Source organism: Astyanax mexicanus, chromosome 23, assembly GCF_023375975.1.
Source record: "Astyanax mexicanus isolate ESR-SI-001 chromosome 23, AstMex3_surface, whole genome shotgun sequence".
NCBI classification, from domain to species: Eukaryota; Metazoa; Chordata; class Actinopteri; order Characiformes; family Acestrorhamphidae; genus Astyanax; species Astyanax mexicanus.
In genome coordinates, this window is record NC_064430.1 from 15,577,574 (window position 1) to 15,635,000 (window position 57,427).

The 57,427-nt window shown below is 36.1% G+C and overlaps 2 protein-coding genes across 2 annotated transcripts; both read right to left on the bottom strand.

The window, feature by feature from the left end:
* Positions 1-218: 218 nt before the first annotated feature.
* Positions 219-37,902, bottom strand: lcor (ligand dependent nuclear receptor corepressor). Its single transcript, XM_007244949.4, has 7 exons — positions 37,789-37,902; positions 20,280-20,345; positions 17,255-17,334; positions 15,515-15,638; positions 4,715-5,056; positions 3,248-3,344; positions 219-2,138 (listed from the first exon to the last, which is right to left on the bottom strand). The coding sequence occupies exons 1-7, from the start codon at positions 37,883-37,885 to the stop codon at positions 1,049-1,051; spliced, it is 1,896 nt and encodes a 631-aa protein (XP_007245011.3). The 5' UTR covers positions 37,886-37,902; the 3' UTR covers positions 219-1,048.
* Positions 37,903-47,002: 9,100 nt separating this feature from the next.
* On the bottom strand, positions 47,003-56,345 carry hoga1 (4-hydroxy-2-oxoglutarate aldolase 1). The gene is made up of 8 exons (XM_022668197.2): positions 56,295-56,345; positions 54,399-54,622; positions 52,173-52,301; positions 51,308-51,435; positions 50,688-50,822; positions 49,748-49,844; positions 48,901-49,034; positions 47,003-47,617 (listed from the first exon to the last, which is right to left on the bottom strand). Exons 2-8 carry the CDS (start codon positions 54,598-54,600, stop codon positions 47,468-47,470), a joined length of 975 nt encoding a protein of 324 aa, XP_022523918.2. The 5' UTR covers positions 54,601-54,622; positions 56,295-56,345; the 3' UTR covers positions 47,003-47,467.
* Between the last annotated feature and the right edge of the window lie 1,082 nt (positions 56,346-57,427).

Genomic DNA, 57,427 nt, shown 5'->3' on the forward strand with positions numbered 1-57,427 from the left:
CTGTGTAATAAGAATCAGAAGGCTACATTCATGATTACACATACTCTTCTCGTCAACTGAAAGAAATAGTGATAATAAATAATTACTAAATAACTGATTCTATTTTCAATGTAGTTGTTTAGAAAAAAAATCCTTTAGAATCATTTGACAGCCCATATACATGTATATATATATATATATAGATTTACATATATATTGTATGTTTTGCTGTCACACAAAAAAAAAACAAAGATCTTTTATAGAATTTGTCATGGCAAAATTTTATGATGAACTGACCAATCGAAATGCTCCAAAATGACTTAAAATAAAATCTTTATACATATCTATATATATATATTCCTCCAACTGTAAAGATGCCGTTTTATAGTTAAATCCTTTTTTTTTTGCGAGACAGCAATTTAAACAAACATATACATACACATATGTACACACACGCACAAACACACAAACACAAGCACATTATAACATATATAATGTGTTTGTATATGCATACGTACTATATACATATAGTAAGTATGTACTATACGTATATAGCATAATCATAGTCACCATCCTCATAATCATATTCATAATCATCATCCTTACTTAGGTTAGGTTTCAAAGTTTTAAAAGTTACCCATCACAAACTGTGACAAAGAGAGGGAGGAGCTGCGGTAACAAAAAGGAAAGAGTTCATTTTTTTAAAGGGCTCATTTTAACCATTTTGCTCACCTACTGCTCCCCATTTTTCTTATTCATCATAACAGGACACTGCACGATAATGGCAGGGAGGAAAAGAGGCAAATAGGGGGCAAGTTAATGAGCCTACGTTTCTTTTTTTCTCTTTTTCTTCTAATAAAATGTCTGGTTTTGATTCACCTATGGCTTTCAGAAGCATTTGTCACCTAAAAAAAATAGCTTTTTATCCCCAGTTATTGGATCCCTGCAGTTGTGCTCACCCAGATACTGCAAAGTAAATTGGCACATTTAAAGCCCTGTCTGTTTTCATTTAGGAAACGAGTTTTGTGGGTTTTCCTCTTCGACTTTGTTACTTGGTGTATTTTTATTTTTATTCACTCATTTTATATTCTTTTGCTTCTCCCACTTCCTGCGATACGTCCTCTTCCACGGCACTGGAAGTAGTGGTGGTTGGTTTTGATGTTGATTCGGTTTCTGCAGTGATTGCAGACTCTTGCCCCTCGATCTTCATCATGAGCTTCAGCTTCTTCTTTGGCGGGTTCTTCAGCGTGCCCATCCTCTCCTTCACTTTGTACTCCAGGGTACTGTGGGGGATACCGTAGATGTTCTGCGCCTTTGAAACACTCATTTTCCCACCCATCACCACAGCAATCGCCTCTTCCAGGATCTCGGTGTTATACTGGCGGTAGCGGCCTCTCTTCTTGCGGGGCTGTTTGGAGCCTGTTGGATCTGCCTCGGGGTCGGAGGTTGCATACTGTTGTCCAGATGTTGATTGGTCAGCATCTGTGCTCCAGTATTCGCCCATGACGTTTCCATCAAAGAGGCCTCCCAGGCCCATCCTGCGGTTCTGTTTGGGTAAGATAGCCCTAAGCTTCCTGCTTAGACAATTCTCGGAGTGTGCGCCGCTGACAGACATGGAATTAAAATTATAGATATCTGAGGTGTTACCGTGGCAGTCCCAGGAAAGATCCATTCCCCTAACTTGTGGGATCTTCAAGTCCACTGGAGGAGAGTTCCCAGGCTCCTTCTTCACTGAGATGATAGAGGTATCAAGAGCTTTGTCATAGGAGGCACTGGAACCCTTGGTGACAGCTCCGTTGTTCTCCAAAAAAAGTGGCAGGTCCTTTAAATCGCTGAGGTTGTTGCTGGCCTGTTTGAGCTTTAATAAACCGCCTAACTGAGGTTTTCCCCATGAGCCATCACGAAATAAGAGATGATGTGTCTGACTGTGATTAAGCAGACCCACCGTATCCAAGTTGGCCAATGAAAGAGGTGACTGTTGTCCAAGGGAGCGATGCTTCTGACTGAGGAACTCCTCCTTTATGAAAAGCGAGCGGGCAAGCGGAGGCTTGATGAGTGCAGAGCCAGGACGGTTCTCCCAGAGGCCATCCTGCAAGTTTTTTTGTGCCAGGCCATCTTCATCAATGTCTTGGTAGTTTTGTTCAACTTTCAGAGAATGCCTGATTAAGAAAAAAATAATATATAATTTTATTACTTGTTTTATTTTCCGTTTATTGGAAAAATCGCTCTTACTGTGTATATAAATATTATAAAATGTGACTTTTATGAATATTGAATACTGTTTGGCTCATTTTTTTTATAGAAATAACATTTGAATCATTTTAGAATCCTCAGATTACTTAATTTTTTTTATTAACACTTTAATGTCAGGTCTATTCAGGGCTGCTATATTGTGGATTGTGCCTTAGAAAGAATATCAATGAAAAAAGGTTTTGGTGGCGATTAAAACCCATATATGGCCATGGTACACCACCACCCTGCATCACAGGTGAAATGGTATTCTGTGGATCATGGGTAGTCCATACCTGGTCTTGCTTTCATTCTGATACAGGTTAATCTTGATCTCATTTGTCCACAAGACCTTTTTCCCGAATATGTAGCCTCCATACTTCTATTCACCCAGCTTACTGCCCAGCTTTCCAGGAGGCAGTAATTAATTGCGTTAGGTGGGACTGACTGATTTATGTTTAGAGCTCCACAGAATCCACAAGGGAGGGCACTTTTCTGCCTCCAAAAAGAGAAAGATCCATAAAAGCATGGTTGGGTGAGTTTGGAGCGTGAAAGAGCTTAATTAGCCAACATAGAGATTTGTGATTTTTGAAGTAAGCTATGGCCCAATCCCATTCCACCCCTTGGCCCTATGACTTAGCTATACCTAAAGGTTGGGTGTCCCAATTCGGTGTATTCGGTGCTTGAAGGGTTGTCCAATTCTAAAGAGGAGGATTTCACCCCTTCCCCCTCTAACTGTTCCAAAGGGTAGGGGTAACACTCCAAAAACAAAGGGTAGGGGTTCAAAAAAGAAAGGTGTTTGGGCTAAGGCCTGACCTCACAAATACTTTCTGGATGAACAAATTCAGATACACACACTAGAATACCTTACTAAAAGAAGGAAGGTTGTTATTTACATGCACACAAACTTTTGCAAGACTTTGCGCACTTAAAATGACACATTAGCGTTAATTCTTAACAAGAAAAAAAGTATAGTATGTTGCATGTTGGATGAACAGTAAGAAACTGTGATGAAATATACAGTTATAAATTGGCTTACCCCCTGATTACAGGCATGATGGAGAAGCTGTGAGAGGTTCTGAAAGAGATGCTGCTACGGTTCTTGTTTTTCTTTGTTGAGAGGTCAAGGACTCCATCTTAAAAAAAAAAAAGAAAATCAGAGGACATTTAATAATTTAATGTGTTATAAACTAATGTACCACTAATTTATAATTACATTTAGACACTTTCAGACAATAACCCGTCTTCACAATTATTCTCAGTAAAAACCTATTATTATGAACCCTACAATATGACAGTTAGCACACTTTTCACCTGTAGCTAATCTTGATACGTTTTACTTCCAGTGCCTACTCTCAGCTTTTGTGTGTCAGTAACAAAGCAATGCACAATTAAAAATTTAAATGTAAATCATGGATATAAACTTGTATAGACTTTTTGATCTCTGATCTTAAACATAAAAAAAAGAAGAAAAAAAAGAAAAAAAAAAAAAAAGAAAAAAGAACATTTCCTAGCGGGAATCTGACCCCCGCAGATTCCAGCTCCCCTTCGCGAGCAGAAACGGCACAACACCAACCGCTGTTAAACTGCTGTAGTGGAAACAGCGCTTATAAATAAATTAACAAACACGGGTATTCAATCTGTAATATCAGTTCATTGTATTTTTTCTTTTTATTACCGTTTTTATTAGTTTCAGTGAAGGAGAACTTTCACTTATAATTTTCGTTATTTTGTTCGTTTTCGTTAACAATAATACTTGGTTACTTAGCTATATGGTGATTATCATATCATAGCTTACAGACTATTTCCTGGAGCCCGACCCGGCCCGAGGTAAGTGATGGGGTCCCGGCAGAGAAATAAAAGTCAAAGTATCCTGCTATTTAAAAGAATGGAAAATCAATAACAATAATAATATAGTACTGCATACTAAAGTTTAGATTGTCTGCTCGAACTCAAGCCTGACAGAACAGATACCCGAATTCATACGACAGTATGAAAGACTTCAAATGCCGCCCAACCCTAAATACAAGTACAACTCTGAAGATGTTTGGAATGTCCAATCCATGAGGCACCCTACATCAGGCCTTGCTGAAACTTTTATAATGTACATTGCCTTGCCATGAGCATGTTGGCCAGTGCTTAGTCTCACTCGCAAGAGAACACCTCAGAACCTATACAGCTTCATTGTTAATTGTGACATTTGCAGGAAAGGAGAATGTGGTCATGGGTAAAGTCAATATAGTCAAAAAATATATTTTTTCCTTTCTCATTAACTTAGAAAGATACAAGTTTAACAGAATTGCAAACTAAGAAATTCACCCAAATAAAAGTTTAAAATGCAACACTATAGAAAAACAGAGTAATTAATGTAATCAGAGTAATCTACTTCAAATCAAATGCATTTTTCCATTTTGTACGTTTCTAGTTTTTTCTAGTGTTTTTGCTTGAGTTTCTGCACACATGCTTTAAAATCACACTGATCTAAAACAAGTGTAAAATCATTAACCTTGGTTGCTGGACTCCGTGTCTGGCTTTTTAACAGTGAGGTCCAGTGGAGAATCCTGGTCAGCCATTAGAAGTTTGCTAAGGACAGGATTCTGTGCTGAGGCAGCGATGTTGGTGTTAAGACCCGTACTGAGGGAGGTGGGCGTTGTGGCAGACAGTTCTGGCGAGGGCACTTTTTGCAGACTTTGGTCCTTGGTGCCGTTGAGCTGGGACTGGGGTTGGGGTATATCCTGAGTTGCACTGGTTTTTGAGGTATATTCCACGGCAAACTGGCGGATCATTCGCTGCATGATCTCACGTGCCACTAGAGGAATGTGGGGATCTGAGAAGCTGGAGCGGTCTGCTGCAGAAGAAGAAAGGAGAGAAGGAAACAGTAGATAAATAACTGGAATGTGATCTAGTTCTGTGTTGTAAACATCAGGACTAAAGTCTGTGTGGGTATTCCTTTAACTTTCCCGTTTTCATCAATTCCTTAAATGACTGAACAGGTCAAGTGTCTACAAAATGAGTTATGAGTTATTTTACATGAGCAGAAAAAAAAAAAAACATTATTTTCATATTATCATAAGAAAGATCACACACAAAACTCTATATAGTTCTCAACATTTCTATATAAGAAAAATTGTGTCTAAGCTTAAGATTGTTTGGGAAAAAACACAGGGTTTTTAATTATCACTTTGATCAGTGTGGTCAATGTGCCAAACCAGATATGTTAATGTTTTTTTTTTCTCCCCAGTGCCTCTGAACATTATAAGGATTTACAAGCTAAATATGGCTGCAACTAATAAATATTTTGGTAGTTGAATCTGATGAGTAATTTTTCGATTAGTCAACTAAACCATTATTTTTGCAATCACTTTAACACAAAAAAACTATTAAATGTTGACTTTAAATGCCATTTTAATGCTCCTCTATTGCATTTATATCTCCACCACTTTGTGAAGTGAGGTGCTTTTACAAATGAATGATCAGACACTGAAATTTAGACTCAAATTTTTATAACCAACATCATACCACAGTTAGTTCCGACTCTGCAATGTGATTGGCTGAGAGGCGTTTTATGAGTGACATTATCAGCCGGTAATGCACTGAAACCAAAGCTCTCCATGTATAACTCCACCACATACAAGTAACCTAGCAACGATGCAGCGCTAATAAACAGAGCAGCAATGGAGCTATTTTAACTCGAGTGTTTATAACCATACAGATCATATTTTCTCAAACTCTTGAGAAAAAATCTTTTAATAAACAGTGATAATGGAACTGTGGTATAATCACAATAATACACTTGGTGTATGTGCTATAACGTGTAATATTGGCACTGCTTTCCTGATCTACGACCGCAGCACAGCAGTGCCAATATTACACCTGATCACTTATCACACTTGGTATCAGTTTACTACCCCTTCACAAACTAACTAGCGGTTTTCCAACACTGAAACATAAAAGCTATTATTTGTGTAACGACATACTGCTATTTTAATGTTGTCATACACATTTTTAATACACTGTCCAGCAAAGTCGCCCCAAAAAATGATACTCCCATCACCATGCTTCACAGTTGGAAAAAGGTTTTGGCTTGCATTGTTTCTAGTGGCATTTAATAAATATTGTGCATTTGTGCCAAAATGTTTCATTTCTGTCTGTTATATCCACAGATTATTTTCTCAGAAGCACAACAGAACATGTAGGTGGTCTTGGGCAAACTTGACCCTTCCATGAACACCATTTCTGTTCAGTGTTTTTTTTTTTTTTTTTTTTTTTTTTTTTATAATAATGGTTTTCTATACAGTAGCTTGTAGTGTTCTGCAAGTCTTTTGCTATTTCCCTTGGGGTTTTTCTTTCTCATCTCTTCCAGGATTGCCCCTTGTGCTCTCGGAAGGATGGTAACAGGACGCCCACTCTTAGATAAACCAGCAACTGTCCTGAATTTTCTACATTTGTAGACATTTTATCTAACTGTGCACAGAAGCAGAGTTTTTGTAGCAAGCATCAATATTTTTCTTTGTTTTTCTGAGACCTTCTAAAAGTTTCTTTCATCAAAGGATGAGGTTCTTAAGAACAGATTTTTTTTTTCTTGTATTGTTTTCTGTGGATTTGGGGGTGAGCAATCTTTATATTCCTTTATATTAAATGGAGGGGCTTGGTCAGCACTTTTTAGTGGTTTAACTAGTCTTTTTGAGGATTTTATTTCAAATGGCGTAGCCATACAGTAATGTGAGGGATTAACCTAGGTGCAAGACATATCATTTTTGAAAACCAAGTAAAAATTTTATAACTACCGTGGTATTATGCAGCTATTGGTTTTTTAAAGGAAAAACACAGAAACTGGTACACACAGAATTACAATTTACACTGAGTAAACAAAAGACAACATCAAGGTTTACCTTTATTCTGCCACAATATAACCCATGAATGTATACATAGACATACTTATATACTTATTATTGCAGTTAGAAGGCAGCTAAATAATATTTTGACCCTAAAAAAAGAGCAATTTCATATGACAATCAGTACAAACATTTCTATCACATGTGCTGAAGTTTCTCAAGAACCTAAGCAAGAAATGTGACTTCTTTCTACAGGGCGAACAAAACATAATTTCATGACATACAATCCATTTATGTAATAAAAAAAATGTAAATGTTAAAATATAAATATAATATAATATATTATGATATAGTATAGTATACATTGCAATGACATGTATTCAGACCCATTCCTAGTCCCAGACAACTATAGAATGAAGCTGCCACCACCACATGGTTCACTGTAGGAATGTTACAGTACAGGTTATGAGCTTAGAATTAAGGCCAAAAAGTTGTCCTCCTTGTTTCATCATTTGCAAAAATTTTCAAACATCTCTAGAATTCTGTTTTCACTTTGTGATTATGATGTACTGAGTGCAGAATGATGGAGAAATTATTTTTCTCTTTTTATATATATATATTTGTATTTTAGTACAAGGCTGTAACTCAATATAAAGTGAGAGTCTGAATGCTTCCAAATGCACAGTACATTCAGAGTCTATGTATCATATCCTGTATATTATGTACATCTTCTCATATTAACAGTTTCAGCTCTGTAGCTCTATTGCTCTTGTTCATATTGCTCACATATTCCTGTTTGAGCAGAGGCTCTCGAGGGCAACTATAGCTTTCCAGTTTAGATTAGATTAGATAATACTTTATTGTCAGATCCATGATCTGAAATTTGTTTTGCATAAAAACAGTAGCTCCGTTACAACATCATACATTAACAACACAACATATAAGGGCACAAACAACCATTATAAAAGGGGAAAAAAAGAAAAGGGGGTACATTAAATACATAGTTCGCTCGCATCATCTCGCTTCATAAAGATCTTGTATGATTATAGATTAGGCTCCCGGTTCAATTTAAGGATTGACTGGTGCACGAAAGAGTGCTTCAGTCTGACTTAATTAAACCGCGGAACACTGTATCGTCGTCCCGATGGGAGAAGTACATATTCGCTGTTCAGAACATGATTAGCATCAGAAAGAATGTTTTTAGCTAACCGCATTGTGTTGTTATGATAAGCGGTCTCATACTGACCTTCTAAACACTGACCCACAATTTTTGAGCAAACTTTGATCAAGCGTTTCAGTCCAGACTTTTCTGATAAGGACAAGCAATTGTACCACACAGCATTACAGTACTGCAGAACACTCAAAATAACAGCAGTATAGAACAGTAGGAGTATCTGCCGAGTAGCTCCAAAAGATCGGAGACGACGAAGAAAATAAATTCTTTGTTTAGTTTTTTTACAAATATAGTCCATATGCTGCTTCCATGATAAGGTGGCATCAATCATTACACCAAGATATTTATATGACTGCACCTGTTTGATTATTTCATTATTAACAATGGTGGGGTTTATAATTAAAGATTTTAAACTAAACACAATTTCTTCTGTTTTTTTTGTGTTTATTTCCAGAGCGTTGTTTTTGCTCCATATAGCAATTTTATTAACCCCTTGTTGGTGCAGGTCAGAGCCGTCTGAGTCGGTTAGTAAAGTAAGCAAAACAGTATCATCCGAATATTTAATAACATATTGATTTTTTGTGGTTAAACGACAGTCGTCTGTATATAAAGTAAAAAGCAAAGCAGAACTCACACAGCCCTGAGGTGCACCAACATTGGTCAATATAGCAGAAGAAAGGGTCTTATTCACTTTAACAAGCTGGACTCTGTTTGTAAGGAAAGAGGCATACCAGTGAATCAGATAGGGGTTCACTCTCAGATGGTACATTTTTGAGAGTAAAATATTGGGTTGTATTGTATTAAAGGCAGATGAATAATCTAGAAAGAGAGCTCTTACATAATTGTGAGGTTTATCTAGATGTTTAGTGATAATATGAACTAATGTGGCAACAGCATCTTCTGTGCCACAACCTGTTTTATATGCGAACTGAAATGAATCCAGTTTGCCATTGGACAAAGTTATTTGAAGATATTTTAACAGGAGTCTCTCTAGAGCTTTCATAATTACTGAAGTTAGGGCTATAGGTCTATAATCTTTATGTTCTTTTGGATTTTGAGTTTTAGGCAATGGTTTTATATATGAAGTTTTCCATACTGTTGGAACTGTGTGTGTGTCGATTGACAATTGAAACACTGGTTGCCAAGCTGGTGCCAGCTCTGCTGCAAAGTTTTTCAGTATAAAAGGACTAAACTGGTCTGGCCCCTCTGCTTTCCTAGTATTAGTGTTTTGAAATATTTTCCTAACTTCATCGACAGTAATATTAATTCTGTCTAATGGTCCTGGTTGAACGTTTGTTAAAATTTTGTTACATTTATCAAAACTATCAGATAATTCGAATCTTGTAAAGTAAGTGTTTAAATCGTCAGCAAACTTATAATCATTATCTGTTACAATTGATTTGTTTGGGGATCGCATACCTGTCATTGATTTCATGGTGTCCCACACTTTTTTAGAATTACTGGTTTTGAATGCATTTTCTAGGTCCTGTCTGTGCTTTGATTTTGCTTCTCTTAATTTAGTTCTTAATTCTTTTTCTGTCTGTCTAAGTATCACTGTATCTTTGTTACTGAAAGCTATGTTCCTTTTATTTATAACCCTTTTGATATCCTTGGTCACATATAGTTTATTATTTGGGTAGATTTTTATTTCTTTAGTAGGAACTAGCAATTGTACACAGAAATGAATATAATCATTAATGACAGTTATTCTTTCCTCTAAAGAGCCTTCCTGAAAGGCGCACCAGTCCGTGCAGTCAAAACAAGCTCTAAGCTGATCCTTACTTTCATTCGTCCAAATTCTTATGACCTTTTTTTCAGGCTTACTTCTCTTAAATTTTGTTTTATAGACTGGGATCATATGAATCACATTATGATCCGAGTTTAAGATGGGAGGTCTGCATTTTGAGATGTAAGCGTTCTTAATATTTACAAAACACTTGTCTAAAATGTGGTTTTTCCTGGTTACATTTTTTACATATTGCTCAAAGCCAGGCAACATAGAGTCCAGGTGACACTGATTCATGTCTCCAACTACTACTGTTGGAGCATCAGGGTATTTGAGTTGTAGCTCATGAACACAGTCAGAAATGATGTTTGCTGCTTTAGCAGCTTTCCCATTGGGAGGGGCATATATCACAAAAAGCAAAATACATCCAAACTCTCTTGGTAAATAGAAAGGTCTTAAAGTCATTCCCAATATTTCCACGTTGGGGTCACATATCTGATATTTCACAGAATGTTGTCTGCACCAGAGTTCATTTATGTACACGCAGATGCCTCCACCCCGCGTTTTCCCAGAGTCTATATGTCTGTCTGCCCGTACGAGCATAAACCCGGAAAGTTCATAAAGCGAGTCAGGCATTGCTGGTTGTAACCAGCTTTCAGTGAAACATAACAATGAAGCCTCACGAAATTCATTACAGTACCTGCTGTATGTCCTTATGATGTCGACTTTGTTGCTCAGAGAGCGCAGATTTGTGAGAATAATTGAGGGGAGTGGTGGGCGTTTAAATCTCCGCCGTAACCGGTTTTTAATTCCCCCTCTCTTTCCGCGCTTTGTTCTTCGTTTAGTTCTGACCAACTCCTGAGGGATGGTGTCCAGCATCAGGGTATCGGGGGGAGAGTTGTAGATAGTCCGCTCTCGTACCTCCAGCAAAGTCTCTCGACTATAAGTGCGGATTGTTTGTGTCAGCTCCCCACACCTGCTCATGCTGCCACTCAGGTGTGTTAGTATTAGCAGTAGCTGCAAAATCCAGGATGCACACAGGCCAATAGTCCACATATTTGAAGGCGTCATTGTTAAAATTACTTCCTCATCTGAACGGATAGTAACCGTAGGTTATCATGGAGCGAGTGAAAACGGCGATCAAACTTCATTTAGTGACAAAGAAATAAAGAAAACAAACAAACGAACGGAGCATACTGCCATGCGGTGCGCAGCTGAGCCGCGCACGCGCAGCTGATCTGAAAAAATGATCTTGCTTTTGTTGGATTGTGGTATTTGATGTATTCATAGATCTCCTATAAGCAATGTATGGCATGGTTTGCTGAAGGCACTGCAGTAAAGGCCATTTAACAGCTGTACTGAATGAGAGGACTATAATCACAGATTCGAACATAGCCACATGATGAATGTGAAGGAGGCTGGTGCTAGTGGCAGCCTGTTGACTGATTTCATAGGCTGACTCTGGATGATAATGTTTGCATCAAAAGGGCTTTAACTGGACCTGGACCTGGACAACTGAGAGTGATGGAAATATATGTGAACAGTAAGCGACAGTTGGCAAAAGACCTCGATACCCACTTCATCAATTCTTGCATGTTGCTGCCATCTCGCTTTCTACCAAATGTGATCTCCACATGTGGAGCTATTTACAATGTGACTGGAAACAATAGACTCGCCACTGACAAGCTGTGCTTGTTAACCCTGAAGTCTTTAATTATGTCAATCTATCCTACATTCTTCCCACCTTCAAACAGTTTGTCAGTTGACCCACCAGGGAAAATAGGGCACTGTACTTGCTACATGTCAATGTCAATGAGGCATATAACCCTACTGCACTTCCCCCACTGGATAAATCTGCAGTAATAATGTGCACATCATATAAAATGGTCTCATGAGGAAATAAATATCCATTTTTTCTGAATATGGCAAAAAATACAATTTGTTCAGGCAAAAAAGTAAAAATTTTATACTAATACTGTATACTGAACAATGATGCATTTATTTTAGATCATTTTGCAGCATTTGCTCTAACATTAGGATGGTTTTTATGCAGTGGCTGAACCGTGTAATACTGCTGCTGTGCACAGAGCAGAAAGGGAGTGTGTGAGGGAGCCAATACGTTAAATACATTTACTCTAATTTTTACATTATATTTGCAAAAAATAAGTAAAAGAAAGCATTGAACCTCACTTATGTTCAGTATCAGCTTACTATATTTTCTACCTCTTAAAAACTGTGCATTTCCCACAGAAAAATACAAGTTATACTGGTCTAGGGACAGTAATGTTGGGTCAACTGACTTAGCTTTAACATTTGTTTGTTTATCAAAAGACTGACTGCCTTTCTCTCTGTGAATTCCACGTTAGCTATTAGGTACATGTGACTTGAGTATTAGTTCTGAGGTAAATTTAGGACTAAAAATGTCACAGCTTAAATAATTGTAAGATTTGAATGGCCCTGCTGAGCTAAATGTGTGACTAAAATAGCAGAGCAAATAATATGACTTCAGTAGCATTGCTGAGGTAAAAATAGAGTCTACTTGTTGGTTTGTCTACTTAGATATTGAATGGGGAAGTGTTTAATACATGTTTTGAATATAAGTTTTGTGATTGCCTTTTTTTAACAAATACATTTGGCATATGCAGTTTATTCAGTGCTAAAACTAATGGCAGATTATGTAATCATAAACCTGTAAAATTCATGTTTCTGATAAAAGTTTTATTTTGTTTGGTTTTTATTTGGTTTTGGTCTCAGACAAAAAAAACTTTGTTTATTTCAGTGCACCCCTAGATCTTGTCTTCTTCCCACCCAGACACCCACATTAAAGGTAATTGAATAAAAAGGAAGCTACAACATTTAAATGCAAGACAAGCATTGGGCCCTAATGAAATCAGTGCTGAAGGCCTGTGTCATACAGCTGTGTGAAGGCCTGCAGTACATACACAACTAGTTTCTGAGACTACAGATGGTATCAGTGCTTTGGAAAACTACTGCACTGTCCCAGTTCCAAATATAAAGTACCATAAATTGAAAATCTACAGACCAACAGAGCTGATCCACCCATCTCATGAAGTCACTGATGAAGATTGTCCTACTTCCTACACAGAGAATGTCCACAGCTGGAGATATAATCAGCACCAAGAGTCATATACAGGGGTTGGACAATGAAACTGAAACACCTGGTTCTAGACCACAATTATCACTCATAATGTTGTGTGCATTGCAATATTTTGAGCAAAACTGTGCTCTTACCCTGCTAATTAAACCTTCACAATCTGCTCTTACTGGTGCAATGTGCAATTAATAAAGATTGGCCACCAGGTTGGTCCAATTTTGCCATGAAACCTCCCACACTAAAATGACGGGTGTTTCGGTTTCATTGTCCAACCCCTGTATATGAACTTTTATTTTGCCTTTAACATCACCCCGCCTTGACAAGCTTACTGCAACACTCGTGGAGACTTCCCTAGTGTTTGGGTCAACAATGTCCTGACTGGCAGGCTCCAATTGGCACAGCCACAGCCCGCTCTCTCTTCCTTGAGATATTATAATACAGTAATACAAAAAAATATAATACAGTAAAGTAAAGTAAAAACAAAAAGTAGTCTGTCAGACCTAAACCGCACTACTATACAATATAAATACAATTTAATTTTGCCAAGCTAATGGAGATTTTAACTTTAGCATGTGTTACCATCAGTCAGGAAAAAGCAACCATTTTATGTTCATAATTCTTAAAATAAACTCTTAAAAACCTACTGCATCCAGCAATATTAAAAGAAGAATATTTGTATTAAAAAAGGCATCCAAGCTTTTTATTAAAGGGAATAAGAAAAGGCATCCTATCAGTAAATACATTTTTTAAACGTTTCTCAGCTCTAGCTATGATAGCTAGAAACCCCAGCTAGCTGAGCTAACTTAGCATTTGTTTGCTTGCCAAAAATCTTTCTCTCTCTGCCAATTGCGCTAAGGAAATTCAAAACAGCTCCCACTTTAGACGAACCCTTAAACTTTATTCTCACAAAAAATCCCGTCATAAAACATTATTTTAGTATATTTAGTATCTAACAATGATGTAAATCTGTGCATAAAAAACACATTTTTGCTTTTTTCATCTCAGCTTTTTTTTTTCTTCTTCTAGAATTTTAATGTTGTACACTATTTAGGGAGCCTAATTTTAAGGGACCAAGGGTGTCTCCATGTTTTCCTAATGTAATCAGAGTATGGATGCCCATATAAGAGAAATCTGATTAGCACTGAAGCACTATTAATCTACACAGATTTCTCTTCTGGAATTTAGGTAAAGCGTTTTTGTTCATTTAGAGTAAGCTTTTGTAAACTCCAATAAGCAATAAGCTCCAATCTTTTGACCAAAATGGCCAAAAAGAGAGGCCACCACGCCAACTAGCCACATAGCTAGCTACGTGTGTGACTAGATTAGACTCCAAGCATTTTAGAGCTAGCTAACATAGCTCTTTTTAACCTTAATTAGCTTTAGCTAGCATGTTTGTTTACCAAAAGACTAACTGCATCTCTCTGAACAAATTAAGTTAGCTATATGTGATTATAGTAGTATTGCTGTGGTAAATTTATGATTACATAGCACACTGTTGATTTAGCTAGGTTAACCAACTAGCCAGCTAAATGTGTGACTAGTTGCATTTTACACTGTTAGCTATAGCTATTATTTCTAAAATTGAAAATTCTAAGTTTAATTTACATCTGTTTTTTTCCAGTTACCATCTCTATACATATCCTATCCATTTGTAAACTGACATTTTCTTAGATTCATATTTTAGCATTAGCTTCATATATTTACAGTTATACAATGTACGACTACGTATGCGACAAATAGAACTTCTTAAAAAAAAATTGCGCTACTGGGGTAAATTTATGACTAAATTGTACTGATAATATAGGTAAATCTACACATGTGGCTACAATAGCATTGCAAAATTAATTTATGGTTACAATAACTCTGGAGGCAATTGTATTATGCATTTGTTTGTCTGGTGGGTATTAAAATGACAAGTGTAAAAAAAAAAAAAAGTGTAGTTTTGTAATTGTTTTTTGTTTGAATTTTGTTTGTGTAATATATTCAGTTGTGAAAAAGGTGCCATCCTTAGTAATGAGTGTTCATGCTGAGCCTCTAGTATTGACATAACATCACTTCACAGAGACAGAAGAGTAAGCCCTGCTGCAGGAAGCAGTAGTTCTGCAGGTAATTTCTCCCTAAAGCCATCACACTGTACAATTCTGCACTCTAATTCATTATTCCCTGTGCACTGAACACATCATCCTGGGCATACTATTACTGCTTATTTAGCATTGGTCAAGTTCGCTTTCATAAAACTGCATTCTCAGCCATCTTATATGGGTTTCTTATAAATTACCATAAATGCAAACCCAAATTTCCCGTGGGAATTAATAAAGTTTTATTACAACATACGGTGTGCAAGCAGCTTTGATTCAGTTTACACTAATATGGATCACTGGAAGGGTCAAACCATTTTATCATAAGCAAGAAGCATTCATTTACTACACAAACAAATTGCCTTTAGATAATCTTACCTCTTTTAGAGAAGACAGCATTGAGGAAATCTTCTGCTTGCTTCTCGAGTCTGTTGATACTTGATTGCTCCTGCTTTTGTCTGTCTGCTTCTGACAAATTTTGGTTTAAACCACTCAAGTTCTCCTAGAGGTGATAAATAAAAAAAATTAAAAAGCGAAATTAATTCGGAAAAGTAGGTACTAAGCACATTCATAACACATTCTAAGATAACATTAAAGCATCAAATAAGGGGAAGTTTTGGATGTACTCTTTTTTTTCTTTTTGTTTTAGTTATTGCCACAATTTATCAAAGCTAAATTAAGTCAGCAATCTCCTCTTTTCAAACCTCGCTAACGCAGCATCGCTTGTCAGGAGGCATTCTCAAAGGTAAGAGCTCAGTTTCAGGTCCTGATACTTTCTTTAGACAGCTATCTTTAAAGTTGAAAATGTTAGGGAAGGTTGCCATCTACCCACACAGAGAGAACATGGCCAATTGTGATCTCTCGGGCTCCGGCTGCTGATACCAAAGCAGATGGATGGGTGCAGGCGTAATTATGATGAACTTAAAAGATGAGTGAAAAGTTCAGATGAATCTGTAAATTAAGACAGTCCTTATACACAGTGATTGATCAAGATGGTATAAAAGTATAAAGAAACCAATACCCTTATCTGTGAGGGGAGAAAAACAAATGGTTTGACCCATATTGTTTTCTAAATCTGCTTGTTTTGGAGTGAGTCATAGAGTCATTGAGTCATAAAGCTAGATCATTTGCACCAAATGCACAAATGATTTCTCACTGGACATATCCTCAAATCATATTTTATACGTCCTTTTTTGTACGTTTGCTTGTATTATGATTGTACTGTAGTAGTGGTCATGTTAATGTGAGTGATATGAGTGCAGGAAGAATGTTGATTTAGTCACTCCTAAAGTTTCTGCTACACCACTGTTAAAATGTTTTATGACACCCCCAATTTTTTTCAGTTTTTATTGACGTATTGAAGCACCACAAGTTCAGGGAAGTAGTCTGAAATAGTGCAAAGTCCAGTGAACTCAAATAATGTTAACATAACTTTAAAGGCAGGGCTTTCGGGGAAAACATTGAACTAAAACCTGTCAACATCAGAAGACATGTTTTAGAGAGAGTGAACAACTTGTGTAATAAGCTTAACTACGAGGTGTTCTAATGTAACCCACATAACAATGGACCAGGTATCAGTATCAGATACGAAAGTCTTTCATTAATTTGTTATGAAACAGAATGAATGCAAAATGATGACCATGTCTTTTAACAGCTTATTAAGCATTTTTACCTGATCTAAAATGTTCACTACTCCATAAGGAAAATCCATGCTGGTTTTATGTTTTTTTTTTTTAAAACAAGAGTTCTATACAGTAGAATAAATTAAATAGTTATTTAAAGTACGTTGTAAAAGGTTAATGCAATAATTTTGCTAAACTCTCTGAATCAAAGCTGATTATCTTGTTTGATGCATTTCAAATCTTATTCTATTTCTGCTTTACTAAGGTGAGTTACAGAGGCTAAATGAAAAAAAAAATTGTGTCACTGTCCAAATATTTATGGACGTGGCTACATAGCATACAAAAGTTTTATCGTTTTGTGTATGAAAGAAAAAAAAGAGGGCCAAATTTCCAAGCTCCAAACATTGCTTAGTTTCAGAATGTCAAATATTGTGGCACAATAAATAACAATATGACTAGAATAAATTGCATTTTCATAAACAGAAAAATCAGTTACCTTTACTTTCTCTCGTCTTAAGCAGCAGAAGAGACAGTTTTCATCAAAAGACCAATCTGAAACACACTTTGGCGCACAATCTGAAAGAGAGAGAAAGAGAGAGAGAGTAAGGGAAAGAGCGAGGAACGAGTAATTAATGCCTTGTGTAAACTGTTATTTCTATTCAATTTGACTGATTATTATTATTAAAACACTTTCCAGAACGAACTGAAGACTTTTTATAACAAAAAATAAGTAAATAAAATAAAGAAGTATTTTAACCTTAGTACAAGGTGAAAAAGAAGAAAAAAGAAAAAGGTTTCTCAAATTAATGATGGCATAGCAAGCATCCAGCATGTCCAAAAAAATACCAATTATTTAATTCTGATATGCTGTAGACAAACCTTTCCTTACAACACTATACTTCATATACTTCGTACACTACCATATGTTCCCCTATTTTACCCTATACTTCCTTTACAACCCTATATTTCCTATAACACTCTAGGATCCCCTATACCAGCCCTTGACCCCCTATACTTCTAATAGTACCCTATATTCCCCTATACTTCCTAAACTAACTTACGACTACTAAATACGACCCTTTATTCCTTACAACAATATACTAGCTATGCTACCCTACACTTCTTATACTACCCTATAATCCCCATTATTACCCTATACTTTCAATACATCCCTATATTTCCTATAACAATCTAGGACCCCCTACACCAGCCCATGAACCCCTATACTGCCCTGCACTTCCTATACTATCCTATACTTCCAATAGTACCCTATTATCTATCTATCTATCTATCTATCTATCTATCTATCTATCTATCTATCTATCTATCTATCTATCTATCTATCTATCTATCTATCTATCTATCTATCTATCTATCTATCTATCTATCTATCTATCTATCTATCTATCTATACTAAATCTATGATAATGTACACTTCTAATACTACCCTATGATCTCTTATACTAACCTATATTGCCAGTAGTACCCTATGGTCCCCTATATGGTCCCCTATGGTCCCTCTTCCTACACAGTACTCCCTGTACTACTCTATGAACCTCTATGTCGAATGCAACTCTATGACCTCTAGTTACCACACTTCCTATCCTACCATATACTTCCTATACTAATCTAATACTACCCTATGATGACTTGAACTACCCTATACTTCCAATATATCCATATACTACCCCTATAAACCCTATACATTTTATTTGTCCCTATACTTTCCTTAAAAAGTGCTTTGCTTAATAAGAGTATTGTTTTCTGCAAATATAACACTTAGCCCTAAAAAATGCACCTTAACAGACAAAACAACATCCACAATTACTTTATCTATGTCTGCTGCTGTATTAACTACATGGCAGGAACAATATCATGGCTGGCCTGTTGCCATGACACTCCATACTGATATAGACTCAAACAGTAACCTGTCTGGAAAGAAAAAAAAATGCCACAAAGGAAAAAATCTTGTGCAGCCTTCTACTTCTACTCTGTGGGAATTAAGCACCCTCATTTTTAGAGAGCTGCACAGGCATTTTCAGCATATAGCTGCTCACTGTTGGGACAAGATTTAAGAAACTGGAGTTTTCATAAAGCTTTTATTAGGCCTTTCCTGATAATTATAAACAGGATATAGCTCTAAGAAACTAATACATGTCTGCAATATTGGTAAAAGGTTGAGTGCTCAAACCTTTGCTTGGTGCTGCTCTTTTCTTTTTTTACTCTTAAACTGTACAAAACAAAAATAATAGACTAAACTGTAATACTACATAAAATGTTAATGAGAATGTTAAATTGATAACTTCATGGCTTTTGGACTGTATTTACCCTGCTATTGTTTAATTATAAAAGTTTGGTTTATAGAAGTGGCACCACTCAAAAGCAAATCACTTTCAAACGTACAAACTTTCTTAATGTCCGTAACGTACATACATACGGTATATGTAGAGCTGATCATTTTTTTAGTTTGTACTTTAAAATTTAATTAATTTGACAGGAAGGATTGCATGCTAACCAATGTCAAAATCCTAATAAGCCTGCATGAGACAAACAATTACAATTAAACCTTCTCAGCAATATTCTTATGCTTATTTTGTAACCCAATACAGTAAACAGGCTGTCTGTATTAAAAACATTCTTTCAAGGAATATAGAGAAAAGAGACTCTTTTCTATGTCCCGTGTTTGCTGTCTTTAACGATAATCGGTGCACAGTCAGCTTGTAAATACAGAAAAGTAGACAGAAAGCTGCAGAAAGCCACAGGCAACCTTAGATATGGCGAGTGCAATCACCGTTACAATATGATTAGAGGTGACTCATTTGTAGACAGTAGGTAAAACTGGACAGACTACTGGTAAAATGAGCGTATATAGATCTGAATGTGATTGTGGTTGGTTCTATATTTTTCTATATAGTCTATATATAAAATTGGAATGGCTCAAAAACACAGAGAAACTAAAGGAAATACATCAACCAAACAGGCCATGTAAAAATAAAGTCACTAGTATAAATGAAAACAAACAGAACATAAGCAGGAACACAAAATACAACTATAAGCTAACATTATTGCCTCTAATTTAACACTATTACTGTAAACTAAAAAAAAAAAAAAAAGGGCAATTCTCATCAAACTAATATGTCCAAGGTGTAAAGCAGCCAATAGATGCTGCTCAACAATTACAAATAAAGAAAAAAAAACATCTGTAGTAAGATTTTAATAATCACAATTACGGTTACAATAAATACAATGCAAATTTGCTTTTGTCTGTGTAATTGTAGCTGATGATGCTTTAAGGACAAAGCAAACAAAACCAATAAAAAAACAAGGAAAGTACATAAAACAAAGGATTTTAAAAGGGTCTATAGTAAGAAGAAAAACAAAATACTTCTTTCGCAAGCTTTTATAGATGGTAATAACTGTGTAAAAAAACTGAATAAACAGCAAATCTGAACTTTTTGGAACATCACACAATGAGATAAACTGACTTAGTAAATATATATCCAAAAATAAACCACCCTTACCTTGAAAAAGAGGAAAATCTTTGACTAGCCCTGGCCCAAACAGCCCTTCCAAAATGCTTTCAAAACCTGCAAGAGAGATAAACAGCCATTTAGCATACTGAAGAGTATTGTGGGGGGCGAAAACCATGTATATCACAGTGTACTCACTCCCACATTCTCTCTCTTCTGCACATACATATACCCTCCCCCACCCCTTCTCATCCCTTGTATTTATTAAACCTTTTCCTAATATAAAGCAGAGTGCTAATGTCATTTATTTTTTTATTAAGTGTAAATAGTGAATGGAGCCATTGCTAGGCAACAGCATGGAGTAGTAAGTTTATTTTGTCATGGCGGGGAAAAAAGACCAAATGTCAATAGAATTGAACAATTTCCATGAACTTGTGTGCTTAAGACCTTACATCAGACACAGCTCAGTTCTATTAAAAACCAAATGCTTTTCATAAACTGTTATTTTTTCACATTGTGAGGTTTCATTAGTTTAAAACAACTAATGAACGGTGTATTAAACCAAGAGCATATTTGCTTTAAATCCGTATTTTTGTGACTTCTTTTGTTCTTGAACATTAAAACAACCACCTACCAACCATCTGGTACACCATAACAACCCCCCAGAAAAAATGATGTTACCCTAGTGACCATGTAGCAACAGCTTAGCAACTGCCTGGAAGTGGAATCACTTCAGATGTGCAACAATTGACTTTTTTTCCACAGCATGCAGTCATGATGATACAAATACACTGGTAAATAGAGCTGGATAATACAGTAATATTTTATAGTATTACTTTTTATCATATCAGCAATAAGGATATTGAGCATATCATCAGAACTTAGAAGAAGACATCCTCTGGCATTCCAAAATAGAGCATTTAATCTATGCTCCCAACAGGCCTACAATGCTAGTGATAGGGGCACTGTGTAGCCCATGAAAAGAAAACACCATTTCTACACCATTAACTAGCTCAAAGTAGCTTTCAGAGTAGAATTCAGAGTCCTGACATTTAAAATGAGGCACTGAGCACTTTGAAAGTGCACAAGTAGTTTATTAAAAAGACACACAGGTGGTTTTATAATAGAAAAAAATACTAGCTGTTGCTAAAAATCTCTATAATATTCAGTCAATGGTGACAGTTTTAAGACAGCAGCACCCTTAGAATTACCTTAATGTACTGTGTGTAGAAAAAATAAAAATCACAAAATTTTGAGCAATGTGGGCCCCTTTTTTATCTTATGTAAAACAGCTACTTCAACCCACAATTCCAGAATGTTACAGGGTGTACACAGCACATATCTTTTAAACAATGAGTTTTATTCGAAAAGTGCAAGACCTGAGACATAATACATAATTACACATGATGTTAAATTGAAGTGTAGAGCAAATATTTGGCATTTACGTTATTAGACACCTTTTTTACCCTTCTTTTTGCTTGTTTACTTTTTTTTATTAATTTGTTGTATTCTTGCATATTACTAGTTACCGATCCATGATTATACATCCTTACTATGCAAACTATGTAATCATAATCTAAAAAGTGAAAAATGAGATCAATTGAACTCAATAAACACATTGTATAAAAGAGAAAGTGTCGCAGTAATAAGAAAAGAGGAGCAACCAACACAACAAAAACAGTTTAGTGGTGAGGAGCTCCAATTATCTTACATTTACAGAGGTGCTGCGTTGATGGTTGATGGTGCTAAATTAAAAACATCCACACAAATGTTTATACATCTGCTCTTACAATTTCTGTGGAGGAGAACCAAACACCAGAACATCCTAACCCAGAGACAGGTCTCATTTCTGAAGCTCCGGTACAGCGTATACTCATAGATTAGCTCCTCAGTTAGCACATTCTCAGACAGCCTCACAGCACCCAACATGCCCGCTTTACTGAAGTCTTGATACACAGTTTCTCCTCCATAAAATGGTAAGAGCAGATGTGTGGAAGTTTGGGAGAAAAATTTAAATTTGGCTTCTTTAGCCACAGAAGCAGTAGGGAAGTAGACGCAAGTTAGTTAGCTAAATATGTAGTGCTCTTAAAAGCTGTCAATAAGGTTGAATATTCTCTTGGAGAGTTATGTTAGCAAATCTAGCTAATTCTTGATCAATGTCCCCACATTGGGAGTAAACAAACATGGCGGATGACAGGAAAACCATTGCTACACTAGTTGTGATGCTTTTTACTCATAAAACCAAGAAAAATCAACAGAGCTTATACATGCTGCAATGCAAGCTTGAGGTGAACACATACATCTACGCTTCACTACAGAAAACTGAGTTGGTAATATTAAATATGTTTCAAATTTATGATTCACAGAAGATCGGAAGACTTGGACCGTAGACACCACCACACACTGCAGGAGTTTATCATCAATCAACCTGAAACCGTGCGAAAAAAAAAAAATAGTCCCAATTACCCTTTAGTGTGGGCCTCAAAGACATTTTTAAGTTGAAGTTTAAGGGCCTTTTTGTAGTTCATTTCTATGGTCCAAATGTTTGGTTTGGTTTCACACAGGTATGAACCTAAACACACCAAAATATGCACCAATAAACCATGCACGCATGCTGTGTCCTCTGATTGGTCAGAACTGTCTGGCGTGGGAGCATAGAAGTAAATACAGAGAGAAGATTCTGTGTTCCAGCACGTATATACGCAAAGTGTAAAGCTGCTTTAACAATGAATGCTGAAGCACTGTGCTTTCAAGGAAACACAGTGTTTTCAATAGGACATACAACGCAGATGTACACAAAGTAAACAGAGAGGCATGGTTGAATGTAGTAAATGCGGCACACACGATGCATGTAAGCTTCATGCTGTAGAGACAGAGTTTGTTCATAGCTGTGACAATCAGCATTATCTGGCTAAAATATTGTGGAGTACACTGCGCCTAATCAGCAGTTTAGCTTAAATAAAAGTAGTTTATTTGAAAGCTGGGTCGGATCAAGATCAGATAATGTTCTCACCATAAGCAAACTGCTCCGTTTGCTTTTGGACCAGACCAAGAGCAACTCCCTCTAGCTACTCTCGGTCCAGTTGTTTTAATCCACACCCTAGTGCAATTACTGTTTGCCCAAACACATTGTGTGAAAACAAAACACAATCAACCTGAGCAATTAACCAATATGAACAAGCATGACCCCAGCTGATTAAACACCAAGACCCAAGCATGACCAAACATGATTAAAAACAAGTGCAACATATACACAACGCTGATAAAAGTTGTGGATTAGCAGGGTTCAGTCATACATTTTTGTGAAATATATGACAGTGAAAAGGGTTTTTAGGTGGTCCTCATATATGTTCTTCATTCTGACATTCCCCTTTTAGTTAGGTTGTTATAGCCAGACCTGCTACAAAATTCTTGAATGCACTCTAATTCTATAGGGATGCATTTAATATTTGGCAACTAAAAAACAATAAATTTACCAGTGTTAAATGAACACTATTATCATTCAAGGGACACAGTGAGTGCTCAACTTTAACAGTTCCAGTGTTAAAGGACCATGAACTCATAACATGATCAGGCTGCATCATCAGATAATAAGAAAACATCCCGGCAGCTCTTGTTGGCAGAGCTTCAGCCAGAAATTTTCTTTTTAACTGCACAGAATGTCACACAAATGTGTGCTGTATATAGCCTCCGAATCTGCCCACCTATATTCTCCCACGTCCCATTTCCACACTCAGGATTGCCAGGTATTGACAACAGCCCAAACAGTGTGCTGCAGCCATGGAAACAGGCAAGCTGGCTGTTTCTCTGCTGAACTGGTAATCACTGAGCTCCAGTAAAGTTCGCTAACCACATCCGGGTAATTTACCACCGCAACTAGCATAGTAGAAAAGGACATTTTGGACACAGAAACATAAATATATTTACTGATTAGCTACGAAGTAAGACTCATCGTCGTGGGGCAGAAAACTCTCTCCAGACTCCTGTAGCCATTTTACAAAATCGCTCGCTTTTTTTATTGATGGTTCACAAACTAACACTTTCAATGTATGTTACATTAAAGGAACAAACGACAGCTTTATGTTATTTTTTCCGCATTGCACAAATAAATTAAACAAAGTTAAGCATTTAACATTAGTTATCATGCTTAGTATGCATTTTTTTTAAATCAAAATAGCTGTTTATTTCTAACTGAAAGGTACAGGTTAACTTATTCTTAGTATTTGTTTGTTTATCAAAATACTGACTGTCTTTCTCTGTGTACATTTCACTCACATATGACTTAAGTAGAAGGGTTGAGGTCATTTATGACTGAAATTTCACTGCTTAAATAAAATCATGATTAGAATTTTACTGACAAGGTAAATGTATTGTATTTTTTAAGTATGTCTGCTGGGATAAAACTGCAGTTTTGTAATAGCTTTTTCTTTTAAAAAAGCAAGACAAAGTACATTTAGGCTATGTAATTTATTCAGTGCTGAAAAAAGTTGCGAAATGAATGAAAAACCTGCTCGTTTTGGCCAAAATATTCTTTTATTTATCACAACTCTTTGACCTTACACTTTTTGTGCAGTCACCCTGGATAGAATTTAATCAAGCGCATGCTTTTTCGTTTTGACAAGCCGGACTGCTCTTCTGTCTAGTTTGATGCTGGTTTATGATGAAGGTCAGCTAAGTGTCTCTGTTTTGTGCCCTCTAGACTAAGCAGACTAAGCTTGCACCATCATAAAACATTTTAACATGGCAATTATCTACAACCTTGAATCAGAAATATGTTAAGAGAGCATGGAAATTGCAAATATAAAAAAAATTACACTGTTTCTTACTTTTACCTTGCCTCGTACTGAACTGCAGACAGCATGAACCCAAGCTATTTCACTCTTTGTCTGGGCAACCTCATTTCCTTGGTTTACATACATCCATTCCTGCATTTCAAGCCTGCAACACATTCCAAAAGTTGGGATGAGGATAATTAAGGGCTCTCACAGGTGATTCTCATCATGCATTCATTTAAATAATATAATCAACACAATATTTAAATACAATATTCCAAAATATAGGAGGATCTCCAATTTGTCAGCAAATGCATGAAAAAATTATTTAAATGTTTACAAACCATGTTCCTTAAAGAAAGACTGGATAGGAACCAGACATTTCTCCCATTCCAGTGCATAATATCATTAAACGATTCAAAGGATTAGATGAAATTTCAGTGCTGATGAGATTTGAGACAAACTTTTGTCAAACACTACAATACAAAGTCACTTAAAACTTTACTGTACACAGCAGAAGATAAAATAGTGCAGAGACACACACAGGCGTGTGTAGGAAGAGAGTAAAACATTATTTACAAGTGGAAAACCTTTTAAACAACTGCTAACATGGCCAGATCAGGTCGTCCCACCGAATTCTGCGCAGGACCTGAGAGTTATTCTCTATAATCTAGAAGAAACCCTTGTCTGGACAATACAGGCTCAACAGTTACTCAACAAAAATCACGGTAAACTTTAATACCAAGGCAAAGGTATCCTATGAACTAAAAAAAAAAAAAACAGCATCACTAGGGAACAGGCTATCTTACAAGATAATTTAACACCTTATCACAGGATCCATATGCTTAAAAATGGAAAAAAACTGAAATTCACAAACAGATATATAAAAAAAATTCCTGTCTTGAGGAATAATCGATTAAATGTAATTTTACTGGACATTTTAAAGAAAGTATTAACAAAGCATGACATTTTAAAAACTGCAAAAAATAGGGTTGGACAATATGGCCAAAATCGATATAGATGATATATGTGTAAATGTTGGGACGATACGAATTTCAATATCCATATGAACAGTATTAAAAACAAGGTCCGCAGTGCACATAACCACACAGAGTTTTTGATGCAAATCATCCAATTAAACAGAATACAGTTAGGTCAGTGTTATTTGAGCACTGATGGCATTTTCAATAGGCTTATTAATATACACAGCTCTGGAAAAAAAGAGACCACTTCAGGTGCTGAATCAGTTTCTTAGATTTTGATATTTATAGGTATATATTTAAGTAAAATGAACATTGTTGTTTTATTCTATAAACTACAGACAACATTTCTCCCAAATTCCAAATAAAAATATCGTCATTTAGAGCATTTATTTGCAGAAAATGAGAAATGGTTGAAATAACAAAAAAGATGCAGAGCTTTCAGACCTCAAATAATGCAAATAAAACAAGTTTATATTTAAAAAGTTTTTAAGAGTTCAAAAATCAATATTTGGTGGAACAACCCTGTTTTTTAATGACAGTTTTCGTGCATCTTGGCATGTTCTCCTCCACCAGTCTTACACACTGCTTTTGGATAACTTTATGCCACAAGCAGTTCAGCTTGGTTTGATGGCTTGTGATCATCCATCTTCCTCTTGATTATATTCCAGAGGTTTTCAATCTGTTAAAATCAAAGGAACTCAAAATATTTAAGTGGTCTCTTCCAGAGCTGTATAGTTGATACGATAAAACGATAAAAATTTTACTATTCAGTTCTAGTAGAAATGGCACCCATTTTATAGAATAACTCAAACACAGTTCAGCATCAAGCTAGCAACAGTCTCCTAGAAGTGAAGCATGCAGACACTGTATGCAACATACTGGTGATAGATTTATTGTGTATGTAAGAACATGGCAGAAGACAGAAAACAAGGGCTTCTGGAGATTGTTTTAGCTTTCAGGATAAATGTAAAATGTAAAATGCGGTCGTAAGAGTAAGAGTGCAGAATGAAACTTCTCTGAAGATGACCACCCGGTCTGCAGAACATGCAGAAAGAAAATCACTGCTAAAGGGGGCAACAATTCAAATCTTATGAGTCATCTTTATGACCACCACCCACTACTTTATAGCAAATGCAAGGCACGTTAACTTTTAGCTCAATGCATTATATGGGGATTATGCAATGGGGAAAATGTCATGGTTTGTCTGTCTAACTTGTAATGGCTTTTAAACTGAAGCTTTTAGTGTCACCTGGACGTCCATCCTGCTATTTAGAGGGTGAATGAAGAATTGCAGCAACGTGGTGAATTCATGCAACACTACAGCAACTCAGAAAAAACAAATAGATCACGTGATCTGTCCAGCTCTAAGGATTGGCTAATGTATCTTTTGATCGCTATTTGCATATTTGGGTTGAAAATTTCCATGCAACCTACTTCAGAAGTACTTTCAGAAGGGTATGAGTGTAAAAATGAACTTAAACCTGCTGTTTCTCTGCTCTCTGTCAGCTCTGTCCCTTAATCCCTGCTTTTGGGCACTGCTAGGGGCCGGAAGCGGTGACTGGGTCTGTCATTGTGTCAGGGCTCCAAAATAACGCCATGTCATAATCACAGAGGTGACAATATAAACATTAAATAAATTAAACAAGTCTAAAATAAAGCTGTATGAAAAAGTCTGGGCACTAGGGGTGTGCCATATCGTATCGTACGTGATAATATCGCCAATATCACCTACCCCTAATTATCGCATTAGAGTACTACTTTGTTGCCATTTTTAGCAAAAGAAAAAAAAAACACTGTTCTCAGTTCCCATTATATAGCTACTAGAGACAAATTATATCTGTCCAGTATCATTTATTTCACTTAAATTCTGGATATATGAAAATATTTGGAGTGCATTATTAGTGTCATGACATTCTGGATCATTGACTTCTGTTACAAATCTGATAAAATTCTTTTTTTTTTTATATCTCAGTTAGCCATTTCATATTGCATGTAATAATACAATTCTAAATAATTTATCGAATTCAGTGTTTTGTCGCATCAACAAAAGTATCGTTATCGTAAAAACACCATGACATATCGTGATATAATTTTAGACCCATATCGCCCACCTCCACTAGGCACCTCTGATCATTTTTTTAATGATTTTCCTTTTAAAATCATTGGTTGTTCAGTAGAGGTGTGCCAAAAAATCGATTCACATAAGAATCTTGATTCTCATTTACTACGATTCAGAATCGATTTAAAATGTCCCAAAATCGATTCTAAGGTCCAATCCCATTTCTTCCCTTGGCCCTACCCCTACCGAAGCGTTTTTCGCTCCGCCTCCCACTGCCCAAAGCGGCAAGTGGGAGGCGGAGAAAGCGATTGGCTGCGCCGCCGTAGTGTGTAAACGTACCGTCACCCCTAAGGCGGGTAAAGGATAGGGCTTGTTCAAACAGAGATCTTCCAGACCCACACAGAGCGTAGGTGTATGAGAATTACCGGTAAGATGGCAGAACAAGCACTATATTACCTTAGATTAACGTGTAGTTTTAATGTTTTATGGCAGAATGCTTCATAACAAGCATAAAAAAGATCGCTAGTAGTTCGTTTCAGTAACTGTTAGCTAGCTAACTAGCTAACTTTCCAGTTCCACCTTAAATAATGCAACAGGTGGCAGCGGGCTGCAGCATTTAAGGCGGAACGGAAAAATACAATAAGCTAATCAGAGCTAATTTCAGCTCCTCATCACAGAGGAATTAAGGAATGGACCATATGAATTAATTTCTCCACCTCCTGCCCCCTTTCTGAAGAAATACAACGGCCTAAAATTAACTAGTTATCAGCAGCTGCTCCTGAACTTTAGCGCTCCACTGCTATCATCACATCAGCCCAGCAGCGTCACCTACACACCACCGCTAGTAGCCTGGTAATAAAGCAGTGTTATTTATTATTTATTTATTGTTCATTGACAAACGTCATTGTGATATCCCAGTAATTCCTCTGTCACTGAGGACCCACATTCCTGCACATTTTATTGTTTTTGTAACACATTACCTGCTCCAGGACCAGTGTATATTATGGAGGCTTTTTTTCAATAAGATTCATAAGCCAGAAGCAGAAATTTGTATAATTCAAATCGTTTTGAATCAAAAATCGATTTTGAATCGAATCGTGGCCCCCAAAATCGGAATCGAATCGAATCGTGAGATAGTAAAAGATTCCCACCCCTATTGTTCAGATCATCATTTTCAGATAAATATATCATACAGCAGACGAACACAGTGATATTTGAGAAGTGAAATTAATGTGAAATAATCTTTTGAAAAAAAAGGAAGGTGCATAAATCTAGAAACCCTTGTCGTTTTATTGATTTGAATACTTTTAGCACTAACTCTTGGAACACTAAATCTGTTTTTTTAAGCTCACTGACCCCTGACCTACATACACAGGTTAATCCAATTATGACAAAAGGTTAAGATGGCCAATTGCAAGTTTTTCTCCTTTTTGTATCTTCTCTGAAGAGTGAAAACATGGGAGCCTCAAAACAAAACTCTCAAATGACCTGAAAACAAAGATTGTTCAACATCATGGTTTAGGGGAAGGTTAGAAAAAGCTCTCTCAGAGATTTCAGCTGTCAGTTTCCACTGTGAGGAACATAGTTAGGAAAATGGAAGACCACAGGTACAGTTTTAGTTAAAGCCCAAAGTGGCAGAATAAGAAAAATCTCAGATAAGCAGAGATGAAGGATGGTGAGAACAGTCAAGAGTCAACCCACAGACCTCCAGAGCTCCAAAGACCTACAACATCATCTTGCTGCAGGTGGTGTCACTGCGCATCTATGTTTAACTATTCAGCGCACTTTGCACGAGGAGAGGCTGTATAGGAGAGTAATGCAGAAGAAGTCTTTTCTGTGCACACGCCACGAACAGAGTTGCTTGAGGTATGCTAAAGCTAAAGCACATTTGGACAGGCTTCAAGCTTCATTTTAGAATAAGGTGCTGTGGACTGATTTAGTTATTTGGAGGGAGGTATGCATTGCGGAAAAAAAACAGTGTTTCATGACAAATACTATTCAGCCACAGTAAAAAAAAAATTGGTTAAACGTTTGTGCAAAAAAACTGGACACTAAGTTGCGATGAAAATTACATTTGTCGAGCCAACTAGTCATTGTAATAAGAAAAACACATTTTTTGGAAAAGACAAAGACAAACATGAAGTGTTAGGACAAGACACATTCAGAGGATAGAAAGATGAGAGCATGCTCTGCTCTCACCTACGGTACAACCATTGTTATACCCCTTTCTGGGAGGGACATAACATTTTAGAACAATCCAATCCACAATTATGTACTGATCTCCCTATTTCTGCGTAATCATACAAAATATGACCAAAAGGTCGAGGTAATCTTATACATTTTAGGGTGTCCTGTTCTTTTAAAAGAGGAAGTGAAAAACATATAGAATATGTCTGGAACAGAGAAGTGATTCCTATGATCAAGCAAGATAGGATGCTGAAAATAGGATGCTGATAATTAGAGGAAGTATCTAAAAATCTTCATGTTCAATCATACACACAGTAAAGTATATTAATCTTACAAAACAGTGTTCAATTAAATAAACAGTTTTAAATGGGGTTAATAAGTTCAATTTCCCTCACAGGTTCCATCATGCTGTGGGGCAGTGTGGCCAGTGCAGGTACTAAGAATCTTGTTAAAGATAAGGGACGCATGGATTTTAGTCAATATCAGCAGATTCTTAAGAACAGTGTTCAAGAATCAGAGATAAATTTGAAGTTGCGACAGGGCTGGTTACTTTAAGAAGTAATTTTTATGTTGAGGGTGCCCACATTTATGCACTTGCCTAATTATGTTTAAAGAATTATTGCACACTTTCTGTAAATTCTTTACATTTAAAGGATTTTAAATTATTTAAATCTGCAAATCCTGTAAATTTCAGTGCTGTTATGAACTGAATTTTACTTCTCAAATATCTCTGTGTTTGTCTGCTATGTGATATATTTAACTGAAATTGCTGATCCGACTAACCAGTGATTTACTGATACTGGGTTAAATTTTTCATACCACTGTAAATAATGCATTATTATTTCTGGTCCTCCCTGTATCTTTAACACACTCAGTTAGACCTCCAAACTAGAAACGTTTGAGTATGTGCAATTTCTTTATGGGGTCAATGTTTAAATGTATACTTGTTTTTTTTTTTTGTTAGGAATTACAGTTATACACGGGAGACATGGGAACATATTGATTGATGTGTTTTTTCCTTTGGTCACCACTCTGTACTGGTTATCCGTCCCTGACAACATCTCCTTCAATTTTGGAGCTTTAGTGTAATCCCTTTCATTGCTAATTTCTTATTCAGTAAATCACATATAAATAATATTGCTCTCTCTCTCTGCTAATTTTCTTCAATGAGGTGTGTGGCACCAGACGCTTTCAGGAAGTTGCGGAATCAAGTTTACCACTGGATCCCTAATTTCATGAAAACAACCAATAAATAAATAAAAGAACTTGCCAGCTGTGAAACATGGAGTTGGGTGTATCTTGCTTTGGAGTTGTGCTGCTGCCAATGGAATGGAGTCCACAAGCAAATGCAGAATGCAAATATCAAGTCATCTGTGAAAACACCTAAACACTGTAGGAATGACTGATTCTACAAGGCTTGTTTGGATGATATTAATTAATTTTAAGACATTTTATACTATTGATATAATGACAATAGCATAGTGCAATTACACACTTAAAAAGCAATTAACTTTGTTTCTAAACAAAGTAGAAATACCAGGTCATTCACGTTAATGGACTCTCCCCGGTAAGAAAATCACAATGGCCAACACGGAGGTCAGCAAAAATGATTAAGGTCAGGTCAGGTTCAAGAGCAGTAACTATAGCCCTGTTTAAATATATTAATACTGTAATCTGAAGGATTATTTTTAATGCACACTCAATTGAATGTATTTGTTAACTGGAGAAAGAATGGGATTGTGGCTGATTTTAATACAGTAATGCCTCTAATGGCTTCAAGAATAACATATTGTAAATTGCGTCTTAGTTGTGCAATAGAGCTTTTGAGAAATATCTATTTTAAATACTTAAACATTCAGTATTTTAGGTTCATTTATAGTGTTTATGGAACAAGTTTTGTAAAGAACGCTGTGTTAAAGTTGTTAAAGTTGTATTTCTTGAATCTATTGTTGACATTTTGTAACTGTTTTTTTGCTAATGCAGTCTGATTCCATTATATATTGTGTAGTTTTGTGGGACAAAGTAAACCCAATAGTAATCGATGCCTTAATGTTTGATAATATATATTACTGTGAAACTGTCAGAGTCTTGAAAAATACCATGATATGTATTTTTGGTCATACCACCCAGCACAAGGTCCATATATTGTATGATAACTCAACTACTCTGACAGCCCAGCTTCTACTAAAAGAAGAAGAATGCAATACATAATGACTGGTACATACTCAAAGTCTGGTGTTTTCTTTTATTAATCAGTGTTATTTAATCAGTGCCTGCTACAATAATATGATACAACAGATAAAACAAAAAAGAAAGAGAGAGCCATTTCCTTTTCTCATACCCATGTTGCCATTACAATTTTTAAAGGGTCCACATTTCTAAATAGAAGAAATAGAAAAGAAAAAAAAAACACAACAACACGTATTAAATCAACAATATTGAACATGGCATAGCACTTGAAACAGGATGGCTGCATAGTTAGGTGGCCATTCTGCAGTTACCTGGGCAGATTTACTAGACATGTTATGCATGCAATAAGTCTGCTAGGCTAATTTAAAGTGAAATGCATGTGGGCTGCCTGTCTCATTATTCTGACAAATCCACATGGTAGCCCAACATTATAGCCCAGCAATTCAAATAAGCCTCAATTTAATTCAAATCTAGAATCAAGTACAGACAGATTTTATTCATTCCCAAAATATCCTCCAATGATTCTGCCTATTTTTTCTACTATGAAGTATGCAGCATATGTGAAATCAACACTGAAGCTCATGCAAATAGATTTTTTAATTGCCAGTCTATACGAAAAAGGAGCAAGTACACAAATCTTTATAATAAACAGCTGAAACCAATTTAACTGACAACGTTCTGAATTATGTACAGCCCCAAAACTATAAACACCACAGAATGGTGTTTTATAATATTAATGTGGGATTTTAAAGTTTTATTACAATATATATTTAAATATCTGAGCAATACATAATAAATACTGATATTTATACTGATATATATACATATATATTTTAAACTATCCTAAACAAGATGTTAAAAAAAAAACGTATTATCATATCATATCACATCTGCCACACAAGCTACCATCTGTCTTTCATTTAAGTCCAAAAAAGAACATGTAAAGTGTGTGACAACGCTTTGTTTCCAGAGGGTGCTTCTCAACAGAGTAGTTTTGAGCAAATTATGTTGTAAAGACAGAAAACATCTAATGGTGCATCATGACGACTTTATTTCACAAACAAATCTCAAACAACATAATCCAGTGCTGTTTGCTGAGTCTCTGTTTAGTCTGATTTTACACAGGCATAAACCTAAACACACCAAAATGTGCACCAATGAAACAAAAGCACATTGTCTCCTCTGACTGGCCAGAGCTGTCTGGCATAGGAGCAAGAAAGTATATATAGCAATAAGATTCTGTCCCGAGGCTACAGGTAGTGAACGCAGCACAGACCACGCGTGTAAACAGCATGAAGCAGCAGAGAGAGCTTTTGTTCATAGCTGTCGTAATTAGAGGTATCTGGCTAATACATCAGATTAAACTGTGCCTCATCAGCAGTTTATCTCAAATAATAAGGAGTATATTTGATAGCTGGTCGGGATCGAGATCAGATCACTTTCTCACCTCAAGCGACTCGCTTCCTACTCTAGCGGGTCTCAGTCTGGTTGTTTTGTGCCATTACTGTATTCACACCTGTTCAATCGAACCGCACTAAGGGTACAAACCAACCAGAGTCCATTTTAACTGGACCAAATAGTGCTGGTGTGAAAACATGCTTAAATCAAATCAATGGGAAAAAAGAAAAAAAAACAATTATAGCATTTCTTCTGGTCCATTTATTCTCCTGGTCAAATTTTGAAAGCTGATCAGTACAAATGATGCAGAAAACTAAAAATCTTTTACATTTTGTTACATATTTTGTTCCTTATAATGTGTGTAATGGTGTGTAAAAATGTGTGACCAGTTATTGTGTGCAGATAATACAAATACACTAATAATACTAATAACCACCAACCACACAGGGTACCGCTGCAACTACTAAGCTTATAACAAACCTTAGCGACCACCTGACACAACACGGCATGTAGTATAATAGTCAAACAATTACAATTTTTACTGGTTGTAAGCCATAATCATCAACAATAAAATAAATAATTTACTCTGTGTGTAATACACCTATATAATATATGAGTTTCACATTTTAAACTGAATTTGTGAAATAAAGTAACTTTTTAATGATATTCTATTTTTTGAGATGTATGTACATGTATGTATGTACCTATATTATAAGTATATATATTATATTTTAGCCTGTGGAGCAAACTTATTATTACACTGTTATCAAGTTCATTGTCCTTTAAATTGGTGTAACTGCGTAATGTATTACATTATCATTATTTCACGTTCCTGACATGGTCTTGACATGCTAATAACATTGTTTTTTCGCAATTATTTCTCCGAGAATATACTAACCAATATATATATATATATATATATATTTTTTTTATGACAAGCCTAAGTGAGTTTAATCAGCTCAGAAAAGGTCAAAACTGTGCAGGAATGCAGCCCTTTAGGACTGAAACTGCCCACCCTGCATTATTGTGTATCTATATTAAGCTATAATGGCCCAGTCTTTATTTTTATTTTTTTTCGACTGGGAACACAAAACTTGCTAGTCAACCTTAAATGAACACAGCAGGAGGGTTTCAGAGATTATTAATTATAAGAGAAAACGGCAGCTCTAACAATACAGTGGGAAACTGTAGCTATATGGGGTGGGGGAGGTGGTGGTTAAATAAAGGCTGCCTCTGAATAGAGCAGATTTTTTTTTGTATGGATCATGTGAAACATGAAGCACTTCCGGGGAGAGCAAACCCAGCGAGCTCGCTTTTAATGATCTGAAGATCAGTCAGATTTTTGTGTGAATCAGAAGCATGTATGGCAGCCATTCTTTTTTTTTTCTTTTCATTTTTAAATATGGATCTAACAAAATGTGTAGCTTATAAATCAGGCGCAGCGTCAACTATAGCTAACAGTGCGGTCCAGCCCTATAGAGTAGCAGCAGCGGCGGCGGAGGGAGCAGCATCTATAGCTGCATAATCGACATTGAACGAATTAAAATTGCTAAACATAATAAACAGCACGCTAAACCTGAAACACAACACGCTAGATATGATGTAAATACTTCATATATAACGCTATATCAATTCCACGTGAATAAATCATGTTAAAAAGCGACTGGGGTTTCGAGGGAGAGGTGAACAACAATAATCTCTCAATAAACATCGGATATTAGGATGTAAACGGCTTACCCAAAGCTAAAGAAATAGTAGCATGGGGGAGGGGTGTCCCAAGGTTCATATATTTTTAACAGACGACTACAGCCTATAGCCTACTTTCGTATGTATATAAACCGAAATATCCACATCGAGTAGTAAATAAAATATAAGCGGTGAGCACAAAATATATATGTAAGAATTTATATAGTTTATATACATATTTTAGTTATTTTTTAGCTTAACGTTATATACCTTTTTTATTTATTTTACTTAAATATACAAAATACACGCAAAGCAAATAAATAATAAAAAAGTAAATAAATAAAAAAATAAAAAAGAAGCTAGTTAACTGAAGTGTACATGCAGCTACATGCAAATAAATTAATTTATTAATTTTAAATATTTAGTTTTAGCAGAAATTAACTAGCGTTATATGCTACGCCTGTGTATATAAATAAAGCGTTACATTTATAACTTATACCATATAAGCTAACCTATGAAGGTGCTTGTAATACCAGAGTTCAAGGCTTTTTTTAAACTAGCAAGCTTCGCGATTATGCGCATTTTTTTCTTTGTCAGTCAACCCCCACCCAAAAAACAGGCAATTTTCTATGACATTTCCTCAATGCAGCACTGCGCGTCCCCCATATAGCAGCCTACATACAGATTTGAGGACATGCACAAAACGCGCACCACCACCTTAGCAAGCTAAAGCTACGTGGGCTCTGTCTGCAACGCATGAAACGCTCTCCCTACTGCCCACACTACCTAGTTAGCAAGCTAGAGATCTCACTTAGCTACAAGCCAGTGTAGTCATAAAAAAAGAGAAGTCTCCTGACACTGCCAAAGTTTGGACAGCTCACTGTTATGTTTTATTGTGTTACCTATAAGAAGAAGGGGTGCCCAATAAATCAGAATCAATGTTTAGCCATATATGGCATAAATTAATATTGTATATGAGGAGGATTAAAAGAAGAAGCAACTTTTTTTATTAAAAAAAAAAAAAAAAACATTAAAAATAAGGTACGGTATGGTATGTCTTTTTTTGTCGTAGAGTGTAAAACATGACTTGGTGCCTTCCAGCCTCCCAATCCTGCCTGAGTAGGCAGCATTTCTTACATTTCTGACACAGCCTACATGGTAGAATAAAGGGAGCGCCCGTAGCCCTTCCCCAACGAAAACTATACCATAGGCCTACAATAAGAAGGGGGAGCGCGCATCACAGCGAAAGCGGCGCGCTCCCATTGGCTCGTGCACAATTCCCCCGCTCCCTGTGACACGCCCGCTCGGAATAAACAAATTGCAATCGCGATTATTATTTTGGTATGTGTCACTGACAGAAAATGATTAAATAAACCCCAAACAATCAGACTGAAAACGCAATGCAACACAATAATAAAGCAAAACCCAGCTTGCATTATAACTCATCAGCCTACAATCGCTGCTATTCCACATAATTTCGGCTACACGGCCACCGCGAGCCGACCGGGTGCTCTGTCAAGTTCTGCTACCCTGTCAAACCGTGCTACCGTAGAGTATATGTTTAACTGTAAAAATTATTAGACAAATTATTAGAACATGCTTCATGTAGTAAAAGTGTCGGTATGATCAAATTTGAATAGCCTAAATCGCTGTATCAGGAGAAAGTTAAGGCATTATAGGTGATAAAAAAACAATTAATTAAATATATTAATTGTATATTAATTGTATATTAATTATATATATATATATATTTAATTACATTATTACTTTTTTAACACGGTTGTAACACTTAAGCAAACGATAATTTTGAGTCCAGATTGTACAATGCACCCGGGATTAAAAAAAAAATCGAACTAATTTATCAGGAAAAACTAGCAGTGGATAACACAAGTCCAGAAAATAAAAATTCATCCCTGGGTTTTTCACCAACTGCCTAGGAGGCTCTGCCGCAGCTCACCTCTGCCCAGGCAGTTGGTACAAAGCCCTGGGATGATTTTTTTTGTTTCTGGACCTGGGTTACCCACCTCTGGGAAAAAACACACATAAAAACAGTAAAAAATGAGAGTTTTGCGCATGCGCATAGCCGCTAAATAGCACATATCGAAGGGTAGCACAGCTCGATAGAACACCGGCTCAGAACAAACATCCACAGCCTCCCGAAACAAACAAAAAACAGCTCCGCTCCTCGACAACCACCGCAGATCTCCGCGTCAGCCTCCTCCCCGCATAAAACACCGCTCCGCAGCCCCCTAACCCCTCCTGCTTCAAAGGGTAAATGGGCTTACCTACACAGTGAATGAGTTTATGCCTCCATGAGTCAAGTTCCTGCCGAAAGCCGCGCCTCTCGATCGTGCATTGCTGCCTTTTGCACAGACTCGCCATTTTCTGTCGGCCCCTCCCGCGGGCGCGCGCGTTCTGCTGGGAACTTCTCCCAGCTACGTCACCAGTATCTTGTGGGCAGGGATATGTATGAGTGTGGTGCGGTGGGGGAGGAGAGTGCCACAGCATCTGGGCCAATTCTGCCCCATTGGGTACCACCAGTATTAGTGGTGTCAAAAAAAAAAAACATAAAAAAAATTAATAAATCAAAAAAGAATCAGTGTAAGAAATACAGTGGTATTGTCTCCGAGTGGCCCATCTGGCTCAGTGCTGCCACTATAATCAGGAGATCACCGGTTCAAAACCCAGTCATGCAGCTTGCCATCGGCTACTATTAGCCCTTCTCTCTGAGTTGGTAGATGGCGCTCTTTTCCCTCATCACTCCAAAGGGTGATATCCGCAGTACAAGGCGTCTGTGAGCTGATGTATCAGAACCGAGCCGCTGCGATGCGCTGACTTATCGGAGAAGGCATGTGCTAGTCTTCACACGTTGGAGCATCACTAGTGATAAGAGGAGTCCTAGTCAGTGGGTTGGGTAATTGGCTGTGTAAGCTGGGGAGAAAATTATAAAAATTATAAAAAAAAAATAAATAGAATTATAAAAAAAAGAAAACAAATACAAACGTTTGGGCACCCCTGATCATTTTCATGATTTTCCTTTATAAATCATCAGTTAATAAATACAGCTCTGGAAAAAAATGCGAGACCACTTGAATACTGAGAACTGTTTGCTTTTACTAATTTTGATATGCGGTGCAGCCATCTTGGATTCAGAAATAGAATAAAATAGAATGTAGGCAATAAGTTGTCTGGAAGCTCCTTATGGAGGGGCCTGAACATTTGCATTTTTTTTACTTAATTTTTAATCATTTTGCATCAAACGTTGAAAAGGATGTTTCATTTTAAACATTATGCTATTTGTAACTGTTCTTAGGCACAGACCTTTATTTTTAATGTTTTTCTTTTAGAGAAAAAAGTAAAAAATTGAAAATGAAACTAAAAAAAAAAACTAAACTAAACTAACAACTTTTTTGTAATCCTACAGGATGAAGTAGAGTTTCCACCACATTAACTTTTAATTTTAACATAAAACCTTATCTTCTGTGGCCTCTGCTGTGCTAAAACTTACTTTTTCTCGCTTTCACTACTCTTTGCATTGCCTTGGATATTATTTTTCATATAACATGTCCTTCTCCTTCATGGCTCTGAAAAGCACATCGAAACTCAGAAACCTGCAGACGATTAAGACAGGTTTAACTTAGCAAGTAGTGAGTCTTGGCATCCATTCACTACAAAGCTCTGTGCCATCTGGAAAGTCAATATGGCCTTTTCATGCGGTACTCAGTGTGCAGCATCCCTCTGTATCTTTGGGAATGACATTCATTTGAATGCTTTTCTGCACAAGCAATATCTCTAGTATTAGTATTGCTTTTAAGAATAGCCTGATGGTTTAGAACCCAATTCTGCACTACACTACCTTGTTTTATTTCTTTAATTTTTGCCTTTGTCTGCTTCATTCACTTAACTAAGCCATGCAGTCTTGCTTTCTTTTTCTAGTATTTTCTCAATACATTTGGCATTTGACCTGCTGTCACCATGTTGTTCAACCATTGGAAAAGTGCTTTAACTGAAGTGTTTTTTCATCGCTGTCTGCCAAGTGCACAATTCTCTTGCATCTGGTAAGATCCTGTTCATTCTTAATGGCAGAATTACTCTGACCTTTTGTTGTGACCCTTGGCTAATTCTATTGGGGAGTAATGGTAGTAAACATGAAACTGGCGAGGAAGCTGTAGAGGAAGAAGAGTGACTGACCTTAGTGTTATGAGACTTTATGATGAAAAGAAGCCATTATGTGTATTGTATAATATTATACAAGGTTTCAGTTCTACAGTAACAGGCATGTCAAGTTTCAATGTCAACTCTTCTACAAACAACCAAGCTAGTATTTCTATGGCTGCGGATGCCTTGTTGCCCACACTGCCTCACTCGGAAAGCAGTGTAATGATGAAGGTCTGTGTATCTGAATTAAAAGTTAAAAAAATAAAAAAATAAATAAAAAAAACAATGTCTCACTGCTAGACATGAGTGATTATGTGTGTTGTCATTAGCTGTTAGCATTTTATAACCCAATAAAACATAAGGATAGATGACTTAACTTGAATTCAGGCATGACTGGGTGCCCTCCTGCCTTAAAATCCTGTATAAGTAGGCAGCATTTTTTACGTTTCAGACACAGCCATCATTACGAGTTTAAGCAGCCTCACATCATCACAGTGTAGCTTTTTGTGTTAAAGAAAGCTGTCAATAGCTGATCTGCACTACCTGCCCAATCTGATCTGTGTGTAAAGAAACTTCACATGAGCTGCGTTCCAAAGTGTATGCTGCAGTCAACCTAGGACAGGTCCTCCATATTACTCTCCTATAAAAAGTTTTTTTCTCACAAGCCTGTTGGAGACACATTTGGAGCAGTCTTATAAGGCTTCAAGGTAATGTCATGCCCACATATTTACATTTTTAAAAAACATTTAAAACATCCACCATTTTCGCCCCAATTTTAAATGGCAATCATTCCCTAGATAATAAACTTAAAGTGACCCGTCGAAACCCAACCTGTGTAATCTGATCATCTCTGATAATGTTCTCTCTTATTCTGTCATTAAAAGTTTATTACAGAGTGAAGACATTACAGAGTGAAGTCATTGTGAATGAACACACATGCGCAGTCCAGATCAGGTAGGCGACATTCTGGCCACGCGTAGGGTACAAAGCCCTATTTGCCTCACTTCACTATGTCCTTTTTGAGCAAGCGATCACACTAGATGTGTGCTGTCCAACTAAGAGCAAGAAAGTTAATACAGGAAGAAGGTTCTGTGTATATAAGTGCATATTTAAGGGCAAATTAGTATGGAGTCACGGGAAAGATGGCGTTTGTTAATAGCTGTAGTAATTATTTGGGTAAAAAATCAGGTTAAACTGCACCTGAACAGCCGTTTAGCGCAAACATGAAGAGTATATTTGATAGCTGAGTCGGATCAAGGTTGGATCACATTCTCACCAAAAATAAACCGTTCAAATGGGGATCCTTTGAGACTGGACCAAGAGTCTGTTTTAACTAGACAAAGAAAATCATGCCTAACTTTTAAAGCTTCCACAGACAATGGTCCAGAGCACCAAAAAACATCTTAAGCGTCATTGTGTTAGGTTCATATACAGTATATTTGGACAGTGACTTTTTTTTTGCCTGTTTAGTAAAACATACTTCAATTCAAACTGGATGTTTCAGCTCCTTAACATGTGCCACCCTCTTTTAAAAGGGACCAAAACTAATTGGACAATTGACTCAAAGGCTATTTCATGAGCAAGGGTTGGCAATTTCTTTGTTATGCCTGGAGATTTGAGGTGTGGTTCTTGCATTTGGAAGAATAGGAGCTCTTTATGCAGGTGAAACAAACCAACCTTAAGCTGCCAAAACAGAAAAAATAATAATTTGAACCAAGAATTAGAAATGAACATTTTATTTTCAGTTATTTCATTTGTCTGATTAGTTTTGAGCCCCTGAAATAGTGGGATTGTATTTAAAAAATGCATCTCACATTTTTATGCAATCTTTTAGTTTGTCCAAATTCATCAAAGCTGAAAGTTTGCACTTTAACTCAACTGAATTGTTACATAATTGTTAAAATTCATTGTGGGAATGTACAGAATCAAAATTTAAAAACACTTTGTCCTGTCTTTGTCCTAATATTTATGGACCTAACTGTATCTTAGATTGCTGCACCCATGTCCTAAGAGCACCTGTCTTTTCTGCCGTCTTTGTGAACCAGGCAGCACTGGGATTTTGGTAAAAAGGTTTAAGCAATCATTCCATTTAAGTAACAATAGAATATTTCCATCGCTTTAAATGCCAGGGCTTTACTCTCCTTTCTCACAAACTCACTTTAAAGTGTGTTTAGACTGAACTTTAGCTTGCATGTACAGTTGTCATGGTAACCTTTTGCAGTTACCATAATTTATATCATCTCATAATTCTAAGAGCTGCAGCAGTTCTGCACATTGCCCTCAATGCAGGGCTTGTTGCCATGGATAAATATTTAAATATCCTCAACCAGTCTGTTTTCAGCTGACATTCAATGAGTGACATATACACAGCGTGCTCTTTGTTCCACTGGCTTAATCGGAGGAATGGGCTGCTTTGTCCCCGGCTTGTTGTTTTTTTTTGGGAAGTAAAATTAGCTCTAAGAGATTTAATTAAACAGATTTGAGTAAAGGGGGGAAGTTAGAGGGGTGTGGCTAAAGAATACTCCAGAAATACCAGCATATCTGTTTCCCAGACCCATTTTCCTGCTCTGCTTTATATATGCAATATTACATATAAGTCAAGCAGTAGGCTAATTTGCTGCTGCAGTGTTATGGGTAATGTCTTTATAGAGAGACTGGGTTTTATAAAGAAAAGCACTGGCAGACTGGCAGAAACTGTTTGACTGCTGAACTGTGTCAAAAAAACAAAAAGGGACCTACTGCACAACCTAGGACTTAGGATGTAGGTCAGCGGTCCTCAAATTGTGGTATGTGCACCACTGGTGGTATGCGAAGCATTTTAGGGTGGTACACCAGATGACCTAAAAAAAATGTATGCATTCACAAAAATATTAATAATTGAAATCTAAAACATTTTTACATTTAATTTTCACATCAGCAGATTTGTTTGTGTTTGTGTTAGCTTACACTTCTGTTCTTTACAGTTTCATAGGCCCTACAACTGAACCCTGTGGAACTCCACAATTTACAATAACAGTAGATTAGACTCATCTGTATGAGTAATAATAGCAAAAATAATTAGCTTATGGTGCAAGGATGTGCCATGTACTTGAGTTTCACAGAATTTGACCATTTTCTTTACTGCAGGTTTATCCTATTCATTTGCTTGTAGCCACCACTTGGAGAAATGAAGCAGTAAGTTTAGTTCATGATATTTAAATTAGAGGGCGAGTCTTAGGGAGTTCACAGCAACGTTTGAAGCAACGTATTAATATTTCAATTTACAGCTTTAGAAAGAGTAAGCGACCATTTCAAAATGATAGTTTTTTTATGCTTTTACTATTACTAGGTATATATTGATATAAAATGAACATTGAAAATCTCTAAAATGTAATAAACCTGAAGATGGATGATCACAAGCCATCAAACAAACAAACAAAATGCTTGAATTTTTGCACAAGGAGTAGCATAAGGTCATGCAAAAGCAGTGTGAAAGACTGGTGGAGGACAGGCCAAGACACATGAAAGCTGTGATTAAAATGTTGTGCTATTTCAAATATTCAACAATTATTGAGTATTACAGACATAAGTATTGTTGTTCTATATTCTAAATTATTATCTGAACTTGATTTCTTTGCATTATTTGAGGTCTGCATTTTCACCATTTGACCATTTCTCATTTTCTTTTGACAATGGTATATTCAGTGATACATACAAAACAATGTTCATTTTACTCAAACATATACATATAAGTTGTAAAATGAGCTGAATGCATCCAAAAAAAAAATTACATCACAATATACCAATATTTTGTCCCACCCTTAGTTTATGCCATAGTGAATGCACCATTAAATTTTAACATTTTACATTTTAACCAATGCCATGGCACCTTTAAGAAAATAACCCTCTTCACCAATGCATCCCATTTTCTCAGCTGGACAGGGCACCCTTTGGGACACTCTCTAGAAGGAGTGGCACCGAAGGCACCATTCATAACGACACCCTATTCTACTGGAAGGGCAGAAGGGCACGCATAGATGGCACTCATTAAGAGACATTATCAACATTTCTTGATCAAGAGAGCATATCATCATAATTTATTGTAAGAAAGGGCACCCAATAGGACACTTTGTCTTTTTTCTGTTCTAGAGGGCACTTAAGCAATGCTAAAGTGCCCTACCCTTGAGTCTGCCAGTGAGGAAAAGTGTAGGAGGAGTTTGAGCACATTCTTTATAACTGCTCTATGAAATAGTATTAGCTTCCTGTTTGAATTCTTGTCCATGTGCACATTTCAAACAGTGACACACATAAGATCTTAACCAACATCTAATCTAATTGAAGCGTAAAATATACCCAGAGGAAACAAAAAAACATTGTGCAGACATGTAATGTCTTTTTTTAAAAAAAGGCAATCAATACACAATCCCTATTATTGTCCCACCATTATTTCCGATAGCTGTTACCTCTGCCTGGGCAGCAATTACGGCAGTTAAAGCTTTCAGCAATTGTAAACTACTGTTCTACAGCCATGTGAAGGAATTGCATTAGGCACTTTAGTTTCTGAATCAGATTCTGAGGTTTTTCTATTTATAGGTATATGTTTTAGTAAAATGAACAATGTTTTTTTTCTATAAACTACGGACAACATTTCTCCCAAATTCCAAATAAAAATATTGTCATTCAGAGCTTTTACTTGCAGAAAATGAGAAACGGCTGAAATAACAGAAAAGATGCAGAGCTTTCAGACTTCAAATAATGCAAAGAAAACAAGTTCATATTTATACATTTTTAACACTTAAAAAATCAATATTTGGTGGAATAACCCTGGTTTTTAATCACAGTGTTCATGCATCTTGGCATATTCTCCTCCACCAGTCTTACACACTGCTTTTGGATAACTTTATGCCTTTATAGAGGTTTTCAATTTGGCAAAATCAAAGAAACTCATAATTTTTAAGTGGTCTCTTATTTTTTTCATATCATATGTCATAAAAATATTTTATTTAATTGTTGTGAGGTTTTGGTTAAGACTGTAACTTTGATAACATATATTTCAGGAGACTGTAAAGGCGGTGGTGGTAACAGTTCACTTGAATGGTCTATTTCTGACACTAAAATAAAAAATAAATTAATTAACCATCAATCATATGTCACTCAATGCAGTTCCATGAGTACAGCTTCTAGTGTTAAAAGTGGCATAACAATGCATCACACAGATAATTAGATCAGTGTCAACTGCATCCCAGTAACTTTCCTACAACAAAGAGAGGTATATTAGCAAATTCTCAGCTACATCTTTACAACATTTCGGATCCTATTTTACACCCTGCACCAGGCACATTGCGATGCTTATTGCTATCTTACACTTAGCAAACAGTCTATTTTCATGCACTGAACCTGTGTCGTTAAAATAGCTACGGAGTTTACAAATATGTCTGCGCTGATGGGCTTGGTGGTCTGGAAATGAGGTGTGATCAGGTACATTTCTGCTATCTTAGGGGAGGAAAAGGCATGTACTACTTCTCCTTATTAATAATGTGTGTGTCACTTTAAGAGGCAAGTGAGCTCTGACTTTGGCGCATTGGTATTTTAACAGTGCAGCTCTTCTGCATGTCGAGTTCACTCTGGGAAGGTGTGCAAGCAAGTAATTTACCACAGCAATGTTATTTTATTGTGTATTCTGTTTATTGTAGATGTAATTGTTGGGTTTGTTCACTGCTGCATGTCCTTGTGTGTGTGTGAAGAGCAAGCTGTGGTTGCACGCTGAGCATTTCCCTATATATTTTAAAATATGGGTACTTGCTTGCATAGATTCCGGTCTCACCATTTGTAAATAACAGCACATTTCAGGTCACCATAATGTTTGGGACATGTTTAGTAATGTAGTAGTAATCTAGTACTGAGACGCAGCTCTCCTGCATGAAATGACTTAAGCGAAGTGTGCAATTCATATACATTTCCAGGTGCCCAGATACTGTATCTTCTCTTTAAATGTCTTTAAATGTTGTTCTGGGTTCTTTAGTGACCTCCTGGATGAGTTGTCCATGCCCTTTTGGAATAATTGTGGTGGGCCGGCCACTCCTGGGACGGTTTATGAGTGTTCCATATTTTCCTCCACTTGTGAATAACAACTTTCACTGTGGTCCGCTGTGAGTCCCAAAGTCTTTGAAATTACTTTAACTTTGTTTTCTCATCTGTTCTTGAATTTCTTCAGATTGCAGCATAATGTGTTGCTTTTTGAGATCTTTTAGCTGCTTCATGTTGTCAGACAAGTTGTATTTAAGTAATTATTTTTTATCCGACAGGTCAGGCCTACTAGCAGTAATCAGGCCTGGTTGTGGATAGTGAAGGTCACTCAAAAGCAGTGTGAAAGACTGGTGGAGGACAGGCCAAGACATAATAAAGCTGTGAAAGACTGGTGGAGTAGCAATAAACAATGAACTAGTACTGTGTCGCATCTCTCCTGCATGCAATGACTTGAGTAAAGTTTGCAATTCATGAACATCCCCAGGTGCCCAGATACTGTATTTTCTCTAGTGTGGTTCTACATCTGTTAAGTCTCTAATGCAGCCATCAGCTATGCTAGCACTTGATTGTTTTAGGGCCTTGATTCTTTACGTTTTCTCTTTAGCAGATAAAAAAACATGCTCAATTAACCTAAAATTGTGTGACATCTGGTTTGCTTTAGCAGTATGCTTGGGACCATAAACAAGTGCTGCCCAATGAGTTTGGAGAATACACTGGATGTCTTGGAACTTGAGCAGATAAGACATCCCTACAATTATATAATTGTGTAGCAGTTACATTAATAAAGATAAGTGCACCATTAACAATGGTTACCACACATCGCTAAGCAATGATACTCCCATCACCATGTTTCACAGATAAGGTGGAATGATTGGCATTCCTTTGATATGCTGTAGGTTTATCTTGGTCTCCTCTGTCCGTAAGACCTTTAACTAGAACTCTGCAGGTTCTTTTCAGTAAACGAGGTGCCAGCGGTACAAACTCTATGTACATAAATATTCTCTTTTTTCTTTTTTGTTGAGAAATAGAAAATAGCCCTAGACTCGATAAAGAGAGAAGACAAAGATGAGGGGGAGTGTGAAAACTCTCAGCCGTCTACCAACAATACCGGCTGTTTCTGTTGGCTCGTGATGAGACAAAGAACCAGCAACATAAGCCTCTGCCTTAACCTTAAAAAAAAAAAAACCTACGCCCAGGTGTTGGAACAAATTTACATTTTGTTACGATTGCAGGGCAGATTTGATATCCAGTACAGAACATGTGTCTATACTTCACTAGGAATAAAGACTGATCACTGTCACACAACCATACACAGTAAATACACATACAAAAAACAATGGAAAACTCTCTTTTTATTGTATTCAAGTTGTAAAGATCTAGTGATTAAAAAGGGAAAAAACAACTAATAATAAAATAAAACATATAAAATGAAAAAATATGAGGGGGGTTATGGGATGTGAAAAAATATTCTTTATTTATTCTTTATTACAGATTCTATAGGGCAATGCACCTTGCATCTTCTAGATTAGCTCTTAACTATTAGCGCTCTTTATCACAACAGATGTCGTTCATTTGTAAAACTATTTAATTGCTATTAACTATGGTATCAACAAGAAAATAATTTGTATTTATTTTTAACTATAATTACTATGACTGAAAGCTGTTATTTAGGTGACATCATTGTATTCAAGTCTGATTACTGTCTTACTTCCCATAAATATATTATTAGAAAATGTGTTATGGTATTAAAAATATGCATTATGGAACTCATCAGATAATATGCGTGTGTGTGTGTGTGTTTTACAGCCAGCCGTTTGAGGAGAAGTCTGTACGTAGTTCCTTTATTTCCACCTCTGACAAAGGCTGCAGAGGAGAGCGACATACTCCACCATGGTACCCAAACCACTCCATTGCTTGTTTCAGAGCTGGAACACCAAACTTCCGTGTCACCTAGAAGTTTAAAAATAAGATTAGTTTTAAGTTTAGGTTAAACCCTAGCCTAAAAAATATGTTTTCGTTTTTGTAACCCTTTATAAAACACAATGTTTTTTATACACAATGTCAGACCCAGTGTCAGATTCTTCATTGTATGTATATTGTTTTATTTTTTGGTAAATTTGTTACAGCACGGTGGCATGAACAGCATTCTGTGAGCTGGTATTCTTCCTTTCTTTTTTACATCTCTCTCTCTCTCTCTCTCTCTCTCTCTCTCTCTCTCTGTCTCTTTCTCTCCATATTTATAATTATATTTATGTCCATAACATGAAGATCTGAGGCTGAATTGTGAGCCAAAGAATTCCCTACCCAGTATTAAAAATAGACTTTATTCATTTAATAATTTCTATTTCTACAACTGTGACATTTAAATAACTGTATGCACTCATTTATGCACTATATTTGCATTAATGTTTATATGTGTTCTTTTTATACTGGTTCTGTCATTTCCTCTTGAGTCCCCCCTTCCCTATCATTGTTTTGTGTTTCTTGTCTCACGTATGTCTATATCTGTGATCTTGTTCTATTGTATATTTAGTGTCTTTTAATCTTTTATTATTTATGAACTTATTATGCTGTACTTGCTGTTACTTTGGGAAGGAGAGTAACCTAATTTTAAATCCTCTGAATTTCCTGTACATATGCAATATTGACAATAAAACTACTTGACATTACTTGATTTACCACATGCAGCTCTGGAAAAAAATAAGAGACCACTTAAAAATGACGAGTTTCTTTGATTTTACCAAATTGAAAATCTCTGGAATATAATCATATCAGGAAGATGGGGAATCACAAGCTATCAAACCAAACTAAACTGCTTGAAATTTTGAACCAGGAGTGGCATAAAGTTATCCAAAAGCAGTGTGTAAGACTGGTGGAGGAGAACATGATTTCTGAACTTTTAAAACTCCAATATGAATATGATTGTGTTTTCCTTGTATTATTTGAGGTCTAAAAGCTTTTCTCATTTTCTGCAAATAAATGCTCTAAATGACAATATTTTTCTTTGGAATTTGGAATAAATGTTGTCCGTAGTTTATAAAATAAAACAACAATGTTCATTTTATTCAAACATGTTCCTATAAATAGCAAAATCAGAGAAACTGATTCGGAAACTGAAGTGGCCTCTTAATTTTTATTTTTTTCCAGAGCTGTAGGTGCATTTTCTAATATTTATTTCAGGGCATCCCAGGATTTATGAATGTAGTGTTATAGTATGGTAATATGAGGCTCACCGCTGTGTTTGGCTCAATGAGACGGTATTGGAGCTCTTTCGCCTTGTCCCACTGCCCTGATGTACACAGGTCTGCTAACTCACACACCTGCTGACCCAAGACATTAGCTAAGGCACACACACCACCGACAGCACCTGCAGCAAGCACAGACAAAACACCAACATTTAAGAGTGTATGATTGTCAGTCAACACAAATATTTTTGGCAAAAAAGGCAAAAATGAGAAACAATAAGATAAGAGTAGCTTAGAATAAAAATATTATACTACAGCAGTGATTTCATATGTAAACAGCAGCATGTGATTTTACCTTGATATCATCTTAAGATGAATTAATTCAGCCCAGACACCATATAGGGGCACTGATTCTGATTTTCTTTGGTTTAGAGCAAAGGCAACGCCACTTCAAGGCACAGTTTACATTAAGGATTTACCATATCGTATCGTACACAAAAATATCACATTCCTCAGAAAGTAAAAAAAAAATCAGCGCAGTAGCAACTACTCTATTTAGTTTAGTTGCAGAAGGTTGTACACATAATATTTTAGATTAGACAGTTTCACAACACTAGATGGTGCAAAATCCATTTTGATTAAAAGAACAGAACCACAGTCACACATTAGTGACATGTTTGCATATAACATTATTATAAAATGTATGTGTCCTTGGTAAAACATTTGCTTACAGTTTGCATTAACTGTAAAATATCACAAATCTAACCTTTTTGTCATTTGTGACACAGGTGTGATAACACCTACATATTATTGGCAGTGTCTAATTTCACCCTGTAGCATCAATACTGTTAACATGCGTAACCATGAAACACAGAAGCAGGATATGGACTCTCACCTACTGAGTACGCAGCCATGAGGAACCCAGCTGATCCTGCCAACACCTGGAAATCCTGTGTTCTGGTTTTGTGCACAATCAGACTTATTCTGGTGATCTTTCAGTTATCCAAGAGTGAAAAAGAAAAGAAGAAACATTTGTGGTTCACATTATTAGATAGATAGTATATAATAAAACAATGATAAATCTGGAAAGTGGTACTAACGTAAATAAGGGATTAAAAATGTAAATGTGTGAGTAAAGCAAAGAGCATCATAAGAAGTGCATGTATAATACGTTACACACCTGGATTAAATGATCATATATCTGATCACACTGATGCACAATAGACATGACTATAATGTGTTGTACATTTTATACAAATGTATAACCATGTTTAGAACGCTTTATGAATGCATTATTATGTGTTTTGAGTATGATTATATAGTCTAATAGACATGAAAGACATTCACAGAAAGTGTTATCGATGTTTCAATATGAAAAGACACATCTCCCTCAAAGTACATTAATATATATATATATATTATATGTACTTTGAGGGAGATGTGTCTTTTCATATTGAAACATCGATAACACTTTCTGTATTGCATTTTTTTTTTCCATTACGTATATTTACTGACTATATTCGTCCATTACTGGGAGATCAGGTATAAGCCATCTCTTTGTTATGGCTTTTTTATTTGCAATCAAAAGCATATATATCTATTTGATCCTATTGTTTGAGGACTAATCTCTCCTAAAAATAAATCAATTTCAAATCTTGTGTTATGAAACCTTTTTAAAAAGTCACATACATGTACTTTATTATGTGTCATGTATTTCCTTTTAAGTACTTACTGTATACATACTTAGGTATAAGGTATAAATTGATTCATAATGATTTATGAATACAGGATTCATAGTAAGTGTTACCAAATTATCATATAAAAGCATGTCTCACATCTCCACCACTGTCTTTAAGGCCGACTATATTTGGATGTTGGGATAACCGGACCACCGCATCCACAGGCAGGTCGAGAGAGGTGTTGGCTGGTACATTATAAAGCACGACCGGTACAGGACAAGAATCTGCAACCTGTGTGTTAGGAGACACATAAAGAAATGTTCCATTTGTAATATTACTTAGCAGCATTTACCCTTTTTTAGTATTTTCAGACATCCTGGGGTATACATCTCTTTTGCAGGAACTGATTAAGGATTAAGGATTCTAGATTAAGGAAAGGCTAGATGCACCCAAGTAAACTGAGATTTTGAAATCAAACCTGATGCAACCTTCAAAGAAACTGAAAATAGGTCAGAAAATAATATGCCGAAAGGACAATACATCCAGGCATAAGATCAAACAAGGCTGTTTTTGAGTTGATTTAAAAGAGCTAGGTAGATTTTCTGGAGAGAGCATTCAACTGAATAACCCATCACAGCAAACTAACATGGCATAGAGAGAACAGAGAATGTTACAAAAGTAAAAAAAAAGCATATTTACACATAATTAGCTTTAATCAGAGCATTAATATTTAATTTAATATTTATCTAGACTCACAGTCATTATATATGAATTACCTGTGTATAGTGGTGAATGAGGGCACTGCTATTCATCCTGCCACGGTAAAAACATGGTGTCACTACTAAAACACAGTCAGCGCCTGCACTGGCCATGCTCTCACTCATTTGGATTGTGGCTAGAGTGGCTAAAATGACAAAAACAAATATATTAGAAACATTCTCTACATAACTGTGGTTAAATTTTTTTTATTAAGATTTATTTTAGAGCAAACAAAAAAATCACAGCTTAACACAACATGAAAATGATGAATTTTATTAATGTTACACTGTAAAACAAATAAAACTAAATACTAAATCATGTTTTTTTAGTCTCTATAAATCAAGCCTACAGCTCTGAAAAAAATAAGAGGCCACTTAAAATTTATGAGTTTCATTGATTTTACCAAACTGAAAACCTCTGGAAAATAATTAAGAAGAAGAAGGATGATAACAAGCCATTAAACCAAACTGAACTGCTTGAATTTTTGCTCCAGGAGTGGCATAATCCAAAAGCAGTGTCTAAGACTGGTGGAGGAGAACATGCCAAAATTCATGAAAACTGTGATTAACCACCAAATATTGATTTCTGAACTCTTTTTCACTCAAAGATCAAATCAAATACTGATTTCTGAACTTGAATATGAATTTGTTTTCTTTGCATTATTTTTTTATTCAAGCTATTTTAGATCTACTGTATTAATGTATTTATCTATGCATTTATTTACTTGTGTTTAATGATTATGGTATGGAAGCCTTAACATATAGGCTCCTAAGAGACTTGTTGTATTGTATTCAGTTTACAGCATTATGGTACAGGTGATACTGGAAAAGTTATAATAATAAAAACATGTTCTTTATCTGTGTGTTAAAGGAAATATCTTACACTCGCAGCCAGATCCTGCCATAATCATCTTAGCTTGAGGCAGAGTCTGTCTAACTCTCTTCACAACTTGTATCCGCTCCTCTGTCGTCAGGTAGGGGTACTCTCCATTAGATCCTTGTACCACAAAACCTTTAAAAAACAAGCAAAAAAAAAAAAAAATCCCTCATGAAACCTTCAACATAGCTGTGTGTCAGCAGTGTTAGATTTCAAATAACAATAACAGCATACTGTATGTCACATAAGCACAATCATGATGTATATGTAAACTAAGTAGGAACAGTGCTATGGAAAGGAAATTTTAATCTTAATGACTTTTGATTTTTGTTTATCATTCATGATTAAAGGTTTCAGAAACAAATCAGGTGGAGCACCTGAATTTTGCCAAGATATAAAAACACCAGATATTTACCTGAACACGCCTCACTTCTAGACCACCACGCCCACAACGTAGATATATTCCTAAACTCTAACGCTATTTTAACGGTGTAAGCACAAATAGTGAAAATAGACTGCACAGGGTGTATGATAGGGCCCTACATTTTTGAGGATTGGGAATTTAAATGTAAATATAATAATCAGTTGATAAAATGCTGAAATATTTTATTTATTGAGATCTAGGATGTGTTATTTTAGTGTTCCTTTTATTTTTTAGAACTATATAAATATATATATATATATATATATATATATATACACACACTACTTTCAAGTTTATTATAATATCTCAGGGTAGTTTTGATGCTTTTTAAAACAATTTATTGGAATCTTATAGGAGAGAAGCAACAGTTCTGTCAGTATCTCTCTGTGCGTGTGTGTGTGAGAGAGAGAGAGAGAGAGAGAGAGAGAGAGAGAGAAAGGGAGGGAGGAACAGAGAGATCATATTTCAGGATAAATAAAAAGAAACCTACATTTAGAACTTGACAGTAGCAACCCTGTTTTTATATCACTAAATAAAACACTGCTAATGCATCACCAGACTCTGAATTTAATTTGAATTTCAAAAAGCATCTAAATAGTGAAGAGTAAGTGTTTAACAATAACAATAGTCATTAAAATCTACCAGCCTGGAAATGCCATAATTACTCATCTAATAAGTCATACATGAACCCAGAGGAACATCTGCCAGAGCTGCATATGAACCCAAAGACCTCTGAGAGTGAATCACGTGGCCAAATTTACAGAGCTTAGTAAAGTATCTGGTTTGTATTTTATGGACTATAAGGCGCACTCTGAATGAACGTCTATGTTCTGGTCGGCGCACCCGATTATAAAACTGTTTATTTGGGTGAATAAAGCACTAGTTTATTTACAGTAAGCTTAGTTTTGCCATATTTTAGCACGGTTTGCAGCTTAGCACTAGTAAATGCCGCCCGATAGCACTACAATGAGGAACCCTGAGTGTTCCTGTAAGCGAGGGTGATATTAGCTAGCGGTTCGTTCCATGTAGTTTATTTTAACACGGTAAACACGCAGACTACAGTCTGATATACTCACTACTGAACAGCGAAAGAGTTAGCGCTTAGCGTAAGTTAGTGTATAATGTTAATGCTGCTCCAGCATTGCTAGCTGGTTTTAGCAGCAGTAGTCCGATAACACTCACCCATAAACAGCGAAAGACCTAGAGCTTAGGGGCTAATGCTAATGCTGCTCCAGCGGTGTTAGCTGGGGTTAGCAGCAGGCTACAGTCTGATATACGCACCTCTGAATGCCGAAAAAGCTAGTGCTGTGATTTTAAGTGCGCCTTATAGTGTAAAAAATATGGTATTAGAGGTTTTATTTAGTGATGTATACATAGTGTCACTGCTGTCAAGTTAAAAAGGTAGATTACGTTTTTAATTATGCGTTAAAAGCTCTGCATTGACCTTTTACTCAGCACATTAAGGGGTCCTTATTTAAAAAGCATTCGAAGGATTGTGTGATATAAGTAAAAAAAGGGCTCTAGTCTGTTTGTCAGAAATACAACAGTCCACAATTATTTTTGAAATACCAGCATTTACATTACATTATTACAATTTTAATCATGTTTAATCCAATTCATTTTTCTAATAAACCTGCAGGTGTTCAATGTGAGACATTTCAAACACATTTACGTAAATATGCAAATATGTATGTATAAAGGATATGGCTATGTGTGAATACTGTAAGGTCTCTTTATGGTACATGCATTCATTTCTGCAAAGTAAAACATTCACAAACACGATTATTCCATCTGATTGTAAGGCTTACCTCTAAAAGGTATAGTGCTATATTTCTGTAGATTCTCATCCAGGCTTCGGTAATCTACACCTCCGTCCTGAGTAAATGGAGTTGCAATTGGAGGATAAATGCCCGCGATGTCAAGCCTCTTATTGGAATACTCTCTAAAACCTCTCCACACTGAAGTAACTCCTCTTCTGCTGAAATGACCCAAGGATTTTACTGAAAACATGCCTGGTTTTGTGGGTTTTGATCTAAAAAGAAAGCAGATAGAGTAAAGTTACTAGGAGTTACTGAGAACTTCTACTTTAACTCTGTAAAGGGCACAGTCCTTTCAGTTAATATACAACAGCTCTCTAAATATTGACCACGGAAATTCTGTTACCATGACAAGCCAGCATCATATTAATGTGTATAAAAACACTGACAGATTAGTTCAAATAAACAGAATCAATATTTCTCGGCTGTATGTAAAGTGTCTTTCACTTTGGGCAACTTTTAAAGACGTAGCGGCCGAGATTTAGCCCATCTCAGAAAGCAGCTAGTGATATAGAAAGAATTGTCACAGTTCTGACTGGTTCCTGAATGAAAGGTAAACCATTAAGTAGATTTAGGAGAGCAGACTTTGCACTATGATGTTGTTTGACAGTTTTTCTGATAAGCAGCCTCATAAAATCTTAACATTTTAGCAGCACCTTCGGGGGGCATTTATTAACTTAAAACATTTTCTTACTTTTTTGGTTAAGCTTTTAATTTTTTTTCTGGATTTAAAGGGAGCATTTGGTGAAGTACTTAAAGCATGAGCAGTTAAAAAAACATATTATAGAGAATGTTAACAGCACATATAACTATATACAATTAATAAATAAATAATGATAATAAGTACATAAGAGACCACTTAAAAATTGAGTTTCTTTGATGTTACCAAATTGAAAACCTCTGGAATATAATCAAGAGGAAGATGGATGATCACAAGCCATGAAACTTAAAAAAAAGTTATCCAAAAGCAGTGTGTAAGACTAGTGGAGAAAACATGCCGGGATTTATGAAAACTGTGATTAAAAACCAGGGTTATTCCAACAAATATTGATTTCTGGACTCTGAACTTTATGAATATAAACTTGTTTTCTTTACATTGATTGAGATCGGAAAGCTCTGCATCTTTTTCTTATTTCAGCAATTTCTTATTTTCTATAAATAAATGCTCTAAATGACAATATGTTGTCCGTAGTTTATAGAATAAAACAACAAACCATTTGGGAACTTGGCACCAGCATCATGCCGGTGGAAAAGCGCCCTTTTTGGTGTAGCCCAGCATAATCACCCAGACTGAGAATTGAACCCTAGTCTCCCACTTTATGTTGCTGCTCACAAGCAGACAGTTGTGTTATCCACTGTGCCACACCAACCACCAACCATCAAACGTTATGATGAAACTGGCACTCACCAGGGCCATCACGGGAAAGGAACAGCAAGAGTTACCTCTGCTTACAGGTTAAGATCATCACAGTATCAGCCCCAGAAACCACAAATTAACATCTTAACCCCAGATTAGAGTCACCTAAATACTTCACAGAGTATTTATTTTGGTTTGTTTAACACTTTTAAGTTACTACATGATTTCTTATGTGACTTCTGTATTAATTTACAATGTAAGAAAAATAAATAAAAACATCGAAAACGGTGTGTCCAAACTTGTAATGTAGGTTATATTGATATTAGCCTTTTTAAAATGTGTTTTAATGAACTTAATCCCAATAAAGACTGTTATTTTGCTTGTTGTTTAATCTGTGCTTATTCCACAAAGCGAGCTCACTTAATGAGCCAAGCTTTCTGGGACTAGCCTGGTTTAATTTGCTTAAATTAAGTTTTAAGTCAGAGAGACTTAACCCGGTACAGTTAACTACAATAATAACAGACACAAACCTGCTCCTACCAGGCTGGAGTTGGGGCTCAGCCAGAGAACCTGTAGAGAGGAGACTACCCACTTAAGAGTCTCGTTTATGGACTCTATTTGTTGGACCAGCAGAGGGCGCTCCCGAGAGAGTCGAAAATGAATGGAGTTGTATGGAGCATTTGAGCAAAATTAGAAGTTCATAAATGTTTGATCATTTTTATACTGAAAATGTTCTACTTCTTTCAACATAGAACAATGCTAAATGTTTTAATAGTGCAAACTTGCAAACTCTGACTGTTACTTCAACTCACAGTAGCAGTATTGCTAGCAACTTTGATTCCTAAAACCCTTTTATGTAAAAAAAACAGAAACATTTTTCTATTTATCGGTTTTCTACCTTTTTAGCAAAATACTTTATTGTACTTTACAAAAATAAAGACAAATACTGGACAAAATTTAACATTTAGCAATTTAATTTTCTGACTGAATCAAGTTTCATTAAAAAAATTGAAAATTGGGTATAAAACTTAATATAAAATAATTTATTTTTTTCCATTCAATATAGGGAAAATGAAATTGTTTTTCATCTAATTTTTCAATTATTTTGTTTTTCATTTCAGCCTTTCGGAAACAGAATTTCAAGGAAAATAAAAAGCTAAATCTCTAGATTTTCAGATTTGTTCTATGTATTGTGTCTTGTAACACATATCTGATGTTATAATCCAATTTGCAAAATGCAAAAATGGAAATAAAGAAAGAAATGATAAAGAAAGAAAAGATTTTTTTTTGTTTTTTCCTGAAAGTCCGATTGTAAGTAGCAGAGATGAAAAAACAAAAATTGTAAAAATAATAAAACTTATTTATTGTACACTGCATTACAAAAAAAAAATTACATCCAATTTTCTAATTTTGCATTTAGCCTCAAATGTTCAAAAAATTAATTTAATAAACGTTAACCTGACCAAATAGAAACTGTGTTAAATGTCAGTTATTAGCCGTTAGGGTTCCTCAATTCCATTAATTAAGGACTCACTCGCGGGCGCCCTCTTCACAGTCATTTTCTGATAAAACTCAGGAGCTAGAAAGTGGGCAGTCTCTCCATAAACCAGCTCTGGCTCAGCTCAGCTGGAACGAGTTGTGTGATTTTATAGGCTCGCCTGAT

Coding starts and splice junctions, on each gene's coding strand:
- lcor (XM_007244949.4), bottom strand. CDS start 37,885: ATGGCGAGTCTGTGCAAAAGGCAGCAATGCACGATCGAGAGGCGCGGC. Junction 20,346..37,788: donor TAAACTCATTCACTGTGTAG/GTAAGCCCATTT, acceptor TCTCTCTTGCAG/GTTTTGAAAGCATTTTGGAA. Junction 15,639..17,254: donor TAAGACGAGAGAAAGTAAAG/GTAACTGATTTT, acceptor TATCACCTCTAG/GAGAACTTGAGTGGTTTAAA.
- hoga1 (XM_022668197.2), bottom strand. CDS start 54,600: ATGTTTTCAGTAAAATCCTTGGGTCATTTCAGCAGAAGAGGAGTTACT. Junction 49,845..50,687: donor TTAAAGACAGTGGTGGAGAT/GTGAGACATGCT, acceptor GATAACTGAAAG/ATCACCAGAATAAGTCTGAT. Junction 47,618..48,900: donor TCATTGAGCCAAACACAGCG/GTGAGCCTCATA, acceptor TTAAACTTCTAG/GTGACACGGAAGTTTGGTGT.